Genomic DNA, 70995 nt, shown 5'->3' on the forward strand with positions numbered 1-70995 from the left:
CATCAGCTTCCAGTGGTCTTATTTTGAACCCAGGGTTCGACCCAAAACAATTATTTTTAGCTTTGATAAAAATTACCAAATCTTAACCTGTACCCTTCTGCTAAGTCAGTTTTGAGAACACTTAAACATGAGACATGACTGAGATAGTGCCTGTGGGAGTACAGGGGAAGCCACCCATTGTATTCATTAGCAGAGAGGTGTGGGCAAGGAACCCAGAAGGCTGGTGACCCTTGAGTTCTGGCAAAGGTCAGGGCTGTACACCCACTGTTTGGAACAGACAATGGGCGCTGAAGAAACTTCCTGACCAGACAGTTATGTAAATCCTTACTGATAAGATAGTCTGCTGGTTACTGGAACTTGCATAAGGGCTAAGGGTGTATCCCAAATTGAATAAAAACTTGGCAAGGCCATTGCTCAAGTGGAGTCCTTCCTATTGAGCTGGGCTCCCACCTGGTCTCCCAGTATTTCCAAGTTATTTGTCTTGTCTCATTTGCGTGGCCCCTCTTCCAGAGCCCGAACCCTGAACCTGAACCACATGGGACTTCACAGGGCAGCAGGAGGAACCCGAATGCATAGAGGAGCCAGGTCTGAGTCTGCGCAAAAGGGCCGCTTCAGGGCCCCAAGGGGGGCGAAGGGGGGGAGGGGGAGGCCCGCAGGCGGAGCCTGGGCCTCACACAGCCCGGCCCAGGGGCGGACACAGCGCCCGCTGGGAAGGGGGCCGAGGGGCGGCGCGGAGAGAAGGGGCGCCAAAGAGCCCGGCCCCCAGGCCACGCCGCCCGGGCTCCGGGCCGCCCTCCGGCCCCGCGCCGCCCGCTGCGGTCGGGTGCGGGGTCAGGGACACGCGGCGACCGGCACTGCCGCCCGCCGGCCCCTCTCCCCACCTGAGGGACTCGGGACGCGGCAGGCGCGGCGGCCCGGCTGCGCCCCCGGGGCAACAGCAGAGTCGGTCACGGGGACTCCGTCCCCAGCTCCAGAGGGAGAGAGAGCAGCAGATAAGGAGCTCCTGCGTTAGCTCCCCGCTCTGAAATCAAACGGAGGTGCCGTCTTGGTGTCCCGTCCTGCTTTGCGCCGGGCCCGGGGGCGGGACTTGAAGGTCTCGCGGGAGGTGCAGCAGCCCGAGTCCCGGCGTCCGCCCGGCCCGCGGGGAAGAGTGGGGGGCGGAGGGGGAGGAGGGGGCCATTTTCACCTCCTTCCCCAGCGCAGAGCCCAGAAGCAGGACCCAGTCAGCGGAGTCTGTGTTGTGACAGGACCTTCCTGGCCTCTACATCTTCTCCAGGTCCCGTCACTATGGGCCTGAACTGCCTCCTGATTGTGAACTACCACCTTTCAGGACGGTTTTGCTCACTCCCCAGTGGGATTGGGGAAGTGAGGGGCATGCTGATTTTCTCTCTTTGCTAGTGATCTTTACCCTGTAGGCCAGACCCTTGGAAAAGTTGAGGAAAGACATGGATGCCCTCACAGAAACATTGAGTGCAATTTCTGAGCTTCACAGACACACACCCCCAGGCGATCCCTAGACCTGGATTAAGAAACCCAGATTTACCCTGTCCCGGTCCCCTTCGTGGATTTAACTACAATATCACATTGATGGAAACTAGAAAACGGTCTTGAGCTCTACTTTACCATTGTGTGGTATCTCTAGGTTAAAAATATCAATGGAGCCCCAACCCATTGTTCAATTGGTTGAGCGTCCTGTACACCAAAAAAGGTGAGTTTGATTTCCAATCAGGGTACATACCTAGGTTGCAGTTTGATCCCAGGTAAGGCGGCATGCAGGAGGCAATTGATTGAGGATTCTCCCATCGATGTGTTGGGGTTTTTTTTTTCCTCTCTCTCTCTCTGTCTTCCTTCCTCTCTCAAATCAGTAAACATATCCACTGTATATTCAATAGACAACTTATGGCCTAAGAAATAAAGTTTGAATTCTTTTTTTTTTAATATATTGATTTTTTTACAGAGAGGGAGAGAGTCAGAAACCAATGAGAGAGAAACATCGATCAGCTGCCTCCTGCACACCTCCTACTGGGGATGTGCCCACAACCAAGGTACATGCCCTTGACAGGAATCGAACCTGGGACCCTTGAGTCCAAAGGCCGATGCTCTATCCACTGAGCCAAACCAGTTAGGGCTAAAGTTCAAATTCTTTATTCAGAAAAATAAAATTGGCTGAAACTTTATATCTGCACTAAGATGATCTCCTGAGAGTCCCCAAACATTCCTTGCACTTCGTGGTCTTGCTATCTGGGTACATCCTCATTTCTTTATTTGGAATGCCAACCCTCAGGGTTTGACTCCAATGCCACTTCTCAGAAGACTTCATTCCAAGAAGGAGCTTGCTGAGAGGACTGAATACTTGTGGGCTTGGCCCCCCTCCCCCTCCCATTCCGATGTTGAAACCATGTGCTGCATGTGCTGGTGTTTGGAGGTGGCCCTTCAGGAGGTGCTGAGGGCATGAGAGTGGAGCATTCATGACTGGCATTAGTGCCCCTTCCACAAAGCGAGGACCCAGTGAAGGGAGGGCTGTCAATGAGCCAGAAAACAGGCCCTGAGCAGACACTGAAACTACCAGCACCATGATCTTGGACTTCCCAGCCTGCAGAACTATGAGAAAGAAATTGTTGCTAATAAGCCATGCAGTTTATGGTATTTTTGTCAGAGTAGCCCAAACACAGTAAGACAGAGTCACTCATGAGTGGCCTGCCTTTCTCTGTGGTCATTTCCCTAAAACCAAAAGACCCACACATTTCCCTGGCCTGAGGATACAGGGGGCAAAGTTTGATCCCTAGGAATAGGGCAGGAAGGGGCCAGATAAGTCTCATTTCTTCTCCTTCAGGTGCACTGCTCTGAGGCACGTTTCTCCACTCCTGTCAGATGTGCCGTGTGACTGAGTGGGCACACCTGCCTCGCAGGCGGCTAAGGTCCTGGCAGCCTGTGGCGATGCAGTGCCAGTGCTGGGCTTCTCATCCTTCCCTGCCTCCTTCCCCTCCCCACCAAACAGGCCCAGCCTGTCCTCAGGACCCAGGGCTCTGCTGCTCCGTCTGTCTTCACACCTCCACCGGGACTCCCTTCTGCCTGCCCCAAGGATGAGGATTGCCACAGGCCAGGGTAACAAAAGGGCTCCAGCCCCACCTCCTGTGCCCACAGAACCTGAAGCCCTCCCTTAGAAATGACCAAGAGGAGGGCCTGGGGGAGCTGGGTGCAGGATGGATATGGGAGTGGGGCTGGCCTGGGACCACTGACCCTGTGATTTGCCCAAAGGAGGTCCTGAGAGGTGTTCAAGAGGGGTTCCCAGAGAGTGAGGGAGGAGGCAATTGAGTGGAGGCCCTCAGGCACCTGGGCTGCTCCACATGAGAACCCTTCAGGAGGTTGAAGGTGGGAGGTTTTCACGGGAGGGTCTGTGGGCACCTGAAAGCAGGGACTTAGCCCACCCTCACCCTATTTGCCCAGTGTATTCCCTTCCTTGGCAAATTTCTGACTTCTCCTGAAGATACTGGACACTAGACTAGGATAGAGGATTATCTGGACGTGGGTGACTTGTGGGCCTGAGCTGGGGTGACCAGGATTGGCCTTTGAGGACAAAGAGTCCCCATGTTGAATCCTGAGGTCTCAGCACAGTCTCCCCTGGGACCTGGGGCATCTTTCCCATCATAGTGATCCATGTCCCCGTCCTGTGGAGCCCAGAGCCTGGCCTGGGTTCTAGTCTTGTCTTTCCCTGTTTCTCACAATGGGTCCTGGCCAAGGGGTTCTTTCTGATGGACTTTGGCTGTCTTCCAGGGGAATCCGATCAACCTCAAAAAAAGGAAAAGGTGAGCAGCTGTGGCCCCTCTTGGAGCAAGGGAGGAGTGACAATCAGAAATGCTGATGAGGCAGCCATAACAGGCTTAGGCAATGGTAGCTATGGCAATAGGTAGTGGCCATCAAAGTGAATGACCACAATGGGGCCACCATTGATATAATCCCAGGAAGTAGCAAGGACTTGAAACTCCAGCCTCCAAAGTAGCCTCGACAAGGTGAATGATGGGGTTTAGTGTATAAAGAGCCTGCACCTGGAGTGGGAAGTGTGTTCTCAACTGTCCCAGAGGGTAATGCTGCTGCCCAGTGATAACTGCTTGACCATGTGCCCGAGGTGCTGCTTTCCTGGCCTCTGTCACTGCCCACTGCCCTCTAATGCAGTTTGGTGGAATCTCTCAAATCCTTGTCCCCGTCTGGTTCTGGGAGAATCCAAGTTAGACAGTGTAACGTGAACCAAGGATTATTCACAAATGACCGTGTTCCCAGCCATAAAGTCTCCCCATGTTTCAAAAAAAATGGAAATCATGTAAAACATGTTTCCATCCCAAATGCAAGATGATTAGAAAAATTTCCACATGTTTAGAAATTAAGGAACACAATTTTAAATTTCTGTATCTGAGATAAATTTAAAAAAGCAAAATAGAAAGTCATGCTGTGTGAGAAATTTAAGTGCATGTATTAGAAAAAGACTGAAAATCAGTGAGCTAAACAATCACGTCAAAAAGGCAAAAAACAAACAAACAAAATAAAAACAACTACTCCCCAAAAACATAACATTAAATCCCAAAAGGAGGAAATAAAGAGAAGAAAATTTAATATATATAAAAAATAGAGACATCAACAAAGCCAAAACCCGATTCTGTGAAAAGGTTAATAAAATTGAAAGTCCTGTCAAGATGACGGGAAAAAAAAAAAAAGGTACAATAACCAACTTCAGAAAGGAAAATGGGGCTTTCACTAGATTCTGTAGACCTTAAAACAAGAGTTATGATATTTTTAACAAATTTATAGCAATTTGAAAATTCCTATCAAGTGAAAAACTCTTATAAAAATAGTTCACCAATACCCAGGAATGGAAACTATGAAGTTTTTATGGTAGTTTAAACACAGGAAAGAAGTCTTTCAAGCTAAATGCCATTGAGAGGTGCTGTCCCCTCCACCCCCCGTCACTCCTGTCTCAGGGCTTGCTTTGACCAATGGTGTGTGGTACAGGTTTAAGGCTTCCATTTGGTTCCCCTGAACCCCTGAGGTCACCACGTGGGGAGCTGATCTAGCCTACTTGAAGATATCCTGAAATGTAGTCTCGATCTTGTCTTGTCTGTTATCACACTTCTCAGTTACATGGAGCAGAACCCACTTAGGCGAAGTGAAGTTGGCCAAAAACATGCACAGAAACTGGAGGGATCAGTAGACAACCCAAGGAAACTGGAGCTGGAAACAAAAGCCACCAGATCTCACAGCCCTTCAGGGACTGCATTGCTTCCTCCACCCTGACCACTTGGACTTACACCTTAGCTCCCAGGCCAATTGCCTTTGTCTTAAAGATCATATCCCAGGACACAATCTAGCTTATTTTTCCCAAGCCAGGGCACAAGCCTCAGGCTTCAAATGGCCAGTCTAGTCAGCACTGGCAAGTCACTTCCAATTTCTAAAGATTTGGAGTCACCTCCAGGGGAGCAACAGGTCTGAATGGTAAATCTGGGTACAGGCATGCAGAGCTTAGCACTCTGGGGTCCCCCTCCTGTGTGCTGAGTGCTGCTCAGGACTCTTCTGATGGCAGGAGCCGCTCAACCCCACAGTGCAGGCTGAGTTGCCCCTTGGAGAGTGAGGGATGTCCTGTGCCGTCTTCTGGAAGTCCCAGGGAGTCTAGGGCCCTCAAGTGCTGAAGGCAGGAATCAAAGCCTGGTGTACACAGTCTTTATTTATTGAGTCCCGATGTCCAGTGACTGGGGCCATATCCAGGGCCCCCAGAATAGCACCTGTCAGTCACTCTTCAGGGCTGGGGGCAGTAAGTGGCCAGTCACTCCTGTCCAGTTTTCACATAGTCCAGAGTCCTCAGGAGGCAGGAAGTGGCTGTGCCTGTGGAAAAACATCATCATTTCCATCTCCCCAGTGCCCGGCCCTGGGGAGATTGTGTAGATAAAGCAGAGGGTGCCTGTTGAGCCCATGAACATGGGACATAGTGAACTGTCACTGGGAGCAAGGAAGGCAGCTTTGCTGCAGGCACTGAGCACCTATTGTGTGCCTGGCACTGCTACAGGTTCTGGGGACCCAGACTGGACCCAGGCAGGCACAAGTCTCCGACTCACGAGGGATAGACAAGTGGACAAAAATATTCTGACTGAATATCTACCGAGAAAACTAAGTCAGGGTAGAGAAGTGTGTGGGGGAGATGTAAGTGGCCCTTCAAACTGTTCAGCATACTTTATGAGATGGGGACGGGAAGGTGGGGTTTTTATTATTCAGATGCCCTAAAACCTTGGGGAAAAACATCACCAACATATGACTAAGAAACTAGTGTGAACAGCATGAACTTGTCAAGAATATTTCCTGAGAAGAATTTTTTTTTAAAATATATTTTCTTGATTTTGTACAAAGAGGAAGGGAGAGGGATAGAGAGAAACATTGATGAGAGAGATCATCGATCAGTAGCCTCCTGCACACCCCCTACTGGGGATGTGCCCACAACCAAGGTACATGCCTTGACCGGAATCGAACCCGGGACCCTTCAGTCCACAGACTGATGCTCTATCCCACATGTGTCAAACACAAGGCCCGCGGGCCAAATCCGTCCCGCCAGGCCTTGCAATGTGGCCCGCACCGCGCTGTCATCACTGCACTCCGCTGCGTTTCCATCACAATGACAGTTTATGACTATTCAGTAAACCATTCGGCCCGCGATTTAGGCTGGATTTTAGATTTTGGCCCCTTCTCTGATTGAGTTCGACACCCCTACTCTATCCACTGAGCCAAACCGGTTTCGGCTCCTGAGAAGAATTAAAAGTCCTTTCTACTGAGAGTTCTTGGGGCCTGAACCGTTCGCTTATTCTGCCTCATGAAAACACAAGACAGGTCCAGGTGACAGGGCTTCTGCCCCAGTTTCAGCAAGAACTTCTCTGAAATAAGCGATGGGAGGGCAGTGGTTACAAAGCAGTGGCATATAAGCCGTAATTAGGGAGTCAGGGACTGTGGGAGCCCGGCATAGGGAGGGGCCATCATAGAGGTTTTCTTTCTTTCTTTCTTTTTTAATATATTTTATTGATTTTTTACAAAGAGGAAGGAAGAGTGATAGAGAGCTAGAAACATCAGTGAGAGAGAAACATCGACCAGCTGCCTCCTGCACATCCCTCACTGGGGATGTGCCTGCAACCCAGGTACATGCCCTTGACCAGAATCCAACCTGGGACCCTTCAGTCCACAGGCCAAAGCTCTATCCACTGAGCCAAACCGGTTTCAGCCACAGAGGTTTTCTGAGGGAGGTGAGCAGGACTAGGTGGCAGTCCAGGTGGAAAAAACAGCTAGATAAAAACATGGCAGCAGGACAGACATGAGGTCAAGTAAGTTCCCATTCCTTGGATCTGGAACCACAGGACTGAAGGAAGGGGGAGGGCCCGTAGGCAGCACCAAGTTGAGACCTGGTCTATGAAAAGGGTTTTAGTAAATCAGAACCCCGTCTGACTGGCTCGTAACACTCAAAGACCATCCCAGAAAATGAATGGTTTGGAAGGACAAAGAAGCATGGAGGCCAAGAGAAAGCTGCTCCCCTGGGAGCAAGAAGGGAAGACAGGGCTGCAGAGAGGGGCAGATGAGAGTACCAGAAGGGCTGGTGAAGAGGTGATCTTTGCCTTTGGAGTTCACAGTCTCTTAAACATCTAAACTGAGTTTCTCAACCTTTTTTCAAAATTTCCCCCCTAAGGAGTCTTTTTTAGACATTTATTTTAAACCAGAGGCCTGGTGCACAAAATTCGTGTATGGGTAGGGTCCTGAGGCCTGACCAATGATCAGGGCCGATCAGTCGTTCTGCTGTTCAGTTGATTTGCATATTAGGCTTTTATTATATAGGATTGTGCCCATCAATGAAAATTTTATTTTATTTAAATATATGTATTTAAATAAAGAAGGTAGGGGGAAAGATAAATAAAAACATCAATAAGGCCGAAACCGGTTTGGCTCAATGGATAGAGCGTCGGCTTGGGACTGAAAGGTCCCGGGTTCGATTCCGGTCAAGGGCATGTACCTTGGTTGTGGGCATATCCCCAGTAGGGGGTGTGCAAGAGGCAGCTGATTGATGACTCTCTCTCATTGATATTTCTAACTATCTCTCTCCCTTCTTCTCTGTACAAAATCAATAAAATATATATTTTTTTTAAATCAAGGAGAATCATTGATCAGCTGCCTTCTGCACAGCCCCTACTGGGGATTGAGCCTGCAACCTGGGAATTGAACCTTGACCTCTTGGTTCATGAGTTGATGCTCAACCACTGAGCCCACACTTCCCAGGCCCACCCATGAAACTGTAATACCATAGAAATACTTTATCTGTTCAATTACCATATACATTAAAAAGACTAAGACCCAAAACAAACAAACAGTAAGAATCTTTTACCCCAATCTCACACCTGCCAGGACAGCTGAGGGGCAGGGTGAAGGAGATTGAACAGTTAGCCTGGGGAAGCCAGAAGCTGCCCAAACCTGGAGTTTTGTTCCTTAGTGTGAACAGGAAACTATTGAGGAACAACATCGAAGGAGTAATGTGACCAGTTCTCAGTTCTCACGTGCTCTCTGCCACTGTGTGGAGGCAGGTACTGTGAGGGTTCACAGAGGCCAGGGGGACCATGGGACAGGTGTCCTGGAGGACAGGTGACTGGACTAAAGCAGGGGCTATGGAGGGGGCAAGAGGCGAGAGTGTTGTGGATTCTGGATGCATGTGAAGGCCGGTGCTGGGAGGGTGGGCTGAGGGTGACTCAGGTCTTACCTGCACAGTGGCAGGCGGGCTGGCCGGCTGCACCTGCTCAGCGCACTGCAGGAAGCGGCGCATCTGCCCCGCACAGTTGCCTGTGGCCGCCTCGTTCTGCCGAAGACACGCCTCAAAGGCCTCGAAGGGCTCCGCACAGGCCTGGCGGATCTGGCGGATGACTGGGCTGCAGGGAGGCACTGCAAGCTCGACTTTCCTAGCACTACCCACCCCACTGTCCACCCCCACCCAATGCCCCACCTCTGGTACTGCCTTGTCCCCCGAATTACCCACTCCTGCACTGGCTCCCCCACTGCCCACCCCCGTGCTGCCTGCCCCTCCTGCACTCCTAGCCCCCTCCGAACTGCCTAGTCCAGGACTGTCCCGCACTCACTGGTTAGAAGTGCATCGAGCGATGTTCATTTTGAGGTGGTGACAGTCCCGTTGCCAGGACTCAGGCTTGGCGGCCACACACTGGCCATACTGGTCCAGCTCCCGGCCGCAGTGGCGGGCAGTAACCTCCAGTGCCGCCTGCCTACGGGACACGAGGGTAGGGGTGAAGAGTGTGAGGTGGGCCCCTGAGTCTGACGATCCAGCCCCGGGGGCCGCGGGGTGCGGTGCCGGGCTATGGAGCTGGCCAGGGGCTTCGGGATTGATGGTGAGGGTCCTTGAACAGATCTGGTCACTCTAATAGCGGTTAGGGTCCGGGCAGAGGGTCCTGGAGCTCAACCACCCAGCTATGGGGCCTTAGAAGTAGGACCCAGAGCTCACTCAGGGGGCGGGGGGGATGGGAGCCAACAGGTGGGTGTGGGGTTGGGTCCCATTGTCTCTGAGCGGAGGCCTGAGGATAGGGCACTGGAGGCCCTCATGGGTCTTAGGGTCCTCGGGGCATGAAGCGCCAAGTAGGGCGGCGGCCCGGGTTCGTCTGGGGGAAGGGGTTCTATATACAGGTGAGCTCTAGAGACAGGTCCGGAGAGCGGGGCAGGGTCCGGAAGGAGTCCGCCGGCCTAAAGGTCTGGGCTCCGGGGTAGATGCGTAGGACTCAAGAGAGAAGGTGGGGTGACCCGGGGGCGGAACGTGGGGCTCCAAGGCCAAGCCGGACCTGGAGTCCTGCTAGCTGCCTGCCTGGCTGTGAGAGTCCTCGGTCCCAGGAGAAGGGGAGCGGGGCTTGGACGTGCGGGGAAGGGTGACGGCGCGGAGTCCGGAGGGTCGGGGGTTCAAGGAACAGAGGCCACCCAGCCTCCAGGAGAAGGTGCGTACGGTAGGTAAAGGGAAGGTGCTCCTGCTACTCACATGTCAAGGCAGGTGTCAGGAGAACCAGTCCGGAGGAGCGCCCCGCCTTTTCCGGTGTCAGGTTGTCATGGCGGCGCCCTCCCCGCCTCGTTTATTCTGTTCACACAGCGGCCAAGCGGCCCTATTGCTTTTTGCGCCAGTCCGTCAAAGCAGGGCCCTATCTCTGCTTCCGCCCGGACCTGCCATGGCGGCACCCTGCCTCTGCTTCCGCCCCGACCTGCCATGGCGGCACCCTGCCTCTGCTTCCGCCCCGACCTGCCATGGCGGCGCTCTGCCTATGCTTCCTGCCTGGCCTGCCATGGCGGCGCTCTGCTAGCCACTTCCGATTCCGGCCCGCTCGGAGGCCACAGCCCTATTTCCGGTTTTCCCAGGCGACCTCCAGTCTGCACCGGAAGTAAATAAAGGGAAGCATGGCGGCAACCCGGCACCTAGGGAAGAGTAGCGCTCAGCGGTGCGAATCCCCGTAGAGAGTGTCCCGCGCCTGCCCTTCGCTGTCGACCCTCAACTCAGGTCCCCGCGGCCCGGCGGGTGCCGTGTGCTGCCGGCCGTGGCCTTACGCCGTCGGTCCTCTCGGAGCGCGGGCTCGGGCGCCGGTGGCGTAGCCGACGGAAAGGGGCGTCGCCCCGAAGCCGGGTCGGGTCTGCGTTACCTGCGGGCGTGAGCGCTGCTGCAGCGGAGCGCACGGGAGTTCCCACCGGCTCCTCTGCGATCCCTCCGGTGCGGGGAGGCTTCCGGGGAGCGAGGTGGGGACGAGCCTGTGTCCAGTGGGGCGCCGGCCCGCCGGCAGCACGCAGAAAGCCCCCGGCTCTGGCCACAGGAACACATGCGTTTCAGAGACAGGCTGCCTGTGAGTCAGACAGCCGGAGCCTCGACACGCTGTCTCTGAAACTGAGGAATGACAGTGACACTTCCCCACGGGCGTAGCCTGCGCCTTGCAGGAGCTGTTCCCGAGCCGACACCTGAGCCGGCCCCGTGACACAGCTTTGGAGCCAACGCACCCAAGGCAAACCTTTCACCCGCCCCCACGTTCTCTTTCCCGCAAAACCTTCCAGGTGGCCTTTCGTGGGAGGGTAGGGGGAGGAACACAGACTCTTCTCTGGGACCTCAAATGTGCACCGAGTCCTCAGATGTCCCCACGTCCTGTGCCTGAATCTCATCCAGAAGTCCAGGTCACGTGCGCCCTATGGAAGGCATAAGGCTGGGCTTGTAAGCAGGTTCTCAGAAGAGCCAGCAGGGGAACTGCCTTGGGAGAGGGTGACACTTGAGCCCCCAGACTTCTGGCTGCCTTTTGGGCTGTGGCTCTCTGGAGATCGAGTGTAAGGGACACGTAGGGTTTCGGGGTTTGGGGTGAAGCAGATCTGAGCCTTGTACTGGTTACTGGTGGGTCCCCACCCAGTCTGGGGCAGGCAGAGAAATAGTGGACTAAATTCGCACAGGTTTGCTCTAAGGATAAGATGACACTCAGGCATCCCCTCTTATGGTATTTACTAAGTGCCACATATGTGCCAGGAGCTGTTTTAACTGCTAGGGAAACAGCATAGAATAAAGCAGTAAAAAATGTATACTGGGGCCATACTGCCAACCTTGTTTGGGCTTGGCATTTGGGGCTAGACACATTTTTTGGGGGGTCAAGCAGAGCAACAGGGACACCAAAGTGATCTGAGTTTTGGTTTGCTGTCTTGGCACTAGAAAGAAATATCACCCTGGAGCTGAACATTCTAGTGGAGGGACAGACAACCACCAAAATAAATAGGAAAGACACGCGAGTGATGATCATTCACTAGGAGAGTGATCATTCTGGGAAGGGAATGAGAAGTGTTGGGACAGTGACCAGAGGTGTGATGTGATTCACAATAAACATATATTTGGTCTTCACCCTCTGGCCCTGGCACAAGTCTCCTGAAGTCCTTAAAATTTCACATGTGATGAGAGCAACAGAGGTGGCTTTTGTTGTCATTGAGGTGACCTTTGGACCTCACTGAGCATAGGGACTGGTCTCCGGAAGTAGCCTTGTGACTAGTGGGTTGGAACTTTCAGTCTCACCCCCTGGCATCAGGGAGAGGGGCTGGAAGTGGTGTAATTAACCCCACCTAGGTAAAGAAGCCTCCATAGAAACCCAAGTAGGTGTGTAGAGCTTCTGGGTTGGTGAACACGTGGAGATCTGGGGAGCATGGCACTCTGAGCCACACTCTGAGCATGGCAGCTCCAAGCGCTATCCCCAGACCTTGCCCTGAGTATTTCTTCCTGAGTCATATTCTACATCTTTTTGTTGTTAATCCTGACCTGAGGATATTTTTATTCATTGCTTTTCAGAGTGGAAAGGGGTAGCAGGAGAGAGACAGAGAGAGAGATGTTGATGCCAGAGAGAACATCTACTGGTTTGTCTCACACATGTATCCCTGCTGCTACTTGGGCCGACAGTCAAACCACTGAGCAAGCACACTTGGTCAGGGCCTTTTATATTTTTTGATTTTAGAGAAACATTAATTTGCCATTCTACTTATTTATGCATTCATTGGTTGCTTTTTTAAAAAATTATTTATTTTAGAGAGGAAGGGGGAGAAACATTGATTTGTTGTTCCACTTGTTTATACATTCATTGCTTGATTCTTATATGTGCCCTGACTGGATAGAATCTGAAACCTTGGCATAATCGGGACAATGCTCTAACCAACAGAGCTCTGCAGCAGGACCCTAAATTATTGTATATATATATTTATAGTAAACTGGTGCTCTAGTGTATAAAACGTTTCTGAGTTTTGTAAGCCATTCTAGCAAATCAATCAAACCCAAGGAGGTGTTCAATCTATAGCTAGTTGGTCAGAAGCACAGCTGACAATTAGGCCTGAGGGCTGCCCCCATCCCACCTAAGAAAGCTTAAGAATGCTACTGGAAACACTGAAGTAAGCCCTGGAGGTTGAAGGAAAATGCCATTAAGTAGAAGTCCAGTATATAAAAATCATCAAACATGGTAAATGTGACGCTATTAAGTAACTTATTTTATAAATCTCTTGAAAAGATAATTGACTGCTTAGAGCAAAGGTAATAATGTATTATGGGGTTCATCACATATAAAAATAAAATGGCATATGCCCTGCCAGTGTGGCTCAGTGCTTGAATGTTGACCTATGAACCAGAAAGTCATGGTTTATTCTAGGTCAGGGCACAAGCCCAGGTTGTGGGCTCAATCCCCAGTAGTGGGCCTCCAGGAGGCAGCTGATCAATGATTCTCTCTCATCATTTATGTTTCTATCTCTCCCTCTCCCTTCCTCTCTGAAAGCAACAAAAATATTTAAAAAAAAAAAAAAAAAGGAAAGAAAATGAGCAAAAAAACAGACATTTCACTGAGTAGAAGTAAATGCAGAAAAGCCCATGAAAAGATGTTAAATATCGTCAACCATCAGAGACATCATTCACACACCTGTCAGAACAGCCTGATAAAACACAGGTGCACTACCAAGTGCCTATCAGGATGTGGAAGAAACTGTCGATCACCTTCATTGCTGATGGGAATGTAAAATGGTCCGGCCATTTTGGAAAACAGTTTGGCAGTTTCTTTTAAGACAACACACCACCTCCACATGGCATTTCATTCTTAAACATTTGTCCCAGATAAATTAAATGTATGTTCACAAAAAACTGTAAGAGCAGCTTTATTTGTAAACACCAAAAACTGGCAACAACCAAAATGTGCTGCTACAGGTAACTGTTGAACACTGGCACAGCCACACAGCAGCAAAAAGGAATGAACAACTGATACAATGCAACAGCTTCAAAGCATCTCAAGGCAATTACATTGAGTGGAAAACACCAATCTCAAGTCACAAACTGTGCTTCTATTTATATAACACTAGAGGCCTGATGCACGAAATTCATCCCTACTGGTGATCTGTGGGGCAAACCAGCATCGTAATTGAGGGACCCCTACTAGCACTTGCCTTGGCAGGCCTGGCACTGCCCACTCGTGGGTCCTGCCCTCACCACGGCCCTTTTACTGGCCAGCCCCCTCTGTGGGGTAACCAGTGAGGTGATGGAAGGAGTGGGGGTGGCTGCCAGAGTGGTGGTGGGGGAGAAGGAAGGACAGGTGCCTCCTGGGCCTTGGCTGGCCTGATCTTGTGTTTAGCGTCTGCCCCCTGGTGGTCACTGTGCTTTCACAGCCAATCTCCTTTGGCCAGTCAACTGCCTATGGTCCCTTCCCATGGCTGGCCCCCATCAGCTCCTGGTGCTAAACCATTCGTAGACAACCTGCTTCTGGGTTGGGGTTTCATATGTAGCAGAGCAGCTCCCTCACTCCCATCTATTGAAAGTCAGCCCTCAACACAAGGGTTTATCTCCCGTTCTCTCCCTTTCCTGGGGGCTTCGGGGCTGCCTACCTGCCTGCTGCTGTGGTAGTGCAGTGCTGAGGGAAGGAGGGGAGCCATGGGGTGGCACAGACTGGTGGTGGGGCGCCGATGGCATGCATTCCTTCTGGCCCAGCCACTATTGCCTCCTCTCCTGACCCCACCAGGGCCTTTGGGTCCTGGGCTGGGATGGGGAACTTATATGTGTGTGGCAGTGGCTGTGGTCCCTTCCCATCCATGCACCAATGTTGTGCCCTGGGCCTCTGGTAATAAATAAATAAAAGCAACCCAAAGGGGCACAGGAAACTTTTAGAGGTGATGTTTATTACCCTGAATGGTGAACTATATACAGTAAAAATGTACCGTGTTTGTTTTTTTAAGTATTTTTTTTAGAGAGGGAGAGAAACATCAATCAGTTGCCTCCTGCACACACCCCAACTGAGGATAAAACCTGCAACCTGGATTTTGTATAATTATATTTTAATGAAGCTGTTAAAAATATTTCTACCTTTTCCCACTTTAACATGGGCATTAGAAAATACAAAACCACACACATGGCCTGCATCGTGTTTGGACTCTAGATCACATGTGTCAAACACAAGGCCCTCGGGCCAAATCCGTCCCGCCAGGCCTTGCAATGTGGCCCGCACCGCGCTGTCATCACTGCACTCCGCTGCGTTTCCATCACAGTGACAGTTTATGACTGTTCAGTAAACCATTTGGCCCGCGATTTAGGCTGGATTTTAGATTTTGGCCCCTTCTCTGAATGAGTTCGACACCCCTACTCTAGATGGACAATGCTCCAGAGCAGCGGTTACCAACCTTCCACACCTCATGGACCACCACTGGTCCGTGGTCCACTGCCCTGGAGCGGGGGTGGGGAACACTGGGCCCTCAGGCCCTCAAAGTTGTTTGGTCTGGCCCTCCCAAGGCATTAGGGGTGAGTTAATTGTTTGACCAAATATAGCGGGGCAATTTTTAAGTTGATAATTTGTATGGCCTGAAAATTATGTTATAAATATCCACATGGCCTTTGGCAGAGAAAATGTTCCCCACCCCTGCTCTAGAGGGACAATGAGTGATAGTCATCATCTGCTGAAAGCAGCATACTGGGGTTGGGAACTTCCCTGTATATCTTATTCATCAATGTATCATGTTTTTTTTTTTTTTTGAACAATGTGACATTTTTGAACAAATACATTGAAAATCAATTTCAATGGTTATATCAGAAAGACTCAGAAGCTTGAATTCGTAGCTGCCAGGTCTTAGTTGAGGGCTGGAACAACCTTGAAAAAAAAGTCAGGGTAATATCTTTCCTGAAGTTACATTTTGCTTTAATCTGATCGCCTAACCCAAAAGGCCACATCCATTAAATGACATCCAGTTTTACTTTGATGTTCATCGCTGCCAGCTCAGCTACAAAATACCGGAAAACATAAGGCACAGAAACAGTGTCGATGGTGTCACTGCGGTTACACACGGTACAGTTGTACTTTCTATTGCGCATGGCTGACCACGAAGGGGGTGGCTTCTCCAGCAGCGGAGAGAGCAAACTGCCACACCTGACGCACACATGGGCTACCGACCGGTCCGAACAGTTAAAGAGGCGGTCATGGAGGAGAAAAGAAGTTCCATGAGCTAAAAGAGCATCCCTCTCCATTTCCCCAAAACGGATCCCACCCTGGATATTTCTCCCCCCAACGGGCTGGTTAGTGACTCTGTCTCTGGCTCCCGTGGTTCTGACCTGGAATTTGTCTGAGACCATGTGGCGTAACCGCTGGTAATAAACCACGCCTATGAAAATATCTGCTTCCAGTTCTATCCCACTGATGCCACTGTACAGCCTCTCAGTGCCATAGAAGTTGTAGCCAGCAGCCTTCAACATCTCACCAAAGTATTCCAAGGCCGAGTTCTCCTCTGAAAAAGTGAAGGGTGTGGCATCATGGCAGAGGCCATGCAGAGCTGCAGATTTGCCTGCCATGCTCTCAATTAACATGCCAATAGTCATTCGGGACGGGAACCCGTGAGGATTGAACAGGATGTCTGGGACCATCCCACTTTCGGTGAAGGGCATGTCCTCGGTTGGCCACAGCCTGCTCAGGATGCCCTTCTGCCCATGCCGGCTGGCAAACTTGTCTCCAATGGTTGGGTTCCGAGGGATTCTCATCGTGATGCAAACACACTTAAATTTTCCACTTCCAGTGTCATTACTACACACTTTGATGTTGTCCACAATACAATTTTCTTTACTCCTAGGAAAAATTAAATCACACAAAAGTCAAACTATTTCTTTTAAGCCTATAGAGGTATGTAAGTTTTATATATATAGTTACTGCTTTATCAAGAATTCAAAAAAGTCTTACCTTTCTTTTCCCTGAAAGTATGACTAGGGCTGCTAGTTATATTAACAGAACTCTGTTCCTCCGAACAACTATTATGAAACTACTAGAGGACTGGTACATGAATTCATGCACAGGTGGGGTCCCTCGGGGTGGCCTGCAGGGATCGGACTGAAACAGGCAGTCCAATGCTGCTGGTCGCTCCTGCCTGCTGCTCCCGCTCATCCCAACCCTGTTGTGCCTGCCGCAGGCTCGCACCCGGTCAGTCCCAACTGGGAGAGGCTGGCACCACAGTAGCAGCACTTGTCAGCGGTTAAGCCCTGCAACTGGTGCCCATCCCAAGACGGGTGGGGGGCTGAGACACGAATGAGCCTCTGGGTGATGGTGGGATGCCCTTGCCAGCCCAGGATTCAGATCCGTTCCTCTGATGTTCACACCAGTTGTTGGGAGTCACCTGGCAGCTGCTTTTATATCATTTCTTCTTTGTGGAGCATCGAGGGGGAGGAAGCAGCCACAGTGCCCAAAGCTGACTTCCAGGAGGCCAGTGGCACCAGTCCATTGGTGCCTGGCCCATTCTCCAGAGTTGGGACCAGCAGGGCTTCTGAGGGAATGAGTAGCTGCTGCCGGGCTGGTGGGTCGCTGGGATGGGTTGGTTAGCTGAGTAGGAGCACACTAACCACCGGGGGCAGTTCCCGCATTGAGCGTCAGTGTATACCATGGCAATTGGTCTTTCAGTTGCTTAGGCTTATATATATATATATATATATATAGAGAGAGAGAGAGAGAGAGAGAGAGAGAGAGAGACTAGAGGCCTGATGCACAAAATGTGTGCAAGAGTAGGCCCTCACAGCCCCAGCAGCTTTCTCGGCCCACATAGCTGTGGCTACATTCAGGTTGTCCAGACTGCTGTTTGGCTGTTTGGTCAATTTGCATATTATGCTTTTATTATTATAAATTATGAAGACCTACTGTTGAATCCACTCTTACAGATGTAAAATAAGTTAAAAATTTATTTTAACAGGATGCATAATAACATTTTAACTGGGAAATATTCCTAACATGCATGAGATGATCAAGTCTGAATAATATACTTTTAAAATAAGCCAGGAGAACTCTGTCAAGTAGAAAAAAAGCAAAGGCAGTACAACAGCAAACTTTGTCTCATTTTGTAAGTGCCAATTCAATTACGACTGAGTCAATAACTACCACTTCTATTTTCTCCAAAAATTCTCCTGTTAAAAAATTACTTTCAACAGCCCCCAGCAATTCACTAATAATGGTCTTTAAAATTAGCACCTGGCACTGCAACTTACTTGTAGAACATCACAGAGCTCTCGCCAGTGTTGAGGTTTACATAGCTATAATAGGGATCTCCATACTGCAGCTGTGCTCCAATAAACGGCAATCCATCCTCATCTAACTTCTGCGCAGTGCGGGGGTCACCAGGTTTGACTCCAAACACCAGACTATCATCTCCTTGTTTAATTTTTTCAGAGAGATCTATGAACTCAGACTTGTAGACACTTCCATGGGCAAAACCTCGTTCCCAAGAAGCTTTATTCAGAATCTGAAGTCAAAGAATCAAGGGAGTGAAGAAAAATGAGGATTTTTCAAAATAAAATTGGTCATAATTATACTTGGTTTAGGTTACCTGCCATTTGATTGAAAAACTATCCACATTTTCTCAGTCACCTACACTAACTACTACTAAAACCCAGACACTTAATTTACAAATAATTTACAATTAAGTAGTCCAAAACCCAATTATGCACAAACACAAAAGGTAGAAATATCCAACACTACTTTACCTTCACTCAACATTTATTCAACTACATAGGCAATATGCATATCTGAATAGTTCATAACCCTCAAGTTATGAACACTTTTCACTCAGAATAGGGTCTGACCATTTAACACAACACTCACTCACCAAATACGAGGCACTGGAGGATAGTGACCTCACAGTAAAGTTAAATATTAAAATTAAATATTAGAATGAACTACTTTAGGTAAAACTTACCATGGCATCTTCCATATCGTAGCCAGTGTAAGAAATAACAGCGACGATGGCATTGGTCCCAATTGGATAGTTGTCCATGTCATAGTGATCATACATGCACGGCCTCACTACAGGGCTTTGTGGGGTCTGAAGACGATACAGCTTATTGTCGGATCGGTCTTGATAAGTGAGAAGTGGGAAGCCCATAGTTTGTTTACCTACATAGGGAAAAACACCTTAGCCTTTTGTTTTTCTCTTGATTATAAAGATGATAAAACTGGGGAAAACTAATATTCACCATTGAGGAATGAACAAATCAGTCATGGTTGTTATGCTTATAGTGTGAAGATGAACAGACCTGCATGTATCACAACCAGACCATCAAAACAGTGCTGAGAGGAAAATGGAAAGAAACTCATTTAATATGATACCATTTACATATATCTATATAACGCACTCCAAATAATTCTATACCTAGTTTATGGACACATATATAATAAAAGGGGGATGTTACTGGGGAAGAGTAAGGATGTAAGGGGAGAGTATTATCTAATAACATTTTTAAATAATGTATTTTTTTTTTTTATCTGAGAGGTAAGGAGAGGGAGAGAGAAATGTCAATTATGAAACATAATTGAATGGCTGTCTCCTGCACGCCCCACAATGAGGATTGAGCCCACAACCCAGGCATATGCCCTTGACTGGAATGCAACCCAGACCCTTCAGTCCACAGGCCAATGCTCTATCCACTGAGCCAAACTGGCTGGGGCTCTAATTACTTTCTTACACACAAAACAAAATGTCACTATTTAATTCTGGGTATTGGCATACGGCGGGTAGGTAAGAGTCTTTTTTATACCACTTCACAGTATAGAGAATCAATTCAACACAAACGACTTTTTAAAAAAAAGATTTTTTAATTGACCTTTATTTTATTTATTCATTTATTTATTTTTGCGGCGGGAAGCTGGAACCGTGAAACAGACACCAGGCAAGAGTGGAAAGAGACAGATCAGGGGTGGGGGATCGGGAAGGGATTAACCAAAGAATTTATATGCATAGATGCATAACCCATGGACACAGACCACAGTGTGGTGAAGGCCTGGTGTAGGGCGGGGGCAGGGTGAAGGGGAGCAAAGAGTCTGGGGAGTGGAGACATTTGTAATATTATCAACCATTTAAAAAAAACAAGTGGAGAGAACAGATAGGTTGGGAGCGCCTCTGAGAACTAAGGGGCCTTAAGTTGATCTTTAGAGAGAGAGGAAAGCACTGGGAGGGAGTGAGAGAAACATCGACATAAGAGCAAGACATCTATCGACTGCCTCTTGCACACCAGCTACTGTGGATTGAGCCCACAGCCTGGGCATATGACCTGGCTGGGAAATGAACTGGCAATTTTTGGTTTAATGGGACAACACTCAACCAACTAAGCCACACCAGCCAAGGCTCAAACAAAATGATTGTAAAAAATAAATTAAATATACAAGCATAGTGGAATTCTTTAAAATATAGAAAAGGAGACTTCCAGCTTCTACTTGTAGAGGGTTCCTTCTATAAAGGAACCATAAAACCCAAAAAGAAAAAAGAAAAGTAACCACAAACAAATATACACACCATGTGAAAGTATTGTAAAGTAACCAAAATCAGTCAGAAACTAGAGGAATTTACATTCAGGCAAAAGAAACTGCAATGGGTGAATTTCCAGGTCAGGTTTTGCTCTGTGGTTGGTTTGTTTTTTTGCCTAATGGCCCAGTGTAGTGACTAAAACTTAGATAAAAACCCAGTCTGACTGGCTTTAAGAACCAAGAAACTTAAGAGTTCACAGCACTATAGCAACTAAAAACTGGGGGTGGGAGAGATTTCAGAAAGGAGAGAACCACACAGGGAAAGCCTTAAATTCTGCGTATGAGCCAATCCCAGATCTCTGGTGGAGTCCTGAGTTACACAAGCACGGAAGGAACATTTCCAGGCAGCCTTCAAAGGTGACTTTAGCTGCTGTGTTCATCTAAGTTATCTACCAGTTAAGTCTAAAAACCAATCCTCTTCAAAGGAACGTAACAGAATCCATGGTCTTCAAAACAAATCATTCGTTCTCAATGTCCATGATATGATCTAATATTACTAGATATAAAAGACATAGGGAATCATTACCCATACTCAAGAAAAAAATGCAGTGAATGGAAACATCCCAAGATGACCCAGACGCTGGAATTAACAGACAATTATTTTAAAACACGGGTTGTATAACTGCTCAAAGATGTAAAAGAAAATATGTTCACGATGAAGATGGAATTCCAGAGAAAATTAAAATTACAAAAAGAAACAAATGGAAATTTTAGGTTTGAAAATGAAATATCTGAAATAATGCAGTGGTTCCATGGTGTAATGGTTAGCACTATGAACTCTGAAATAGAATACGAAGTCTGAATATGATGATAGAACAATAAAAATGATTCAATGTGAAGAGAAAAAAGAGAAAAGAACAAATGGTTGATGGGACAGCAATAATTAACATACAAGGTGCATAACCTAAATCTCAGGAGACAAATTTAAAACATTAAAACAAACAGATTTAAGAAGACCAGCAAATACAAAACAAGACAAACACAAGGAACATTATTATATGTAGGCATACCATAGTCATTCTGCTAGAAACCAAAAAATAAGGAGAAAATCTTAAGGACAGAAGAAAAACAAAACTTAAAAACAGGGAAACAGCCTGTAACTGACAACTTCTAATTAGAAATGAGAGAACAAGATTAGACAGCTAGTCCTGTCTTGATAGCTCAGTTGATTGGAGTCTCTACACCAAAGATTGCAAGTTTGATTTCCTAACAGAGCACATACCTAGGTTGCGAGTTTAATCTCTGGTCAAGGTGAATACAGGAGGCTGCCTATCGATGTTTCTCTCTACATAAAAACATCCATCCTTCTGTGAGGATTAAAAAAGAGTACACAGCCGAAACCGGTTTGGCTCAGTGGATAGAGCATTGGCCTGCGGACTGAAGGATCCCAGGTTTGATTCCGGTCAGGGGCATGTACCTTGGTTGCGGGCATATCCCCAGTGCAGAGGCAACTGATCGATGACTCTCTCTCATTGATGCTTCTAACTCTCTATCTCTCTCCCTTCCTCTCTGTAAAAAATCAGTAAAATATATTAATTAAAAAAAAAAAAAAAAAAAAAAAGAGTACACAGCTCAAACAATATTTCATGTGCCAGAAAAAAATCCTGTCAAATCAGAATTGTATACCTAGTTCCTTCAAGGGAAGAGGATATAAAGATATTTCAAAGAAATAAAAACTGAGAAAATTTGTAGCTAGCAACTGGCAATAGTGACAAATGCTAAAGAAAGTTTTCAGATCTAAGGGAAATTATACTCCAGGAAAATGAAATCATGTTTTTGATATAATTAATCAAGTCTGAATAAGCACTACAAAACAGTATGGTGATATCAGGCAGAAATGAACAGCACTGGAGAGATAATGATGTGGCCAGCCTGAAGTTGTCAAAAATGGAATCTCAAGATCTCAAACAAACCCAAGTCATTGAACATTTTACAAAATTACCTTTTTCTTCAACAGTGTCAATAACAAGAAAGACAAAGAAAGACTAAAGTTATGTTCTAAAAGAAAACAATGGAATGCAATGTGTGACTTTGAACTAGGTGCTATACAGAAAAAATTGCCAGAAACCCTATTTATGGCCAGCCAGTGTGATTCAGAGGTTGAGCATGCTATTTAATAAAGATGGAATATGCAAACTGACTATACCTCCATGACAAAGATGGCAGCGGCCAAAGCCAGTAAGGAGGGAATATTAAATTGATGCGACAAGGATAATAAGGGAGAGAAACCAAGATGGCGGCATAGGTAAACGCCTAACTGCAGCCTCACACAACTATTTCAAAAAATACATCTAAAATATAAAGTGGACATCATCCAGAACTACAGGAAAGTTGACTGACTGGAAATTCTACAACGAGAAGAGAAAACCAGAAGGAAAATCAGAGGAGCTGTAAAAGCCTAAGGTACGGAGACATGGTGCGTGCGTGGGGAGAGGACGGAGCCGGAGAGGAGGGGCGGCCGAGTGCCTGGCTGGCGTTCCCTAGCGGGAAGGAGATAAAAGCTCTGAGCCCCAGTTCCGACTGCACTGAACCCCAGTTCTGGGTGAGTCCTTGGGGACCCAGGCTCATACAGAGGAATTCTAAGTTGTAAGGCGGAAACTCAGGGGAGCGGAGAAAAGCAGAGCCCCAGAGTCACGCACATTGCGCGCAGAGGACAGACTGCTGACTGTGCTGCTGGATTGCCCTAGCAGGAAGGAGACAAAAGCTCCGGACTGCACTGAACCCCAGTTCTGGGCTCATTGGGGGAGAGACTAGACTGTCTGGTTGAGGGCGAAACTCGAGGACGCCTTTCTCTCAGAGGTGCTTGCAGCGAGTACCAAAGCAGCAAGTACCAAAGGACACTGAGTAACACTGAGACTCAGGAACCTCATAGGGCAGGGCTGACAGGAAGCCAAGGCTGTAGGCACCACCCTGAAACTCCACCCCATCCAAGCTGAGCACAGAGGCTTTTGAATAAGGCTGTCTCCCAGCATAGACACAGCTGATCCTCACAGCCAATTGGCCTGGAGGTCAGTTCCTCCCAGTGATACCAACAATTAAGACTTAACTACAAAAGGTTGTACACACAGTCCACAAAGGGGTGCACCAAGAGTGTCTACCTCAGGTAACTGGGAGACTGACCCACTGAACCGTAAAGGACACCTTAGCACACAAAGCTACCCTACCAACTCAGGGAAGCAGCGAAAATGCCAAGATAAGGAAACAGATCACAAACGAAAGAAATGGAGGACAAAAAGCGACTGGATATAGAGTTCAAAACCATGCTTATAAGGTTTTTCAAGAATTTCCTAGAGAAGGTCGATAAAATAAATAAGACCTATGAGAATATGAAAAGGGATCAACTAGAAATAAAGAATACATTGTCGGAAATAAAAAATATTATACAGAGTCCTAAAAACAGAATGGAAGATAGCAAGAATCAAGTCAAAGATTTGGAACACAGAGAGCCAGAGGACACTCCTCCGCAGAAGCAAGAAGACAAGAGAATCCAGAAAGTTGAAGATAATGTAAGAAACCTCTGGGACAACTTCAAGCGAACCAACATCAGAATTATGGGGGTCCCAGAAGAAGAGAGAGAGCAAGATATCAAAAACATATTGAAAGAAATAGTGACAGAAAACTTCCCCTACCTGGTGAAAGAAATAGACTTACAAGTCCAGGAAGCACACAGAAACCCAAACAAAAGGAATCCAAAGAGGACCACACCAAGACACATCATAATTAAAATTCCAAGAGCAAAAGACAAAGAGAGAATATTAAAAGCAGCAAGAGCAAAGAAGGTAGTTACCTATAAAGGAGCACCCATACGATTGTCAGCTGATTTCTCAGACAGGAATGGCAAGAAATATTCAAGGTGATGAATAGTAAGAACCTACAGCCAAAAATACTCTACCCAGCAAAGCTATCACTCAGAATCGAAGGCCAGATAAAGAACTTCACAAATAAACAAAAGCTAAAGGAGTTCATCACCGCCAAACCAGAATTATATGATTACTGAAGGGGGTTCTTTAGAAGAGGAAGATAATAAAGATAAAAATTATGAACAACAAATATGTAACAATCAACAAGTGAATCTAAAAACCAAGGGAATTAAAAAACCTGATGAACAATATTAACTGGTGAATATAATAGAATCAGAGGTATGGAAGGGGAGTGGACTGACGGTTCTTGGGGAAAAGGGGACTGGGAGGTGCAGGAAGAGACTGAACAAAAACTGTGCACCTCTGGATGAGAACAGTGGGAACCTGGTGGAGGGGAAAAAAATGAGAAACTTTTGTAATAATATGAATAATAAAGATTTATTTTAAAAAATAATCATAATAAAAAATTGATGCGACAAGGTGAGAGGTGGAAGGCAGCTCTGGCCAGAGTGAAGGCATGCCGGCAGCCAGAGGAAGGAAGGCCTGTTCTTGAATGAATCTTCGTGCATTGGGCCTCTAGTTGCCTTATAAACCAGAAGGTCACAATTTGACTCCCAGTCAGGGCACACGCCCAGGTGGCAGGCTTGATCCCCAGGAGGAAGTGCACAGGAGACAGCTGATAAATGACTCTCTCATCATTAATGTTTCTATCTCTCTTTCCCTCTCCCTTTCTCTCTGAAATCTATAAAAATATATAAAAACAAAACAAACAAAACCTCCTATTTTTGGTACAACTTGTCAAAGTCTGAATCAGACCCATAAAGTAGAATGATAAGCCCTAGATGATTTGGATAGAGTGTTGACCTGCATTGTGAAGGATCCTGGGTTCAATTCCAGTCAAAGGCACATACCCAGGTTGCAGACCTGATCCCCAGGGTGTGCAGGAGGCAGTCAATCAATGATTCTCTGTTATCATTGATGTTTCTCTCTCTCTCTCTCTCTCTCTCTCTCCTCCCTCCCTCTCTGAAATTAATAAAAATATATATATATTTTTAAAAAGTGAAATACCAATGTTAAGTTTTCTGACTTTAATTGTCTTTGTTCATATAAGTGAACATCCTTATTTAGATATAGATACTGAAATATTTAGGGTTAAGGGGCATCAAGCCTGCAACTTACTTTCAAATGGAAAACAGTACAAACAGACCAAAATATTAACAAAATGTAGTTAAATGATTTATGGGTGTTCTCTGTACCAGTCTCACAACTTTTCTGAGTATGAAATTATTTCACAGTAAAATAAGTAACAAACATGTCTCTTATGTGTGATTGCTACCACCCCCATGCCACCTTACCCATCTGGCACTGGTACATGTTCCTTGGACTCTGGTTGTGATCAGAGAAAGGGATAAAGTTGGCAATCACACTCAGCAGGCTGTGAGGGAAGAGTTCCTGGTGGGTGGTCACTCCAGCAAAAACCTCGTCCTCGAAGATGGCAATATTCAAGAAGAGCTGGAGAGGAAGGATGAATGCTAACACATTAGCTCCTTCTCTGAGCTCAGTACTCACAGACTTAAAAGGAACCTTCCCCACCTGGCACAGTGAACACTGAAAGGACCCACAGGAAGCCTCGGTCAGAACTCCACTTGCCCTTCATACTTCATTATAAATCTACCCTAGACCAACTTTGTAGAGGCATTAGAAGAAAGAAATTTTTAAATTTTTATTTTTTAAATACATATTCTTTTATTGATTTCAGAAAGGGAGGGAGGGAAGGAGGAAGGGAGGGAGGGAAGAAACATCAATGATAGGTAAGAATCACTGATGTGCTGCCTCCTGCACGCCCCCTCCTGGGACTGAGCCTGAAACCCAGGCATCTGCTGTTGACCAGAATCAAACCTGGGACCCTTCAGTCCGTGGGCTGGTGCCCCATCCACGGAGCCAAACCAGCTAGGTAAAGAAAGACATTTTTAAAGTAGTACAAAGCACATAGCTTTGCAACTGCAAAGATGTAGGGAAAGACTGTGAGTGAGTCTAAAGGAATGGTTCAGTCTCAGCATCCGAAGGAGCTTGGGATGCAGGATACAGGTAACGAGACACCAATCTTCTCAGGCTCAATGTGTGGACAGAGTGAGGGGACACATGAAAACTGCTTCCTGCTGGGCACAGAGGAAGCAGAAGTAGTTCTGGCTTTCTTTCAGATGCCAAATTGTTATTAAATAATAACACTTAAAGAAAGCAACAGTTGCCCTAGCCAGTTTTTCTCACTGGTGTTGAGTGAAGGGTCACAGGTTCGATTCTGGTCAAGGGCATGTACCTGGGTTGCAGGCTCAATCCCAGGCCCCAGTCAGGGTGCATTCATGAGGCAACCAATAGATGTGTCTCTCACATCAATGTTTCTCTCTCTGTCTCTCCTTGTCTTTTCAACGCTCTCTAAAAACTAATGGAAAAAAATAGCCTTGGGTGAGGATTAACAATCACCAAAATTATCAACAGTGAAGTCTGTGGAAGTTGTATATGACACAATCACATATACTACCAAACGCACAGTCCACCTACCTGCTCCATAGTTCCAATCAGCTCTTCTTTGCCTAATTCCAAGTTTTGCACAGGCCGAACCAGCCTACAGGGAGTGGTGAAAAGGAACAGTCCTGGGTACAGACTTGGTTTTCCTGTCATGGGGACAAGGGCCACCTCCATCCAGGGAGGAATTCTTTTTTCTCTCAATACCTGTTTCAACAAAAAGAAAGTTCAAACCAGAACAACTAATATGTTTTACATCTATCCCGATACCCAGGAAACAGACAGAATGGGGAAGGAGGTCAAATATGAAAAGTAGTATCTTAAGAATTTACATTCGTTCTGCAGGTCTCATCTTCTCAAAGATACCATTCACCCCACACCCAGAGTTAGCAAAAGCTCTGCTTTCTTGGGGACTCAGCCTCTCCGGCCAGGGCTGATTTTATTTAAAAAATGTACTTAATGACAATGCCCTTCTACCTGGAAATTAAGAAACAAAACAACAAACTTCTATTTATTAACTCCTGGGTGAAAGGAAAAATACAAACCAAAGTTATAGGAAATTTGAAAAAATATAATAAGATATAATATATAAGATATAATATATAAGATAAAATATAATAAGACCTATATACTAGTATCAGAATTTGTGGGGATTCACACACACATTACCAATAAAAAATGAGTGAACAAAAACTAATTAAATTCATAAATCAAAGTTAAGAAACCTCAATAGAGTTAGAAAGCTTAAAGACTGATTTCTACATTAGAAATAAAGATGTCAAGCCCTGACCAGTGTTGCTCAGTGGTTTGTGTTGACCTGAGCACCAAAAGGCCCTGGGTCTGATTCCACATTAAGGGCACGTACCTGGGTTGCAGCAGCTCCTGGTCAGGGCATATGCAGGAAGCAACCAGTCCATGTATCTCTCTCACATCGATGTTTCTCTCCCTCCCCGCCCCCCACTTTCCCTCCCTCGCTCTCTGAAAAGCAATGGGAAGAATATCCTTAGATGATTAAAGAAATAAAGATGTCAAGAAAGCACCCTCAAAGCAAAGTACCATAACCAAATGATCTCATGGGAATTCTCGCAGACTTGCAGCCAGGTGGCCCAATGTTCCCACACTGCCCCAGAGCACTCTTTACAATTGTTGATTTAAAGAACCTTAATAAATTATTGACATTTGAGAAAGTATCAGAACTTCTTAAATAGAGAAAATAATACAGACAATAGAATGGTGGTGAGTGCCTAGGGGGAATGGGGACAGGCTAGAAAGGATCAATGGGGAAAAAGAGGGACATATGTAATGCTTTTAACAATAAAGATTAAAAAAATAATAATAACACAGGGACCAAGTGAGATTTATTCCAGGAATTTAAGACTCAGTATTCATTGCTATTATTAGAGAATGATCATTATTAGGGAATGAATTAATACAATACACCTAATCTGTCTTAAGGGGAAAAATCTTATAATTTTTTTCAAAGCTGCCAAAAATTAAACAGAATCCCATATGATCCAGCAATTCCACTTTCAGGTATATACTCCAAAGAATTGAAAGTAGATTCAAACAGAACTTTGCACACTTGTGTTCATTGCAGCATGATTCACAATAGCCAAAAGGTGGAGGTAACCCAAGTGTTTATGATGGATAAACACAATGTGGTTACCAGGAGCTGGGAAAGAGCAGATGGCAAGTTATTGCTGAATGGGCACAAAGTTTCAGTTTTGGACCATGCAAAAGTTTGGAAGATGGATAGGGTGATGGTTGCCCAACAACATGAATGTACTCAATGCCACTGAAAAAGGTTAAATTTTATGTATATTTATAAAAACCAAACAAGACAAACCCAACCCTATAGGGACCAGGGGGTCAAACCTGATACAATATATATATATAAAAGCCTAAGCAACCAAATGACCAAACCATCGGTCACTATGATGTGTACTGATCACCAGGGGGCAGACCTCAACCAGGAGCTACACCCTGGTGTTCAGTGTGTTCCCACAGTGGGAGCCCCACTCAGCTGACCAACTGGCACCAGATACTGGGCTCACACTGATGAGCACAGTTGCAGCGGCATGAGCCTCTCCTGAGTGGTAGCAGTGGTGGCAGGCGCAGTGGGGCCAGCATGAGCAGGAGCGGTGCAGTGCCTGGCCCCAGCCACTTCGCACACTACTACATCCCTCGAAGGATGTCGGACTGCTGGTTTCGGCCCAATCCCCACAGGCCATGCTGAGGGACCCCATTGGTGCACAAATCTGTGCATCGGGCCTCTAGTATGAATATAAAAATCTGCTGATCTAAATAAATGAACAAATAAATAAATGGAGAAAGGAAAGCTCTCCCTTACAGAATGGCAACTAACTAACAGAACAAGTGATAGGGATAGAAAACAACTACTTGGCAACCATAACAGTAATAATTAACACAGCAAAGACTCATCAATGGAATAGTAATAGTTCTGCAGAGAATATAATATAGATTGTGGGTGAAAATTTGATGAGGAAAAGTGCTTCCAAGTTCTTCTCCACAAATTAGCGATAAGAGAAAATTTGTAACACTACAGTAGATTAACCTAAAAAACACAGCTTTGAAGTGATCGACATAAACATCACTGGTTATGGGACAAGCCAACATCACATGCCTCCTGAAAGTGGTATTGTGAATCTCGCCACGAGCAAGTGACACGTGACCATAATTAAGGGTCAGTGTACACAATAGCTGGCCTTTACTCTTTTTTTTAAGTTTATTTTTTATTGTTGACAGTATTACAGATGTCCCCTCTTCTCCAACATCTGTCCCACTCCAGACCATCATCACACTATTGTCTGTATCCATGAGCTATACATATAAGTTCTTTGGTTAACCTCTTCCTGTTCCCACCTTCCCTCCCAGATCTGTCAGTCTGTTCCATGCATCCAGGCCTCTGGACCTATTTTGTTCATTAAATTCCACATATAAGTGATATTTGTCTTTCTCTGACTACTGGACTGTACTCTTAAAAAAAGTCAAGACATGAAAGGCTGGGAACTGTTCCACAATAAGAAAGAATAGAGACATGAAATTACATGTAACACATGATTCTGGAGTGGGTCCCATACCAGGAAGAAAAAATAGCTATAAAGGCCATTATTGAGGCAACTGGTGTCATCTGAGTGTCAACTGTGAACCTAGCAAACTGATCCTCCCTGAATTTGGTAAGTGTACTGTAGCTATTAAAGAGAAAAAGTTAGAAAAAACACACTGAAATTCTTATGGAAATGGAGACATGTCTGCATGCTACCCTCAAATGGTTCAGAAGAAAAAAACAACAACATGTATTTATATAGAGCACACAAATGATAATTGGTGGATCTGGGTGATGGGCATATGGGAGTTCTCTGTGCCAAAGACTCTTGTTAGGAGGAAATTCCAAAGAATGTCCTTCTCTTTGATTTAAAAAAAATAAATAAAAATGTATTTTCAAGACCCAAACAGCAACAAGTACATATATGACTTATATATCTTGCATATCTTTAACATTACCTGAAACACAAAGTTCATATTTTGATGTCCCATACATGCCACTAGAATTTCCAAAGAAAAGTTAAAATCTGTTAGGTTAGCAGGTTAGGGCCTCAGTGAAACTACTTAAAAAAAAAAAAATGTATGAGTGAAATATCTATCACTGACCCCAACCCCTGAGGCTATGCGGTCAGTAGCAGGGATGTCAGGTACTCCCGGAATGAGCTTCTGACCTCAGGCCTAGGAGCACTCTGGACTGCCTGGGACTACCTCATCAACTAGAAAAGGACTGAAACCCAAGATCCAGGGATAGAGCAATTCACAGAGGCTCACAGTCACCTTAAAATGCCGGAGAGAAGCTGCAACACTAGCAGCAAGCTCCTTATCCACCCAGCCAACCATGACACCGTCCAGCAGGACAGGGTAGCACTCGGAGTATGGTCGGTGAGGCGTTCCATCAATTGGCGTAACCCCTGGGGAAGGAACAGAGTCATCACATCAGGATGGCTTTTCCAACTTAAAAAATTCCCACCAGACAGGTCTACAGCTGTTCCATCATTTAGGTATCTAGTTATCTTCTCTCCAAATCAGAATGTTTTTCACTTCTTAAGTTTCCAAATCATTTCAGCAAGGACACACAAGAACTAGTGACCTGGCCTGTGGGAGAGCAGCAGGGACAGGAGTGCAAGGAGGCTTTCACTGTGCACCTTTCCTATTTTCATTCTGAGCCATGTAAATATAACCTTTCCCAAAAATCTAGTTATACTTGATCGCCATTAGTCACAGATTCCCGGTCTGCACATCTGCGTACTTGCTAAGATTATTTGTATCTCCAGCATCAACAACTCAAGGCGCTTTGAGGGCCACTCGGTGAGAAATCTGCAGCACCTGCGCACAGGCTCCCAGCTATGGTCACCCTGCCTTCCTGTTTTAGCTCAGACTGTCAACAAGCGTCCTCCGGCCTGCTCAGTGCCACGCGCACTGCATCCTTGCGCCTTCTGTTGGTGGTTTCACTGCTTAGTCGGCCCTGGATGCAGAGCTGGCCAGTGTGCTGCTGGCTGAGACCTCGATGGTAGTGAATCACAACGTTAAATGAGGTGCCCCTGGGAGCAGTGGCTCTGCCCTCAATTCGGAGTTAGGTGACTTTGTGGAACAGAATGCCACAAACATCAAGAACTGTAGTTAAGTAAAAAAGAATTCTCTTCCAAATCCATAATTCACCTGCTGAAGACAGCAAGTGTCTTACCAAGTTCGCAGGTTACCCGGTTGGTGTTAGGCATTTCCCCAGAGCCAGAGCCCTTCCCATCTCCTCTGCTTGGGACACACCCCCCGCAGGTTTTCCTTCTTTCCACCCTTTCTGCTCTCTGACATTTTAATCACTGGTGGCAAACAAAATGATTTTTTTCTCGGGGACAAAGGACCTGCATTTTACACTGATTATGACCTCTGAGTCTGGAGTAATTCTGAACTAGGAGGACTCCCTTCTGAAAGGCTGCGCTCTGACTGGCAGGAATACTTTCAAGCAGAAATTTCCTGGCTCCTGACTCACTGCCTTTCTGGTTGCTTTGAAATGCCTACCACCTGAATCCTATGAACTGGGTTCCAGTGGAGACCCCACTCACAGACCAGCAAAGACACAGAAAACTCTGTCTCCAGGTCCCCAAAGAGTGAAGAATGCCCAAAGAAAGGGCATCATTATGTGTGAAGGTAAACCCGAAACCAGCACTACACGGAAAGAACAGCACGCAAGACAGCCTTCCAGCAGCCACCAGGCTCCCAGGAACAGAGTGGACAACCTCTTTTTTAACTGTCTTCCTGCAAAGTGACACTGCTTCCAGCTTAGAGCAGTGGCCGACCCAACAGGTGCAGGGAGAATGACCCAAAGGTTACTTCCCATATTAAATGCTGTTTGAAACCAGCCCAACTCCTGCACAGATGAGTAAAATCCATTCCTGCAGGAATTCTCTGCTCAGCCCCGAAGGCAGCATACCTGTGAAAACGCACGCACAATGAGAATGCTACCCTGTCACGTACCCAGGTTGCAGAGCAGAGCTGGAATAGATGCTGTGTACACAAACTGCGTGACCACCTCACATATGGCAGTTAGGTGGTTCATCAGGCCGCAGGGCTCCCCGTCGGGAGTGTGCACGGGACAAAGGAAACCCCACGACTCGGGCAGCAGCCTGCGCACCGTGGTGGTCCTCATCTTGGCAAAGTCAGCCCCTCTGTGCACACAGCGGAAATGGGAGAGGTAGCGGACAAAGTTCAGCTTATCAGCCACGACACAAAGTCCAGAATTTTGGAGGAAGCCAAGACCTTAATAAAACAAAAGTCATTCAAAAATAGGCTCAACTTAAAAAGAAAAAAAAAAATATATATATATATATATATATATATATATACATAAATACATTTTTTTTTTTTTTTTTTTTTTTTTTTTTATTTGAGGCTCTGATGAAAAGCCTCAGAGCACGCTATGAGTCTTGAAGTGGGTGATTACAAAGTTCACTAGCTCAGATGAGCAGGAATACTTTACAAAAGGTAGGATAAGTCTCCAGATTTCACAAACTGTATCAGCCTTGACTGGTTCCCTATTTCCTCCACATCCTTCACTGTGAGGAAACCATAAATAGAAAACAAAATAGCAAGTAATTAAATGGGATTTATCAGACAGGCTGATTAATATACAAGCAGTTGTTAGTTCTAAAAAAGTCTGCATCAGTAATAGCATCTATTTAAAATATGCAGTTTCTGGGCCCCAACTGCAGCAGTTGAGTTTTCTAGGTCATTCTGGTGCAAGTGGTTTAAGGCTGGGCCCATGCAAGGACCCTCTCAGGCCACTGTCCATGTGACTCTCCTCAGACATCTTTAGTTTTATAGGAGGCACAGGAAATACATGATCATCAGAATTAGATTTAAGCCATTCAGCACCTTGACAAAAGCCCTCAAGGCAAAAAGATACTTGTCAAACTTATAATATGAAATGTCTTTAGTGAAAGCGAAAAGTTCATTTTAAACAGAACCTCTCTTAATGATTTAAATCTCCATTAAGCAAATAATGTGAAAAACAGAACTGAAATGAAGACTATTTTTTTGAAGCCTATCAATTTAATTTCACCTGTTTTGGAACGTAGATTCCCTGTAGCAAGAAGATACTCAAATGGTTTTGTAAGGTCCATTCCCAGACTTAAAATCTTCATCAAATTTTCACTGTTTATAGACATATTGGTCTTCTGAGCCTTCTTGTCTAAACCTATTTTAACAGATACCAACCACACTTCCATTTTTTCCTGAAATGAAAAAATTTAAATTGTATGTTTACTTGAAAAGCTATATTAAAATTACCAATAACACGGTTCTGGTGTGGCCAGGCCCGGAGCAGCGGCTGCCAGGCTGGGAGCGGCCAGGCCCGGAGCAGCCGGGTCGGGTGCGGCCAGGCCCAGAGCAGTGGTTGCCAGGCTGGGAGCAGCCAGGCCTGGAGCAGCCAGGAATGGTGCGGCCAGGCCCAGAGCAGCAGCTGCCAGGCTGGGAGCGGCCAGGCCCGGAGCAGCCGGGCCCAGAGCAGCCGGGTCGGGTGCCGCCAAGCCCGGAGCAGCAGCAGCCAGGTCCAGAGCAACTAGGTCGGGAGCGGCGGTGACCAGACCCAGAGCAGCTGGTTGTGGAACGAACCAGAGCAACAGAGGCCAGGTCCGGAGCAGCCATACCCGGAACAGCTCGCTCCTCGCCCGCCCCTCCTCCACGGCTGCCTCTCAGACATGACTGGAAACTTTTGTGGGAACTTGAGGGTCTGCTGAATCAAGAGATGAAGGCTTAGATCTGGATGTGTTGAGTTAGTATAGGGCTGGGGTGTTGATCTGTGAGTGCCTTGGGTGGGGCCTGGATGAGGCTGGTTGACCTATTTGGAAATGTCTTTTGTGTGAAATGTATCATTGGGCATGTGGTGGTATTATTGATATAAGAAAATGCTAAGTAACTGATTTACTATCTGAAAAGGGATTTACTATCGGGGAAAGGGAGGGAGGAAGAGACTGAACATAAACTGCGCCTATGGATGAGGACAATGGGGGATGGGGAGGGGGCGGAGGGTGGGGTGGGAACCTGGTGGAGGGGGGAAGAAATGAGGAACCTTTGTAACAATATGAACAATAAAGATTGATTTAAAAAAAAAAAATTACCAATAACAGAAAACTTCTGCCTGACATTCATTTTTATCAGGGCAATTCTAGGCTGCTGAAAATTTCCAATCTAATTTCATGGCTAGAGAAGACAGAAACAAGTTTTTACCTTTCAGTAAGGATTTAAACAAGAATTACTGACTAAATGAGGAATTAGGAAATTTTTACTTTAGTCTACATCTTTCATCCCACTATGTTATATATTAGATTAAGTCATTTTATGAATAATATTCAAAATATGAAATACCACATCAACTTACTTATGAAATGATCTGTGCTATGCCAACACTCTCTCCACACACACAGCTCTCATTACTGGCAGTAACTATGCTGTTTAATGTTGCTGTGAGCACTGAATTAGCAGGTACTAAGCCATTGCTCCTATCCAAGTCTCAAGTCACAGCATTTTCGCCAACTGACAGATACGTAAGCTGGCTTTGTGTGTTTCCGTTGAAAGATACCTTGTTTATGTTGCTGATGTACTACTATCGACCTCACAGCCAACAGAACTGTCACTCGTGACTGACAAAGCTCATCTAATGCTCGTATGTTCTTGTAAGGCACATCCAAGCCTTCTTGTGCTCAACAAACTCACACAGCACTTCAGCACTATGCTTGTGGGCCATTTTTAAACAACAAAAACACAAAAATATGAAAAACATGGTACTAAATAAAGACTCTTGCTCACAGTATGAGGTGAAGCAAGGCAGAACATCACTTAGACCTCAGCTGGGAGCGTGGGCATCAGGACACCTCACTTACCAACCCTCCGAGCACATGTGGAAAGGACCAGGAAAGCTGTGAGCACTGACACTGGGCTTACAAGTAAACCTCAGTGAGGAAGTGAGTTGTAACAGGAACTCTGCAGAGGAGGGCTGACGGTTCACTCCTTTGCACACAGGCCTCTTACACTTTATCACCAAGGTCTGACCAAGATTTCATGTTGTCTTTACTCAGCTTACATGAAAATATCAGACATTTCTAAACCTGGTACAAGTTAGGATGTTTGATTCTGTACCTTTCTGCTAGGCAAACAAGTAACAAATAGAAAAAGAGATGATGTACACTGCCAAAACAAGACCTTATGAACATGCACAGAGCAATATCTTGGGGTGTCATCACCTCCATCCACAGAGATACAAGGGGGCCCAGTGAAAGCAATGTGCACCCACCTTCAGAAACATGAGGAAGAGCTGCCCGGGTGTGAGCACTTCCTGATTCACTAAACTATCAGGATTCTCCTCCATGCACTCTCCTTTGGCCAAAGCAAACAGCTTCCGGGTCATGAGACAAAGTATGTAAAACTTCTCAGTGTTAGATTTCAAGTGGATACAGATGCACTGGCTGTCAAAATAGAAAGAAAAAGCTTAAAATGATCCAGCTGCTACTACTACTTGCCATTCTACTAACCAAAGCCCTAAATTCACGTTTCCTTAAAAGTCCTTACTCATATTCAGAAAATTCCTTTTTATCTTACAGCAATATCAGCAGCAATATCAGCAAAAGAACAGAATATAGTCTCAAACAAGGTCTACAGCGGTGTTGGCCAACATGGTAGTGACAAGCCACAAGGACTATTTTAAATATTAATTAAAGTGGAATAAAATGCAGGTTCAGTTTCTCAGTTACACTGGCCACTCAAGCACTCCACATGGCCCACAGCTGTGTACTGGACCACGCTGGCCTCCAGCAGGTCACCAAAGACAGAGCCCTTGTCTTGGGAACATAAAGGGACATGATGCCTCCAGCTTTCAAATGGTCAGAAAGAAAAACATTTACCATGTGCAGACAAGTAAAGCAAATACAGTAAAAGTGCTAACAGTCAACATGAGTGTCCAATGTACTATTTTTGCAGCAATTATGGAAGTTTGAAGTTATTTCAAACTAAAAGTTACAAAGTACATTAGAATAAAACGATACTATCGAAAGTCAGTTATGAAGATGGCCAGACACAAAGCTAGCCCGCTTCGCCAGACCAAAACTCAACCCGCACGTCTTACCACCCCCAACTACATCAACACAAAGAACCGGCGACGCCCCCAACCCCAGTAAGTAGTGTGGGTAAAAGCGTGCATACTTAAACAGAAACTCTGCCGCTTGCTCATTTGAATACCAGTCAGGGAGACTGAGCTTCACTCTGAAGCGTTCGCCGAGGTAGTTTAGGACCTGCTTCTGTGTGGAACAACCTTCTTCCATCACTATCCTTAACATCTGAGTAACTGCGTTCCTAAAGAAAGAGTTGTCCTCTTTTCCTTTGATGAGCTCCTGAAAAATCTGGTAATCGGAAAAGCTGACAAGTGCCTGGAAGAGAAAAGATTTTTGTCATTGGCTGTAATAACTAAGCCATCCCATTCACTCAGTAACAGTGTCTCTTTTCACTTACTACCCGAGAAAACTAGCATTCCACTATTGTTAAACTGAAGTGAATTCCAAAGTAAGGGCATTGCTTGGAAGACAACACCAAGATGGCCCCAACGATCCTTGCCTCCTGGAATTCACAAGCATGCATAACCTCTCCCACACCAAATCGGAGCCTGTGGGATCAAGAGAATATGGCGAAAAAGCTGACACCCAACTCTCAAGGCTAGGCTGCAGCCTCCCTCCCTTCACCTGGCTAACTCTCTGGGGAAGACGGCTGCCCAAGCAGCCTACAGAGGCCACTGGAGAGGAACTGAGACCTCCTTCCGACAGCCTGCACTGACTTGCCAGCCCGGAAGGAACCACCTTGGAAGGGATCCTCCAGCCCTGGCCAAGCCTTCTGCACAGCTGCAGCCCCTGCGACATCGCTCTGCAAAGACCTGCCCACAGAACCTGTGAGGGAGAAATGTTCACTCATGTGTTTTAAGCCACTGCTTTCTGAGGTAATGTGTTATGGAGCAGGAGGTAACTAATACAGCATGAACGCTGATAAGGAGAACTATTCACTCTGCATCCGACATGCTTCCAATCACTCTCTTCATAACAAAAGAAATGTATTATATTCAGCAAGTCACACCTTAAGTGCGAATCCTAAAGGAAGAAAAAACAGTTCTTTCTGGTAAATAAAGTTCAACATAATGGTGCCATTTTCCAAGTAGTGAAGGTTCATATTGACAGCAGAGTGTTCTTCCCTCACACAGTGCATGGACACTCCTGTCGAAACAGAACAAAAAGTCAAAACTCAGTAACATTATAACTGCCTCCATCACTTCATTCTGAATTATTTTTACCTTCTTAGAAATAATTAAGAGCCAAATCACTAAGTTTAGCCGAGACTGGCAACCAAAAATGTCTCTAGACCTTGTCAAATTTCCCCCAAGGTGCAAAAAGGCCAGGTGGCTGCTAGCCCGAGACCCCGAGTGCCAAGACACCTGAACCAGAAGACTTCTGGGACTCACACCCACCTCTGGCAAAGTCAGGCCGGCTGCCAGCCTCAGGCGCACTAACACAGTGGTAGGCAAACTGCAGTTCGCAAACCACATGCAGCTCTTTGGCCCCTTGAGTGTGGCCCTTCCACAAAATACCATGGCCCGGGCGAGTCTACTTTGAAGAAGTGGCATTAGAAGTTTAAATTTAAAAAATTTGGCTCTCAAAAGAAATTTCAATCGTTGTACTGTTGATATTTGGTTCTGTTGACTAATGAGTTTGTCGACCACTGCACTAACATATATACATGAGTTCTTTCAGTTTGAAAAATATCAGAAAGTACTATAAAATCTTAATACAGAAATGTTTAACAGAAAAACAAAATTATGTATACATATGAGAGAAAAAAGACAAAGACTCTATTTAGACACATGTACTTAGAACTTACCATACTGAGTGTAGCCAGGCCCTCTAGCTTTCCATTTTGGCCTTATCATTGCAATAGGGAAATTTCTCCGAGGCATAATCAGCATTCGGATGACTTTTTCAATACCATTGATTATGAAATAGCCTCCCATTTCCTGCCAAAGAGATGAATTATAATTTGTTAAACAAAGATAAGTAACTATGAATATGAAACTGACTAACTGCAAAAATCAACCTCCTAACAGACCTTGTGCAAAGTGCAGAAGAGAGGAACATGCAGGTGAAGGGGGCCATGGATCCCAGGAAGCTGTCAGTGTGAAAGTCTCTTCAAGTACATGAAAAAGGTTTAGGGACCTGGAAGTATGGAAGGAAATCCGGGTACTTTCTCTACCAGACAGGTCTGATCTAATTTGCCTTTCTGTCCCCCCTAAATGACCTCAGTCTTCAAATGACATTAATCAAACAAACACCTTATTTCAAAGAAGAGTCTGCAAATGAAAATAGCAACCATTCTGCCTCCAGACAAGAATGATTTCCCCAATACATTAAAAAGACAACTGATGACCATATGAAATCTTTTAAAACAGACATTAAAATAGGAAAATTATTTTAATTGCTCCAGTCAATATCACATTTCTGTAATAAAGAGCTACTATGAAGCGGACATATCATACCAAGTGCTCTATGTTATCCTAACATTATCCTACCTCATAACAATGGGTAAGGGAGCTATTGTGCCTATTTTTAGCAGAGGAAACAGATTCAGGGAGATTAAACTTCCCAGAGCCATACAACTAACATAAGTACAGCAGCTAAATGTCAAACCCAAATCTGACACCAAACCCTTGTTCCATCAGGTAGCAGTCTCTATTACAGACCGTCTGTAATCATGATTACTTCAACTCAATGCTGCAAAGCCACCTGACACAGCTAAAAAGAAATGCCAAAGGGAAAGCATATAAAGCACTTCACATCCTCACAGAATCATGTTGTTCGGTAAAGCAGACATCTTAGAAAGTAGTTTTGTGATTTGAGATGGCTTTAAAAACAGAAATATTTCTAAATATATACCATTCAGAAAAATTAGGGAAAAACCCACCAATTATTTCTCCATAATAATAATATCCTCTAATTGCACAGCCAGTTTTTCATACATTGTTTCACTTGAGACTCATTATGAGCCATGCAGAAGGCAGACCAGAGATCAATGCTCCATGTTATCTATCCAAAATGAGAGGCAGAGAAATGCTGACTCCCGCTGACAAGCTTCCAATCTCCTCACTCCCAACTAAGGCCCTTTCTATTGTCACCTGCCCATTCAGTGCCCGCACCTCTGACCTTACCTCTGGTTCCTCATGGTGCTCGATGAGGGCTTTGGGAGGAAGGTTGTATAAGTTGCACAGCTTGGACTTCACCATGATGGGAACATAGCCAAGAACCTGCTTAATGGTTCCTTTAGTGACTCCATTTACAGCCCAGCTGATATCAGCCTACATGAAAAAAATAGTTACAAAAAAACGAAGTATCTGGAACTACAAGAACAAATGAGTATTTTAAAAGAGGAAAAAGGCCATATACTAGATGATTTTTATGCTTCAGATTCAAAAGATGAGATCTCTTGGGTGACAGTAATAAGCAGAATCCTGGTTAAATTTTATTGGACACCAATATTCTCAGACATGTCCAGTGTCTGAGTGGCATACTGTCACTGTACTCACTGTCAGCTTTCCCCGGTAGGTGCTCCTCCGGCCCCGGCATTCTGCAGGATAGACACTGAACTCTTTGCAGATGCTCCCTTTGGGAACTGTGGGGGAGCTGATGACAGCATCCACAATAGTAAGAGAGATCCGCTCATCTTTGAAAGCAAATTCAAAGGGAGGTATTGCCTGAAATACAATTCACAGTATCAATTGCCTGCATGTCCAAGGTACTTCTTCACTAAGACTCTTCCAGAGCCCGTGAATTTTCTACAAACATCAATGCCTATGCTAATGTGGCCTTAAAAAGACAGTTACAGCTATACATCCAGTCTACTCACACCATTACTATGTACCAAAAACTACAAGGCATTCACTCGGACATCTGAATGTCTACCATGTGTCAGCTCCTGCAGCAGGCTCTGAGGTGACCACTGTGCACAGAACAAAGCTGTCCTCTGAATCAGGAGCCTGCCTTCTCTCTTCTTACTTTGTAGCTTCCACATGGGTAGTAAGACTGATGGACTGCTAACAGAGCAAAGTTATGGAAGCATCTCCTGATTCAGGACCGGACATTCTAATGTCATCCTTTAGGCTGATATTTGTACATTTCGTTCCACGTGGTCTCACACTTGTCAAGGGAAAGGGGGTACCACCAGGTTCCTCCTTCCTCCGCCCCTCCCCTCCACAGCATTTGCTTTTCTGTGCCCTCCTTCTCCCCCGGGAAAAACTCCGCTGTTCCACTGAGCTCTCCTCGTGTTAACTGTGAACACTATGTTCCAGTTGGGAAGCTCAGCCCACGAGGGCCACTCCCTCCCTCTCACAGCACCTACTGTCCTACAAAGCACTACGGTTCCCAATCCCACAAAAATCCAGGAACGACAAACACATCTTCCCCTTGTCGACTTGAGCTCAAGCCCCGTGCTGCGGCTGGCACGATCAAGAAGCACAACTATTTGGGATTATACTGTGACCTCCAGCCATCTCATCTGTCTGGGACCCGGTCCCCCGCCAGTGCCCCACTCACCCCGCCTCGTGGGTCTCCCCATCCCCGTCTCCCACCCGCCGCCCGCCTCCAGCCCCACGTGGCCCTTCTCCTCCACCCGATCTAGCAGCGCCAGAGAGCGCCGAGCCGCAGGGAGCCTGGCGGAGCCGCACTCACCTGAACCGCGTGGCTGAGCCCCTCGCGCACCGCGTAGTTGAAGGACTCCACGTGCGCCTGCGTCAGCTCCTGCAGCGCCGGCTTCTGCTGCTCCCGCGGGACCCCGTACGAGGGATCCGTCAAGTGCCTGAGGCTGGGCCCGCTGGGCAAGCCCCGCCACCGGCCGCCGGGATCCATGCAGCCCTGCACGCCGGCTGCCAGCGCGCCTCTACAGCGCCGGAAGGAGGCGCAGAGCCCACGGTCAGCCAGGAAATGAAGCTCCTCTACTTCCACCGGATGTCGGTCCGTCGACTTATAGGGTCGACTTGGAAACGAAACCCTGGCGTCAACTGTACCGAGCTAGAAAGCGCCCTGCCCAACTCAGCAATGTCCTCTGGTTCTCCTTCGCTCCAGGGGCCTAGGAGAGCAATCTTCAAAATTTCCCTTACTCCCAGTGACCGCTTTCGGGTCGTTGCTGTTGCTGAGGCTTCTAGGGAATAAATCGCTGACTGCTCTCTGCCCAGTTGGAGTTGTAAAGGCTCCTTTCGGGAGGCTCAAGAAGGGAACTTGACCCTCGCTGCCTGATCTCCGAGTCCTGTAGGCCGAGTCCTGTAGGCCGAGGGATGGCAGCATCCAAGGGCCTCCCAGTCTTAAAATCCTTTAGTCTGACGCCTAGGAATCACTTTCTCTGAATAGGGATTTAACAGGACCTTCAGGTTCCTCAACTTAGTGTATTTAACAGCTGCATTTGGTACTTGGGTAAAATCAATAGACAACACGTTACACAGTCTTATATTGTACCAGAGTGACACCCCACCAAGGAGGCTAGTCTCTAGGGAGAGGAAGCCAGTCATTGCTGCATGACACCATTACCTGGCGCCCATAGCAACCATTTCTGGGCTGGGCTGCATTTTGCACTATGGGGTCTTGGCAGCATTGGGTGTGATTTGGTGGGGTGTCACTCCGGGGTGGTGGCAGGGCCTGTGTCCCACTTGGGGAAAGCCAAGTGTTGGGTTGTTGGCGCCAGGTCCATGGGGCCATTTCTTTGTAAATGGCAAGTGTGCATCATGGCAGCTCCTGCATTTAGATTTTTTTTTAATTGTGTCAGTGTCACCAGTTTTGTAGTGGTCAGTCACATCATAGTAACTGGTCAGATGATAGGAGGGACACTTAGCACATTAGCCATATATATATATTGTTGTATCTCCCTGATGAATCACACCCTTTATCATTAAAAAATGTCCTTTGCCTAAAAAAAAAAAAAAAAAAAAAAAAAAAAAAATTGTCCTTTGCCTATAGTGATAACTTTGTTTCTTAAAGCCTATTTTGTTTAATATTGAATGGCTACTCAAACTCTCTTTGAATTACTACACAGTATATCTTTTTTCATCCTTTTGCTCTCATCTATTTCTGTCTTTAGTAGATTGCAGAGGTGGATCATGGTAGTTTGGTTTTCTTTTTTAATCCATTTTGCCATCTGTGCCTTTTGTTTGAAGTGTTTAATCCATTTACATTTAATGAAACTTCTGATAAGGTAGGATTATGTCTGCCATTTTGCTATTTGTTTTCTGTTTGCCTTATACCTCCCCTTATTCCTTCATTACTGCCTTCACTTTATTTTTCACTTTTTTTTTTAAACCAAAAGCCCTGCCAATCCATGGTTTTATTACATATATATATATATATATATATATATATATATGTGTGTGTGTGTGTAATAAAACCATGGATTGTTTATATATATATATATATATATATATATATATATTTATATATATATATTTATATATATATATAATTTTATTTTATTTTATTTATTTATTTATTTATTTTTTACAGAGAGGAAGAGAGAGTTAGAAACATCGATGAGAGAGAAACATTGATTAACTGCCTCTTGCACACACCCTACCGGGGATGTGCCCGCAACCAAGAATCGAACCCGGGACCCTTCAGTCCACAGACCGATGCTCTATCCCACATGTGTCAAACACAAGGCCCGCGGGCCAAATCCGTCCCGCCAGGCCTTGCAATGTGGCCCGTACCGCGCTGTCATCACTGCACTCCGCTGCGTTTCCATCACAATGACAGTTTATGACTGTTCAGTAAACCATTCGCCCGCGATTTAGGCTGGATTTTAGATTTTGGCCCCTTCTCTGATTGAGTTCGACACCCCTACTCTATCCACTGAGCCAAACCGGTTTCAGCACTGCCTTCACTTTTGTTAGTTATTTCTAGTGTAATATATTAGTTCCTGTCTTTTTTTTTTTTACTATAATTAAAGTTATTTTCTTAGTGATTAATGTGTATTGATGTGGATCTCTTTGTGTCTATCCTACTTGAAGCTCATTAAATTTTTCACATGCATTTTAGTGTTTTTCACCAAAGTGGGAAAGTTTTCTGCCCCTTTCTTTTCTAGGACCCTTGTTATGTATATGTTGGTATACATGCATGTCTCTGGACAGATCTCTAGAGTGCTGTACATTTTTCTTCTTTTTTCTTTTGTTCTGCAGCCTGAATAATCTCAATGGACTTTAGATTCACAGATTCCTTTTTTCCAGCTCAAACCTGCTTTTGAACACCTGTAATGAATTTTTTATTTATATGGTTGTACTTTTCAATGCCATTCTTCTCACTTAGTTCTGTAAGCATACTTTAAAGAGCCGGAGTTAAAGTCTGTGTGTATACTAAGTTCAATACCTGGGCTTCCTCAGGGACCATTTTTATTGGACTGCCTTTTCCCTCTAGGGCCATACTTTCTTTGCATATCCCACAATTTGTGTTAAACATTGGAAGATTTTAATGATAGAGCGAGCCAACTTTGGAGACCAGATACTTACCCCTCTCCAGAGTTTATTATTGTAACTATTTAGTGACTCCTGAGCTAATTCTGTAAAACCTGTATTTTTTGTTATGTGTGGCCACCAAAGTCTCTGTTCAGTTACCTTAGTGGCAACTGATCGCATAGAGATTTCCTAAATAGCCTGGAACAATTAAGTTTCCTAGTCTTTGCCCAGGGACTGCTGTGTGTGTGTGTGTGTGTGTGTGTGTGTGGTGCCTTCATGCTCAGGAAGGAGGTTACAGCTCTGCCTTAGTCATCACTTCTTGCTTGTGAAGACCCTCCAAGTCAGACAGAGGTGAAAGCTGAGGGAATTCAGGTCTCCCCTGGGCACACACATGTGTGGCCTTCTATATTCATTTTTAAGAAATTTATCTTTACCCCTTCCCCGCATTGGCTCCCTCCCCCCTATAATCCTCCCTCACTCAACACCCCCCCACACACACACATACACATTGCCCAGGCTTTCAACACAATATTGTCAGTGTCTGTTGGGGCCTTATATACTCTTAGAACTATGTGGAAGGTTTTAAAACCCATGTACATCTCAATTACAAGGGACAATCTTTTGAGTTAGTATTAGACAACATGCTGGGTTGAGCCAATAATGTCCACACCTGGTTTGTTTTTGTGTGGCCTTTGAGCTAAGAATGCTTTATATATTTCCTAAGAGCTGGGGAAAAGGCAAAGAAGAAAATGCATAGAGACCCTGCATGGCCTGCAGAGCCTGAGTATTTACTGTCTGACACTTTACAGAAAGTCTGACTGACAGAGTCATGGACTCAAACAACCGATGGTTGCTAGGACAGTCAACACAAACAAGATGACAGAACCAAAGGGACAAGAACACTTGAAATATGATTACTTCACTTTAATGCTCCAGGCATTTTAAACATTCATAACATCACCTTATTTCAGAAGTCATTTCCTCTTAGGTACAGAGTCCGTGTATCTCTGAATTTCCTTCATGGCTCCCACATGCTGTGGGACCACTCAGGGGCATTGTCTTTTCCAGTAGAATCCTCCCCCCCGCCACCACCACCACATGCATCGCAGCCTGACAGTGCCAGCAGTTAAACACACTCTGTAGCTTCACTCCCTGTGGGTGCCGTGGATCCCGTCCCTTCCCAGCATACTGCTCACCCCAAGTCTGTGATAAACATCCAAGGCGCCGGGGAAATACCGTGTCCACGGTAAGTATGCCAACACCTGCTCCTCTGTACCACACAGACACTGAGGCACTTGCATGTTCTGGGTAAAACTGAGCTCTAAATACCGCAGGAGTTAAGTGTGAGGAAAGGGGCTTTTCTCTCAAGAATTAATAACCTTAATGCCTATTTAGCAGATTTATAAATTCCTGTCTGTTTACATTCGTTGCCAAGTCTTCCGTACTGTAAGTGGATGAAGGCCTGTTTGACAAGAAGCAGAGAGAACTGCTTAGACGGCACTGGTAGCATGAATACATGTCAGCACCGGGTCCTTCCGGAAAGAAATGCCTGTTCTTCCAAGAGGAACTTTTTAAAAGCCCTGGGCCCTACCGGGTTCTTTCCAGGTGATAAGAATGTGTTTTCCCTTCCTCCTCAAGCAGCGGGTCCAGGCATGGTGGAGCGCACCGCTGCCCGAGGTTCTGATTCAATCGCCGGGGTGGGTGTTGGGGCTCCGTGTGGACTCCAGCCCTGTCAGGAGTGGTTCCAGCACACAGCCAGCATTAGGAGTCTTGGTACAGAAGGCTCCTGAGTCTCCCTAATCTCCCTTGTCCTCACTAAAGCCTGTGAGGTAGTCCTAGGTCTGGCAACAATCTCTTCTGTGAGACAAGAAACTAAGGCACAGAGAGGTTACAGCTCACCCAACACCGAGCAGCCAATGGCAGAGCCAAGACTGGAGTCGACATCTCCAATGAAAGGCGCCTCCTCCCCAGCAACTGGTGACACTGACATGGACACGCACAGGAAGGCTGCCGGGCAGCGAGGCAGGACCACCTGTGCCAGGACAGCACGGAGGGGATGGGACCGTTCCGAGGCCACCAGCCCCTGGTCAGAAGTAAAGATAGACACTTATTTGAAAACACATGAGGAATGAGGTACCATTTCCTTTTGAGAGCTTCACTTCCCTCGTACATATGCTACTGATTCAGGTTCCTTAGAAAATCCACCAAGAGCCACAGACTTCCTAATATTGCATTCTTAGCTCTGTCACTGTAGCAGCTGGAAAACTCTCAAACATTCCTGTAACTTAGGACCAAAAGGTCATTACACATCTGTGTTCACATGGGACAGCCTTCCACACGCTCCCCATTACCAGCTCGCAGAACCCCGTACCCCGCTTTCTAAATGGGAGTGCACCTGGCCACATGCTAAGTCTCCAACATCAACCCAGCAGCCACGCCGGGCCTCCAGGAGCAACTGCAACCATCAACAGGGTCCTTGTGCTCCGCATGCAAACTTCACAGACTGTCCTCTGAGCAGCCACGGCATTGTAATTCCAATTCCCCATGCCAGCCCGCCCAGCGGGGTCTCTCTCCTTTTATCCACCATCACCTTCACATCCTCTGCCCACATGTAAGCTCCCACATCGCATCATACTTGAGGAACAGTTGCTTTTTCTTTTCTTTTAAAAAACGTCTTCCCAACCTGGCTGGTTTGGCTTAGTAGATAGAGCATCGGCCTGCAAACTGAAGGGTCCCGGGTTCAATTCTGTTCAAGGGCACATGCCCGGGTTGTGGGCTCGGTCGTCTGTGGGGTATGTGCAGGAAGCAGCCAATCAATGATCTCTCTCATCATTGATGGTTTTTTTTTTCCCCCCTCTCTCTTCCTCTCTGAAATAAAAAATAGTTTTAAAAAGTCTTCCTGACTGCAGACCTGCTTTTTTGTGTGCAAGGAGGACGAGTAACGGAGTGCGCACACACATACAGACACACACCCACACACAGACACACGCACACCAAGGAAGCACACACCACGTTCCGAGAAGGGGCCTGGCCCGTGGGTCTGCTGGGATCCAGCGCTCTAAGAAGGTCCCACTCACTCGGCTCAGCGATCACACGTGGCATCTTGTTCTTCCCACTGCGAGTGCGTGGCTTCCTGAAAAGCCTTGGAGAACGCTCCCCGGTCCAGTCAGTAAAAACCACACCACACCTCACAGGACACAACTGCGGACCTGCAGGACGCCGTGTGAAGTTCTAACACCACATCGTTCTCATTCTGGGAGACGCTCCCATTCAGGCAGACAGACACTCTCTGAGAACCTCACCCAGAGGCAGAGCCTCTTCGAGGGAAAAACACCCCCTCCCGCTCCCACAGCAGGTGCTGGGAGGAAAGAAGGAGATGGTGGGAGCTCCCTGCGTCAGGGGCAGGACCACCTGGAGGGAGGGGAATTCTGCCCTCTCTGGACCCCCAGGAACTTCGCAAAAGTGCATGAATTCCAGTTCAGACAAAGATAACAGATCCATCATATTTCAAGGACACCCAACTGTGAAGTCAAGCAAGGCATTGTCTTTTTTCTCTCATGCTTTTTGATGCTTGCAGGCTTGTGGCAAACTTGCTGCTCGGTTTCTAAAACATGCAGAGAGCAGACTGGCAGCAGCGTTTGCTATAGTGGTGCCCAGCCCACATCCACCCCGACTGCCCGGCGACGGACCCAGTGCCTTCAGGAGCGGGATGAGGACGGCACCCTGCCCCGCGAGGCAGAGCACAGCACGGAACCGAGGGCTGCGTGCATGCCGGTCCAGGTTCTCACAACAGTGTGTGTGTGTGGGGGAGGGACACACGAGCAGAGACATTCGGCGACCTCCCAAATGCTCTAGCATCAGCCCCCGCATGGGCAGAGGTTGCAGCTGGGCACGGAGCTAAGGCACAAGGGCTGCAGCAGACGGAGACGGCACGTGCGGGTCCGAGGAAGGCCCGGGGAGGGGGGGGGGCGCTGCTTTCACGCAGCCTTAGCATAGACACCCGCGGCTTCCAAGGACGAGAAAGAAAACAACCAAATCCCCGTGCTTCCGTCCTCTCCCCTCGGGGACACTCGTTGCAGTTTTCGAGTCCGGGCAGCAGTGCAGAGCGCTCCGCCGGGAGCCCCGCGGGGCCGCCTGGGCTCCCGCACTCTCTCCTCCATCACAGCCTCGCGAGCTGCCTCTTCCCGCGGAGCCGGGCGGCCCTCCCGGAGCGGGACCCCCACGTCTCGGGGTCACAGCCTGATGAACGCGGCCGGCTGGCTCTGCTGCTGCTCGGCGTCGGGGGGCGGGAAGACGCTGGATATGGCTATGTCCACGATGCCCTGGCACAGTTCCGCGTAGAGCTTCCTGAAACGGGTTCAAAAAGGTGTTACCGAGGAAGTTCATGCAAGCGAGAAGCCAAGGTCTTCTTCACCAGGATCTGCCCTGGCAATCCCACCCCCTGACCACATTTACACAAAGGGCCTCCGCCGTCCACACAGACACGGCGGGAGGCGTCTGCAAGGCCTCGTAGGCGCAGTGACAGAGAACCCCACTCTGACGTGGACCGGACCGCAGGGGAGACGGCGATTCCAGCAGAGGGTACGGGCCGCCTGCTGTCTGTGCTGGGGACACGGAGGGCAGGCCTCCCACAGAAAATCCCCTCCTTGTGGTTGAGGGGATGTTAGGAAAGACTCCCCATGAGTGTCACTGAGCTGAGGCCGGCGGAATGAATGAAGTCGGAGAATGGGGACAGGGTAGAAAAGAGGATGCAGGAGGGCAAAGGCAGGGACACAGACTCGGAGGGAGGGAGGGGTTAGGGAGAGCGAGCTGGGGGGAGAAGAGGCAGCACAATGAGAGGAGGAGCAGGGAGAGAGCCAGGGCATTGGGGAGGTGGATCCGTGCAGGCTGGAGCTGCAGACAAGGCATTGGCCCGGCCACATCGGGCCCGGAGGCCACGTCGAGGCTCTGGACTCAGTCCAGGCAGAGGAAGCAGCAAAGCAGAAAAGCTAAGGAGGCAAACTTCAGAACAGCGACAAGGCCCTCCACCCCTGCTATTCTCTATAGTGTCTGCCTGTTTCCTGGGGCAGCTCACAAGGCTGAGACTGTCCCTGAGGACCGGCTCTAACGCAGGGGGAACCAGCAGTGTGTGGTCCCGAGAGAAAACTCGCTTCTGGTTATGCTCTGGGCCACCCAGCCTAGGACACCAGAGGCCTCACAGGACCTTCTCCCCGCACCCCATTCCTTGTCACTGCCCAGAGGTTCTATGTTGCAAACCACGCAGCCGCCCACCCATAAGGAACAGTGACAGGAGGCGTGTGAGGTGCGGTGGTTGTTACTAAAATTGGGACTTGGCCCATCCCCTGCTCCTGGCCTCTCAGGGTGGCCCGGGGCCCTTGTGGCTTCCAGGCCACCTTCCTGTAAGCCACCCCCAGTCCAGAAGTCCTCTCCTCTCAAAGCCACGCACCTAAACCACAGCACCTACTGCCTGCCTATTGCAGACGTGTGACAGTATGGCCCACAGTAGTTACTCGGGCAGCATCTGTCCGTCTCTCTCCTGCAGCGGATCACCCTGAGCACACTCCTCTTTCCTGCTGACCCTTCGGAAGACCTGCTCCTCCATGATGTGCACATGAAGGAAAAGACGACAGTGGGTCTCAGAAGGACAGATGTCTTTAAGGATCGAGTCCAATGCCTGTCCCTCAGATGTGCGGCGTTGCCCAGAGCAGTCCAGACCGTGTGCCCCGCCCCCCGTCACTCCTCACTGCGTGACCCCAAGTGTTCCCCCATCACTCCTCACTGCGTGACACCGAGCGCCCCAGTCACTCCTCACTGCGAGACACCGAGCGCCCCAGTCACTCCTCACTGCGTGACACCGGGGCCAAGCACCCGCTTTCCCCGAAGCCACAGGAGCTGCCGCTGCCCCGGAGGGCAGGTTCCGCCCACCCTCGCTCCTCCCAGAGCCGGGCTGGTGCGGGCCCTTCCTGAAGGCTCCCTGCCTCCCCGGGCACACGCCACCTCTCAGTCCAGCTGCAGCTCCATTGCATCGCCGATGCTTTTCGACACTGTCTCCGCTCCAGGACCCTGCTCCCTCATCCTCCCCCGCAGTCTCTAGGTGTGTCTGCCACTCTTCCTGCAGCCACCACCTGCCTGAGCAGCCTAAGGGCTCCACACACACACACACACACACACACACACACACACACACACACACCCGGGAAACAGGAGAGGCAAGGCCTCCGCCAAGTCCCTGCCAGCAGGGTCCCCGGGGACTCCTGTCCTGCCACCTCCTCCCTGACAGCAGCCAAGGAGACCTTGCTGAGACAGGCCGTCCCAGCTTCCTCCTGTCCCAGCCCAGCGGTGTGAGGCTTACTGAGCACAAGCGGGGGCGCCGTTGACCTCGATGAGCCAGACCTTCAGCTCCTCGTCCACCATGAAGTCGAAGCCAAACAGCTGGAAGCTCTGGTAAGGGAGGTGCCGGGTGCTGATGGCGGGCTCCACGCTCAGGAGGCAGCTCCTGCGGGCAGAGGGACAGCTCGCTGAGAGTTGGGGAGGGCGGAGATGGGCCAGAGGACTGCCCGTGAAATGTGCTGCCAAACGTTGGCTTTGACTTCGTCCTCTCCTTTTCCAGTTGTTACCGACAGATTCTTCAAGACAATGCTACGCATCAGGCAGCTTGTTAGCAGACCTGTAACCATGCATGTCTTCACAAAAACAGGCGGCTTTCCCAGCTCTGAGCTGTCGCCTTGGCCCCTGGAAAGGGGAAGGGGAGGGTTTCCTCCCTCAGGACGGCTGCTGCCGTTTTGTTTATAGTAAGTCAAACACTTTCATGCATGTTTTCCAGAGAAAAGATGTGGGCCAATGGTCAACCAGTGAGGGGAAGAATTGGCACAAAAACTAATGGCCTCATTCGTTTCTTTTGCTTGTTCTAGTTCTGTGGCCAAATTGTTACTAATTAAAAGATTGAAGAGCTTCATATATTGAAACTAAATGCGGAAACAGAATAATTATTAGCATCAACTATTGTTTCAAAAAATTGGAAAAACAGAAAAATTGGAAAAACAGAACATGCACTATAAAACATAAAAATTTGAAAAAATATATAAAAGTTGAAAGCGAATCTCAGAAACATAGTAAGTAAGTGAGGTCAGAGGTCAGGCTGTCGAGGCCAGAGTTTTGGTCCATGTTTTAACCTCGTGGAGCTAAGCTTTGATTTCCATAGAGCAGGAGGTAAAGTAATACTTACTCCTGGTGCTGAGATGGACTCCAGACTTAGTAATAAAATACATATGATAACTCTAAGATGACCACAGATAGCTGTCCTTATACTCAACTGTGCAGTTAGAAGGGAAACTATGCAGGCTTTCCTGGGACAAAAGCTATAATTGAAAAATAATGACCATGAATATTCCAAGATTCAAGAAGCACTATGAATGTGTACAAACAAATGTGTACAAAGAAAACTATACCCATCTCATAGTAAAATATATTTAAAAAATTAATCTTAAAAACAGAGAAAAAAGTCATTAAAAGCAATATTAATATTTCAGTTGACATCTGAGAAGAAGAAAAAAATGGAAGCCAAAAGATAATGGTGTCACCTTCAGAGTGATAAAAAAATATTAACTGCTGACCTAGAAATCTGTTTCCAGAGCAAATGTCCTTAAAAAATAAAGACAAAATAAATATACTAATAAAAACGAGTCTGAAATACATGGAGCATTACTGACCATCCATGTACCCACATCCACATTATTAGGCCTCCTCCTTGGTCCCTCCTGCTTTTTCTCCAGAGAAAATCACTTTTTTGAATTTGTTGCTTCTCTCTTTATTTTTATCACATATGTACCATCCTCTAAATAATATATTTACTAAACTTTGCTTGTTTTTCAGTTTATATGAATAGAATCAATCTGTATATGTCTTGTATACAGCTTTTATTTTTTTATTTTTGTGATTGACGTCATGTTTGTGTAATTCCAGTGAAAATACCCTTCAGGAATAAGAGAAATAAAGACTTTTTCAGATGATGGAACATTAAGAGGACTTATCACCAGCAGAACGGCTCTAAAAGAAATGACAAAGTCTGAAGGGAAATGATACTAGAGAGAAATCTGGAACCTCGGGACTAAAGGAAGAGGAAAAAAAAGGCAAATATATGGGTGAATAAAAATGTTTTTTCCTATTTTATATTTAAGTGTGTTTCTTATAGACAGCATCCAGTTTGGCCTTATATTTTTTAAAACCAAACTTGACTATCTACATAACAAAATGTAATTAATGGTTGATACCAAAAATTATAATATTATGTGGTAGAGATTTCAATGTATGTGGATGTAATACACATGGTAACTGTAACATAGAGATGGAGAGTCAAATTATAACATTATGTGGTAGAGATTTCAATGTATGTGGATGTAATACACATGGCAACTGTAACATAGAGATGGAGAGTCAAATGATCTATAATGTTATGTCTGCATTTTATGTGAAGTGGTGAATTAACTCTAAGAAGACTGAAATATGAGATACGTATATTCTTGTAATCCCTAGACTTACCACTAAAATATAGGCAGATAAATAAAGCCAAATATTCAATAGAAAAATTAAAACAAAACTCTGAAAATATTCAAATAATTCTAAAGAGGTCAGGAAATGGAGACAAGAAAGCAAATAAAAACAAAGAAAGAGGAAATATATTGACCAAATAATAACATGGTAGATATAAATCTAACCAAACCAATAATTACATTAAACTTAAATGGTATAAACATACCAATTAAAAGACAGAGATTATTATATTATATTCAAAACAAAACAAAATAAAACAAAAAACTCAACTCTACATTGTCTACCAGAATCCTATAGAATAAAATAGCATAGAATAGAATAGAATAGAAGTAAAAGAATGGAAAAAAGATACAACTAATCAAAAGAAAGCTGGAGTGATTATATTAATAAAAAATCAACTTTAAGAAATGAAATATTAAAGAGATAATGACAGATATTATACAATAATAAAGTAGTCAATTTTCCCTAAAGAGACAACAATTCTAACATATATGCACCTCACAATAGATCTTCAAACTATATAAAACAAAAACTGCTAAAACTAAAAAGAGACATAGAAAAATCCAAACACTTGGAGACTTTTATTTTTTTTCTCTCTCAATAATAAATAGTGGAACAGGAAAACAGCAAGGACATAAAAGACATGAACCTCACTATCAACCACCTTCACCAAAGTCGCATTTATAGAACACAGCCTAAGCAGAGCAAGTAAATGTTATGCTTAGAGCACAGGGAACATTCACAAAGATGGATCATATTCTAGGACATGAAACTAACACATTTTAAAGACACAAAACCATACAAACTATATTCTCTGACTACAATGAAATTATAGTAGAAAAATCAGTAACAGAAAGATATCTGGAAAAATCCCCTACTATTTGGAAATTAAGCAAAAGTTTCTAATAACACATGAGTCAAATATAAAGTCACAAGAGAAACTATGAATTATTTTAATAAAATGAAAAAAACCCCACACACAACATAGCAAAATCTGGAGGTATGGCCAATGAGTACTTAAAGGGAAACTGATAGCATTAAATGCTTATATTTTAATTTTTATTATTTAAAAAAAACATATCTTCATTGATTTCAGAGAGGAAGAGAAAGAGATAGAAAGATCAATAATGAGAATCATTGATTGGCTTCCTCCTGCATGCCCATTACTGGGGATTAAGCATGCCACACTGGCATGTGCCTTTGACCAGAATCGAACCTGGAACCCTTCTGTCTGTGGGTCGACACTCCATCCGCTGAGCCAAACCAGTTAGGGCAAATTATTATATTTTAAAAAAATGAAGTCTCTCAAATAAATTATCTAACTTTTCACAAAGAAAAAAATGAAGTCTCTCAAATAAATGATCTAACCTTTCACAAAGAAAAAAAAAATTAAACAAACGCAGAAGGAAATAATAAACAGCATAAATCAAAGAAAACAAAACCAAAAACACTAACTTTTTAGAAAATTAATAAAACTGATAAGCCTTTAGCCAATCCAATCATCCAAGGAATAGAGAAGATATAAACTACCACTATAAGGAATGAAAGCAGTGACATCATTGGAGATCCTACAAATATTAAAAAGGATAATAAAGAAGTATTACAAAAGAATTTTGTCTTTAAATTAGACAACTTAAATGAAATAATCCCTTGAAAGACACACACTCCCAAAGCTTCTCCAAGACACATATAACTAAAAAGATACAGTTAGGTTACCTTATAATATGTTTGATTTGGACTAAGATAGCATTCTCCAGGGTAATGTTCAAAGCACTGGTCAGGTACTGATTGAACTCCTCAAAGAACATTTCATTCCCTTCTTCATACTTCCCATAGTTCTTTGAATATTCCTTTTGAATGCAGTGATTGGTCAAGTGGCAGGTTTTGTCTTGAAAATTATCAACATGATACGGTTCTGATGCAGTCCGCAGCACGCCCTCCCGATAGAGGTAGATATTATATTGGTGATCCACCAAGACCCAGCTTCTGCAAGTCAACACAAACAGTTACTCAAGTCCCCCCAAGTTCCTTCACATCAGGTATCTATATCACGCCCACTCCTTGGTTTTCTTGGCGGGAAGTAGAGGCAGAGGTAGGCTCTAAATCATTCAAGGCAGGCCACAACAAGTGGCTGAGACAGTGGACTAGCACTGTAATGATCAAACCAGACATGTCACCACCAATGACAAGGGGAACTCCGGTCCATTCAAGAGCCAGCATTTTGAAGAGATTGGATTGGTTTGCTTTAAAGGTTGATCGGTGAAACTTCCATTTGCCATGTTTGGTAATTTTAAATAATTTTAAGAGGAAGAATGTCCATCCTAAATCTGACCTGACATAAAGGCAGCTGAGACCAAGTCCTTTCTGAAGAGCCAACAGCAAGGCCAAAAGCAGGCAGGGCTGAGGGTCATGCCGCTTTAGAGAGTGCCTCAGCTCAGAGAATAAAGTCCACAAACCTGAGATGTGTTCATGAAATCTTCAAAAGGTAGGACATAAAGTCAGGAAATATTATTTGTCAAGGTCACATGATCTTTTGGGTCTTAATTACAAACCCGTGTATATCTCTCCCATTGTAAGGCAATTTATGTATGTATGTATGAATTATTTTTTATTTTTTTATATTTTGAAATATATTTTATTGATTTCTTACAAAGAGCAAGGGAGAGGAATAGAGAGAAAAACATTGATCAGCTGCCTCCTACACCATGCACCTTTGCGCGTGCGCGCCCCCCCCCCCCCCCACACACACACTGGGGATGTGCCTACAACCATGATAGATGCCCCTGACCAGAATCGAACCTGGACCTTCAGTCCGCAGGCCAACGCTCTAACCACTGAGCAAAACCGGCTAGGGCTGTATTATTGATATTTTTTAATCCTCACCTGGGAATATGTTTATTGATTTTAGAGAGAGAGAGAGAAAGAGAAACATCAATGTGAGAGGGGAAACATCAACTGGTTGTCTCTTGTATGTCCCCCAGCCAGGGATGGAACCTGCAATCTAGGCATGTACCCTGACCAGGAATTGAACCCTCCACCTTTCAGTGTAAGGGAGGACCAACTGAGCCACACCAGGTGCAAGGTCCAGATGTTTATGCCCTTCCCTTTGGATCCACAAATCATTTTCATTAAAGAAAATATAATAGTAAATGAACAAACAAACAAAAAAAGCCCTATAATTTTAGAAAGGAAATTATTGAAGGAAAAATAGAGAATTAGATACAGAAGCTCAGTTTCATTCAGCTGTGCTCAGTGTTAGTAACGTATTAAACAAACAGTTCCTCACATTGTACCTCACCCTCCTCCTCACACATCACTGCCTTACCTAATGTCGAACTTGCGATGCCCAGGCTCCAGCAGCAGAGGGCGCTCGAGGTATTTCTGGATCACGTGCACCTGGCCCTGGTTGTCTATGAAATCCAGAAGTTCTGCAGCATCCGAGGAGATGAGGATGCCTTCACCTAACCCGTAAAGTTAAAACAAACATTAGTGCAGTCCATCCCAAGAGGAACCGCTCCCTGCAAAGCCAGGGAGGAAACACTGACAGCAGTAAAACACAGACAGGAGCTCTGGTCGGCTACTCACTCTTCTTTCTCCACCCTTCCCTGGTCCAATCTCTCACACTCTCCCTCCGCCCACCAAACACCAGGATAATTCAACTTTTCCTCCATTTAGGGTTGTAAACACTGTCTTGGCCAGCTGCAAATGAAGTTTCACTTCTAAGGACACTGCAAAGGTCCAGGCACCCTCCATAAATGCCACTCTCCTGTGGGTCACTGCCTGCTGTGATGAAGACGATGTCCTGCCTGTGGCATGTCCACACCCTCTCTTATGGCAACACCAGCAAGGTTAGGGCATAGAAACACAGGGGCAAGTGGATTCCCTGCAGTTCGGTAACAGAAAGAAATTGGCTACATTCAAAGTATCCATCAACATTAAATAAATGATACAATATCCTTTTTAACAGCTTCACTGACATAATTGACATGCCATAAAAACCACCCTTGTATAAGGTACAAGTCAATGGTTTTTAGTATATTCCAGTAATTATCATTACAACCTTATTTTAGAACATTCTCCTCACCTCCTGAAAACCTTACATCTGTTAGCAGTCTTTCTCCATTCCTTCCTCACCCCAGCCCTTGACTAACACTAATTTACAATAGATTTGCCTGTTCTAGATGCTTCATATAAATGGACTCATCCAGTGTGTAGCCTTTTTGTGTCTGGCTTTTTAAATTGAGCATCATGTTTTATTTTTAAATATATTTTTACTGTTTTCAGAGAGGAAGGGAGAAGAAAAGAGAGACTGAAACATCAATGATGAGAGAGAACCATTGATCATCTGCCTCCCACAGGCCCCCCAGTGGAGATTGAGCCCACAACCCAGGCAGAGCATCATGTTTTTAAGGTTCATCCATGTTGTAGTATGTGGCAGTGCCTCATTCCTCTCTGTGTCAGAATAATATTCCCTTGTGTGAATATATCACATTTTGCTCATTCATTCACCAATCAATAGACATCTGAATTATTTCTACTGTTGTTTGGCTCTGATGAATAATGCTGCTAGAAAAATCTGCATAAAAGTTTTGTGTGGACATATATTTTCAATTCTCTGGGAAATATACCTAGGAGTGGAATAATATAGTAATGTTATGTTTAACTTTTTAGAAACTACCAAACTGCTTTCCCAAATGGATGCACCATTTTACATTGCCCCCATATATGAGAGTTCCAATTTTTTCACATTCTTACCAACACTTGCTGTCATCTGTCTTCATAATTATAGTCATTTTAGTGGGTGTGAAGTGGTATCTCATTGTGGTTTTGAGTTGCATTTTCCTAATGCTTAATAATGGCAAGCATGTTTTTATGTTCTTATAGACTATCTTATCTGTATGTCTTCTTTCAAGAAATTTCTATTTAGATTCTTTGCTCACTTCTTAATTGGGTTGTCTCTTTATTATTGTGTTATATGAGTTCTTTATACATTCTGGATGCAGATGCTTCTTAAGAGACATAATTTGCAAGTATCTCTGTCTGTTCTAAACAGTTTTATTATTGCATGGATCCCTCAATTTTCTCTTTTAAAACCATAACTGCCTCCCTCCCCATAGCACCCTCTAGACAAGCACTAATCTGTTCTCCATTTCTATAGCTTTGTCATTCCAGAAATGTTATATAAATAGAATTATACACTATGTGACCTTTGCGAATTGGTGGGGTTTGTTTTTTTTTTCTTCACACAGCATAATTCCCTGCAAATTCAACCAAGTTGCTGATGTTAGCAATAGTTCATTCCCTTCTTTTGCTGAGTAGTATCCTGTGGGATTGATTCACGAAAGTTTGCTTAATCTTTCACCTTTTGAAGGAATCTGAATTGCTTCCAGTTTGGGGCTATTATGAATAAAGCTTCTATGAACAATCACACACAGGTTTTACATGAACATACTTTCTTTTCTCTGGGACAAATGCCCAAGAGTGTCCAACTGAATCCGGAGCTTACCGGAAAAGACCCAGTGGGAGAGTGCATGTGTGGAGATGTACATGCAGAAGTCTCCAGCATGTAGATTAATATTTAAGACTATGTAACTAACTGTTACATGCTAGCTACCCTCAGGATTCAGCTGAGAAGAGTAACTCATCTAAATACATCATTAACGTCAAGCGTACGACTGCACCCAGCACTGGGAACCTAAGGGACGGCAATGCCAACTCACCTTTGGCACCGGAGGATGACTTTGCAATCCAAACATTGCCCTCTCCATCCTCCTTCTTTTTGTTATAAGAAGTCAGGAAGAATTCCCTTTCGTCCGTCCTCGAGCTAGGCATCGGCGGGTGGATTCCATTCTGCGCGGGAGCAGCTGGGGTCTTGAGATTAGTGGGGTAGATCACATAGGACTCGGGGAACCATGAGCAGGACTCGGCCAGTTCTGGGCTTGTCTTGATTAGCCTGGCAGATGACAGAGGGTCAATCGTCTGTCACTCTCTTCAGAAAAGCCAGTGCTACCTCCAGAGCTTGTCAAGGAGGCAGCATATAAGCAGGGCCAGGGGCTGGTCTCCTTATCTCAGTCTTTGCTCTTCCTTTCCTGGACTGATCTGTAATGCACTACAGATCGCACACAGCTATCCATGCAACCTTACAGGCATGTGTCAGCTGGGTCAAAAGGGTCCCCATGTCCAGAACCTTGGCTCTTTTAAAAATGTATCTCTAGCCCTAGTGGGTTTGGGTCAATGGATAGACCATTGGTCTGCGGACTGATTCCAGTCAAGGGTACATGCTGGGGTTGCAGGCTCAATCCCCAGTGGGGGCGTGCAGGAGGCAGCCAATCAATGATTCTCTCTTTCATCATTGATGTATCTATCTCTCTCCCTTCTCCCTCCCTCTCTAAAATATATATATATTCTATATAATAAAACCCTAATATGCAAATCAACCAAACAGTGGAAGAACCGGTGGAATTACTGGTTGCTATGATGCGTACTGACCACCAGGAGGCAGATGCTCAATGCAGAAGCTGCCCCTTAGTGGTCCGTGGGCTCCCACAGGGGGAGCTCTGCTCTGCCAGAAGCAGGCTTACAGCTGGTGAGAGCAGGGGCTGTAGAGGGAGCCTCTTCCGCCTCCTCTGCAGGCGGGCAATAAAGAGTGAGGGGTCCTGGACTGCATGAGCCCTGGACTGTGAGAGGGATGTCTGACTGCCAGCTTAGGCCCAATCCCCTGGGGTACCGGACTGAGAGAGGGTGCAGGCTGGGCTGAGGGACATCCCCTGCCCAGTGTGCTAGGCTTCTAATATATATATATATATAATCTCCAAGGAAACTTAACTTGAAATAATCCTGAGCCAACACTTCCCTGGCTTCAAGACAGACTACAAAAAGGAATCTTTCTATTGGGACACTGGATGCCAGTGGTCATAACTATGCATACCTCCTGCCCCCAGATAACATGACAAACAGAAGATAAAGCCAGGCTCTGGGCGAGGCACTTCATAAACAGCAGGGCTTGCGAAGGGCTTCCCACCACATCTACTCTTCAGCTGGTCCCTTGAGAGGGAGGCACCAGCATCTCAGTTCATAGATCAGACACTGGGCCCCACCAAAGTGAGTACATTTTCCAGTATCCTTCAGGTCGTACATAAGACACAGGCACGATGCAAGTACAGCCCTAACTCCAAAGTCCTCACTCTGCATGGCCCTCCCTCCCCAGGGATCAGAGCCAGCCAAGAACAAATCATGGGCCTTCCCTAAGCTGGGCTCATCTTCTATCGAACTGCGAATATTAAGCTTCTGTGCCCGCAACCAAGGTACATGCCATAGACCGGAATCGAACCCAGGACCTTTCAGTCCACAGGCCAACGCTCTATCCATTGAGCCAAACCGGTCCCTTAATTGAGATTTAAAATAAAGTTATTTTAAAGACAACATGATTTGAGCTACTCAAACTTAAAGGGACAAATACATTACTACTTCACTGAATGTTCAACTCTCTCTGCACTGTCCAATAGGGTGGCCTCTAGCCACATGTCGCTTCTGAAATGTGGCCAGGGTGACACATTTCAAGGGCTCAGAGGAACTGAATTTTAAACTTAGCTTAGTTTTAATTTAAAAGCCAAAGCACTGTAAAATATTTGTCCATTAAGCAACAACTTCATTGTTTTGGCAGGAGGGCATTTCACTTTAACCACTGCAGGATCTGGGTGCTGTATCTCGGCGTGCACACAAGTGCACTCATTGCCAGGCGCACTGCTGCATCACCACAAACACACCACTGTTCACTCGGGGACAATGGGCTGATTCAGTCCACGTGGCTTTCCCCATGTGATAATGAGACATTGTGATGTGTTTATTATACAGACAGCATGTGTTACAGTGATAGCTAGATAAATCATAATTGGTAACTAAAGTAAAATGTAACATTTGTCTAGTTAAAAAAATAAATGTGGGCAACTTTAAAAGTTAAACTACAGATGCAACTGAACAGGGACACAGAAGCTAGAACTACAACCAGAACAGTAGGCTGGGAGGTATGACACAATTTTACAACGAATGACAAACGACTGCAATTTGTTGTGGCAGAGTGTACATGAGACATGTGTAGCAAATAGATAATGAAGTTGATCTTCCCCTCAACAGTCAAAAAAGAATCAATGAAATTAGTGGCTGAAATTCAAATGAAATATTCAACAAAATAATGTAAACAAATGTGTAACAGAATCTGTGTTTGTAATTTCAGTCAGCTATAAAATGACTTGGATTCTACACAAAAAAGAAAGCACTTCAGATAAAAATGTGGTAACAGAAATCATTCTGAGGAAATAAGACTAAAAAACATATTTTACAGATAATGAACAATCTTTAGTCAAGCCAGTAAAGTAATTGCCCAGAGTATAAAACATTTTTAACAATAAGGATTGATTCAAAACTTGAAAATTTTTTAAAAAATTGTTTTTAGCTTTAAATAAGCTGTGTGACATAGAAGCTGCCCATTTAATACATTGGGTCTGTCTCCTCAAAGGATTTATAAATATATGGGAAAAAATTGTCAAATTGAAGCCTAAAAATATCAAGCTCGCCGTGTGGCTCATTTTTAATCATTTACATCTGTCAAAGATGAGTTCCACCTACAATCGAAAAATCAGTGTCTGTAGGGTTGAGTTAAAATTCGGATTTACTGGGATTTTAAGACTGATATTTCCTTTATTATTGCATTCTACTGTCTGATGCATGTTGGAAACATCTACACTGTTTTCTGAAGCCCACTCCATGGGAAGTATCATGGGTACAGCTATTACACTGGTTCAGTATGTGCTTGCCAATGCTACCATGACTCACCAGTACAGACCTGTTGCAAGACACAGAAGGCAGAGTTTAATGATGCTGTGTTCTTTGCCAGGGATGGTCAGAGGGGAGAGTTTTGTAAAGCCTTAGTGTACAGTTAAAACACTAAATAAAAGGAATTTCTTGAAATAAAAGGAATGCTTGCTAAATCATTTAAAAATATATATATTTTTATTGATTTCAGAAAGGAAGGGGGAGAGGGAGCAAGAGAAAAACATCAGTGATGAGAGAGAATCATTGATTGGTTGCCTCCTACATGCCTTCTACTGGGGATCAAGACTGCAACCCATGCATGTGCCCTTGACTGGTATTGAACCTGGGACCCTTCAGTCTGCAGGCCAATGCTCTATTCACTGAGCCAAACCAGCTAGGGCTAAACCATTATTTTCAATAATTCATTATTTCACCCAATAACCAAAGGTTAAAAAATGGCAGTGTGATTTTCACACTGTTACAAACAAGCTAATTTTAAAGTTCAGAAGAAGAGAAAAGAAAACTTTATTTATGACCCAGCCAAATTGGTATGAAAATTTATGCTGGGACTTTAAAATACAAATCAAAAATAATGGTTTTACATATTTTTATAACATGCCTTAATATGCAGAATATTTTTAACTGTAACAGACAGCAAAGTAGCTGCAAAAACTAAGGGAAATTTTGAAGAACACTTGGTTGAAGTTAATAAATTTAGAGTTCTTTTCAATTTATTCAATACTCTTTTCAATTTGATAGTATACTACTGAGTTAACACAAGAGTTGGTGAATTTATTTAACTTGGACATAGTTTTGAAAATGTTATACCTTTGCTTTAAACCCAAGTTAATTCTTCTAATAAAATCATCCTGTTTTGTCATTGTGCATGTGATTATTAAAGAAAAACGTTTACTTGGTATCTGATTCAGTTATTGAAAATTTTTTACATAGGTGGGAGCAAATTGGGCATATAAACCTTTTTTAACCATAAATTTTTATGAAATCTTAATACAGAACAGTAAAAATTTAGTGCCTGAATTAAGATGTGCTGGAAATGTAAAATACACACTAGATTCTGAAGACTCCATATAAAAACAAAACCTGAATACATCGCTCATTTTTAAATATTAATTACATGTCAGAATGAAATTTTGGATTATTTGATTAAATAAAATAAAATATATTATTAACACAAATAGCACCTGCTTCTTTGTGCTAGTGTGGCTACTAGGAAATTTAGTCACAGTAGCTAGCATTCCATTCCTGTTGGCCAGTGCCAGCCCTCAGGATCACCTTCATTTCCTGCACAAAACCAAGACCAGTTTCTGTTTGAAATTCTTTGCATTTGTCCCGTTTGGAAAGAAATCATGCCTGGAGGCTCATTTACAACTCCAGGGGAGAAACGCTCACAAGAGGAAAAGAGAGTCCGTAACCTGAGCTGGAAGAAAAGCCCTTTCAGGGCTCCGAGTCTGTGGCCTTGGGCCGCCATGAATCTGACACTCCCTGTGATGCTGGAAGATGCCTGCAGTCCAGGGCCAGGGTAGGATCCTAGTAGAAACCCTCTGGGGGCTGCCCAGTGGCACTGTCCCTGGTCCTCTGGGTACAGGCTGGCATCATCCTGGCTCAGCTGCGACGGCCCTGCTGTCCTCCATGAGCTGCCATCTAAGATTTTTTTTTTTTTTTTTTTTTTTTTTTTACCTCTCCGAGCCCTTTTGAGCCATGCAAAATTATGGGAAAGATAAAATGATAAAGGGTACCATCATCTCCCGGAATGACTACCCTCCCTCTCAGGATATCCGAGAGAATAAAGGGCACGTGTGAAGATGAGGACAACCCCAATCTGCATAAGTCAAGATGTCATAGACTGTGTTGCATGCCACCGAGGAGCAAAGAGCAGGTGTGATCACCATCAGCCCCATTTTACAAATGGCCTCTGGGAGTCAGCCTGGCGCTGTCCAAGACACCTACTCAGACCTGGTCATGTGTCCTGTACTACACACTCCACCTCAGTATAGTAGCTGCTGAACATGCAAATACTCAGAATAGTTTCCTATAGCATCCTCTGTTCTCACTCCTAAAAGCAAAATTCTACCTTTATCTTTTTTTTAAATATACTTTATTGATTTTTTATAGAGAGGAAGGGAGAAGGGATAGAGAGCCAGAAACATCGATGAGAGAGAAACATCGACCAGCTGCCTCCTGCACACCCCCGACTGGGGATGTGCCCGCAACCAATGTACATGCCCTTGACCAGAATCGAACCTGGGACCCTTCAGTCCGCAGACCGACGCTCCACCACTGAGCCAAACCAGTTTCGGCTCTACCTTTATCTTTATAAAAAAAAAATTATGGTAGAAAAAATATTAAATAAACATTTTATATCAAGTTCTAAATGAATAATGTGGACAATCATGTCTCACTTATAATTAAAGAATCTTTTGCATCTAACATGTAATAAATGTGTAATCAGACTTCAGCCTTAGCCAGTTTGGTTCAGTGGATAGAGCTTCGGCCTGTGGATTGAAGGGTCCTGGGTTCGATTCTGATGAAGTGGAAATGCCTGGATTGCAGGCTCGATTCCAAGTAGAGGGCATGCAGGAGGCAGCCTATCAATGATTCTCATCACTGATGTTTCTCTCTCTCTCTCTTTTAAATATATTTTATTGATTTTTTACAGAGAGGAAGGGAGAGGGAGAGTCAGAAACGTCGATGAGAGAGAATCATCGACCAGCTGCCTCCTGCACACCCCCGACTGGGGATGTGCCTGCAACCAATGTACATGCCCTTGACCGGAATCGAACCAGGGACCTTTCAGTCCACAGACCGACACTCTATCCACTGAACCAAACTGGTTTCGGCTTTCTCTCTCTTTCTCTCTCTCTCTTCTTCTCTGAAACAATAATTATATATATTCTAGAAGCCTGATGCACAATATTTGTGCCAGAATGGGCCTTCCTTTCCCTGGCTGCTGGCACTGCTTTCGCTCTGGTCCAGAGCTGCCTTTCTACCTTCCTACGCTACTCAGAGGCCCAGAGCGGCTGGGACAGGCCTGACACTTGGTGGCTGTGTAGGCAAATTAACCTCCATCTTTGTTGGTTACTCACTCCTGATTGGCTGTGGGCGTCGTGAAGGTACGGTCAATTAGCATGTTTATCTATTACTTGGTAAACTATATATATATATTTATAAAGAAGACTTCAGAAAGCATGTCTCTTCACTGAGAGAAGTGGATACTAAGTCACTGGGGCCATTGAGTCTGAACAAAAAGAGGGGCATATCCCTATGAAGACTGCACCTTTAAATGTCTAGAGTCTAGAAAGAATGAGTGGGGAAAGAGCAGGTGCAGTGTCATCCACCTGAGCGACTTGTTTGGCTGCGCACACAGGTTCACTCGGCGTCAGGGGAAGGACAGTGGAGACCTGCCACAGCAGCCCTGATGTGAGGGGCCATACCCGCCTTCCCTATAGAAATGGCAACAACCGCAGTGATGACCACAACAGCAGCGATAACAATAACCTTTCACTTATGCAGAGTGACCTCTGAGGCAGCATTATTCAAAGCTTTCACATAAATTAACTCAGTCCTGACAACCACCCTGAGGCAATTCCTATTATTGTCCCTAATTTACAGGGAAGGCAACTGAGGCATAGAGTCACATGCTCCCTATAAACCCTGTGCCCCACACTTTACACGCATCACCTTTATCCCTCCTCACAACCACCTACAAGGGACATAGTGGGACTCAGAGGGAGGAGGAAATTTGCCTTAACTAATCCAAGGGAAAGCTGAGGTCACAAGGTCAGTGGATAATATCGCTTCCTCTACCTCAGGCCACTGTTCTTAGGATACCTGCCGTCACCCAAGCTCGAGGAGAGGGGTAGTGCAGCAGATGCGGTTCCAGGTGTCCTTTCTAAGGGGACCCTAGCTGCGTGAGCCGCTGCCAAGGTCTTGTGCGTGCCCCTTCTCCAGGGACCAGCTGTGCCCAGAAATGCCCCACTTCTCCCCATACCAATGGCTGACTGATGCTGGAGTACAAAATACATCCCCAGTCCATCACTTACACAATATACGCATCCCAGGCTCTGCTTTTGGGAGCCTCACTCAGAGACAGACAGACAGACAGGCTCCATCAAGTGCTGGATGACAGCCTTCTGGGTTGCAATCCAAGCAGCTTAGAGGAAGCACCAGAACAGATATGTATTGGCTTTTTAAATAAAAAGCATTTTGCTCTTTAAAAATAACCCCCGCATTTCTTTCTTAAGTGCTTCATGATGAAAGCGAACACCATTTATGTAAAAAAATAAATAAATAAATAAAAAAAAATCAAGGTTTTAAGGAGCACTTACTTCACTAGAGAAGCTTTGCGACACAGTTTGTCCGCCCCCCTGTAGTAGTTCACCAGCTGCACCAGCCCAGGCTCGTGACCTGTGGAGGAGAGGGAGGTTCAGAGGGGCCAGGCCTGGCTCAGGAGAGGGAACAGCTGTGTCACACCAGTGCTTTCTGCCTTCCAGGACTGGGTGGGACAGGAATGATTCTGCTGCCTGCACCCCACGGCCCCTGCCTCCGCATCCCACTGGGTCACTCAGCCTCCCCATGGGGGAGATTATAATATCCACATCCCAGAGCTGCTGGAGTCCACTGCTGCCTGTTTGTCCTTCTGTATCACCTCTCCCGGATCCCCTCCCCGGCTGAACACACTGACTGATAAGTTGTCTCTGTAGAGTTAGGACATCGGCGGAGTCACACTCCTGGCCTCCCAGCCTTTTCCCTACAGCCCTCAGGGGAGGCAGCAGAATGGATGCTCCTGCTCCCCGGCGCATCTGCCTCTATGGGCTCCCAGGAAAGCCATCGAAGGCAAGGGGAGGCAGAGGGAAGGCCACAAACGCTAAAGCCTCAGGACTTTCCTCTGTGCATCACCCCGCAGGGAAACACATTTTCACTAGGTCTTAGGGCAAGTCCCCTCCTCCATCAAATTAGAGCAGAAAGGATACAAACAAAAACAAAAGCCTGGATGTAGTTTAAAATCCTAACCAAATGCACTGGATTTCCAGCACCAAAAAGCAAAAGTAAAACCAAAGGAAGGGAGTTTGAGTTGACGCTGCCAGAGGTATAAATGGTTGCTCTGAGAACAGTAGACAACTGACTACAGTTTCTGGCACTGCCTGGCCGTCACCAGCTCCCTGGTTCACACCTGGGCTGCCTGCCCTCTCCCCGCTTGGCCCAGGCATCTTGAGCCGATTTCCCCTCGGGGGTTGTGTGTTGCACTTTAAGGAAAATAGCCTACAGTGAAGGCATGAAACCACATTGATTGTGGGATGCTACTTGCTTTCTTTTCCACCAACACCAGACGTCTCCTGCTCACTTGCCGACTCGGTGGACCTGCTGGGTGGTTTCTGCTCCTTCTTCCTAGACCCGAGCACCACGGCAGTGCCATCCACCTGCTTCGGCCCCGGCAGAGCCAGGCGTGTTTTTAACACTAGGATCCCAGCTAAGCTTGGACAGACAGGAAGGAAGCCGGGCAGGCGGGGAAGTGGACAGAGCAAGGAGGAAATAAGCATTCCCGACAGTAAGCAGAGTTCCTTCCCCTTTGAGGGAAGGTTTCCCTGTGCAGGGGCTTCTGGGGGAGACAGTTAGCTGAAGGTGATGGGTCTCCAGGCAAACTGCCCATATTCCAGGATGTCTGGGGGTCAGAACCAACCCTAGCCTGCGTCAAAAACTTGTATAATCATTAAAAGGTGGGGGAAGTGCTTCACGGTCCATTCCAAAGAAAGAATCGTAAGTAAAGGCGGTATGGCCACACCCTTCATTCCCGGACCGCAGACGGTCCCATGCAAAGGCTGGGAGCTCCAGCAGCCAGCTGGGTCCTGAAGGCCTGTTCCAGTCTGTGTCCCTGCACCCTCCCCACCCTAACCACACCTATTTCTAGACACTGTTTCCTCTCCTGAACACAGGACACTGCTCTGCCTGGCTGCCCTCCAAAGCAGAGATGGCTTTTCTTCATTCTCGAATCTCTGCGTGGGACTCTGGCCTATGATTTGGCCCCCGGCGCAGGGGATTTTGGCAGGGAACATGGCCACCAGGGCAGAGGCTGGTGACTGTGCATAAAGGAGAGGCCGTGAGCTGCGCGCAGGTCAGTGGGATGTGCGCTTAAGTCCCTGCACAACTTCTGGCTGACGTCATCTGAAGAGGAGGGGGTGGTCCCCGCCCCGCCCCCTCCACGGCCCGCAAAGCGCACCCGGTGGTGCCAAACCGGCTGCCACCGCGTGGATGAGGCAGGGCAGGGGGAGAGCCCGGCGCCGTGAAAAATGTGCGTGCAACGCCGCTGTGCCCCACGCTGGAACACGCGCTCTTCGGGGAAGCTAAGGGACGGGCTGGAATCACATGTCCCCGGCCTCCCCTGGGCTCCCGTCAGAAGCTCCAGCTTTTGGAGTTCGGGTCTTTCCCCGGCGCCTGGCGGTCATCTGAGCCCCGGGGAGCAGAGGGGTCCTCGGGGTTTGCACCACGCTGTGCCCCTCCCGCCCCGCACAGGCGGAGCGTTCCCAGCCCCGCGCTCAGCCCAGACCTGCAGATGGGGCGCCTGGCGTGGGATGCACAGAGGGGGCGCGCGGATGCGGGATGGGGGTCGTCTGGCGGGAGATGGGTGGGGGTCCCACCTGACGATGGGGACGTCGGCCCAAGGGAGGTGCAAGACTGACTGCGGGGGGCCGCGCGGTGACCCGGGTCCAAACCCATCCGGAAGACGGACAGTAAGAAGGATGGTCCAGACCTGCAGGGTCCGCGCCTGCTCAGCGGGGTGAGCAGGGGAGCAGCTCTGTGGCCTCAACACAAAGCCGGGCTCCAGCGGGCGGGGCGGGGCGCTCACCCAGTCTCCCGAAGGGCAGCCGGTTCCGCTCGCCCAGCATCAGGTTGAACCTGGGGTTGTCCCGCCGCAGCCTCTTCCAGTGGCCGGAGGCGACCAGCAGCCGGGACACCTCGGCGTAGACGCTGCTATTCTCGTCGCGAACCACGAAGGTGAACATGGCGAGGCCGCCGGCGCGGGGCGCGGGGCGCGGGGACCGGCGGCTCCGCGTGGACCCGCCGCACAGAGCCCAGGCCCGGCCCCGCGTCCGCGCCCCGCGTCCCCGCCCCGCGTCCGCGTCAGGAACCCGGTCCCCGCCCCGCGCAGGCCCCGGCGCCGCGGCCCCACCCCGCCCTCCCGGCGCGGAGACTCAGCTCCGGCCCCGCCTCGCCCCGGCCCCGCGCGTCCCCGCTCCCCGGCCGGGCGCACAGGCCCAGTTCCCGCGTTCCCGCTCGGCGAACAGGCCCGGGGCCGGCGCACAGGCCCCCACACTGCGGCCCCCACACCCCGGCCGTGCTCCGCCCCGGGGTCCCCACCACCAGAGCCCCGCCCCGCCCCTCGCGTATCTGGGGTCCCGCCCCGCGGGGCCCCGCCCTCGCCCGGGATCCGGCTGGGCGGCGGGAGGGGCCGGGCGCTGTGTGACCGCGCAGGGCCTGCAGGGGCGTGGGGAGGAGCTGGAAAGGACCCCGGGGCAGGGCCGCGTCCTCCGCCGCTCTGGGTTACAGCTGGGGACTGTGCTTGCAGAAGAGGAATTCTCCACTGCTATTATATATATATTTTTAAAGTTATTTTTATTTTTGACAGTATTACAGATGTTCCCCATTTCCCCTCTTTACCCTCCCCGCCCCTCCAGCCCAAGCCTTCACAGTACTATTGTCTGTGTCCATGGGTTATGCAAGCAAAGGGTGTCCCAAACCATGTAGACACACACTTTGAATAGTTATAAAGGCCGTGTTTATTACAATAAAATGCATTTCATTTTCAAAATGGAGCTATCGGTTCTTAAAGTGTGAGTACATTTGTGGGGGACATCCTGTATGCATCTAAATGCTTTGGTTACTCTCTTCCCGTCCCCCTTCCTCCTAAAATTTGTCCGTCTGTTCCATGCATCCATGTCTTCGGACCTATTTTTGTTCCTCAATTTATTTTGTTCATTACATTCCACATACAGTGAGATCATGTGATACTTGTCTTTCTCTGACTGGCTTATGATGAAAAACATATATATTGCTTAGCATAATAATCTCCAGGTCCATCCATGATGTCTCAAAGGATAAGAGATCCTTCTTTTTTACTGCATAGTATTTCACTGTGTAAATGTACCACAGCTTTGTTATCCAATCATCTGCTGATGAGCACCTGGACTGTTTCCAGACCTTAGCTATTGTAAGTAACACGGCTATGAACATAGGGGTGCATTCTTTTGAATTGGTGTTTTGGGATTCCCAGAAGTGAGATCTCTGGGTTAAAGGCAGTTCCCATTTTAATTTTTTGAGAAAACTCCCTACTGTTTTCCATAGTGGCTGCGCCAGTCTGCATTCCCATCAACAGTGCACATTTCCCCCACCTGTTTATTGATTTGATGATAGCCACTCTGGCAGGTGTGAGGTGATACCTAATTATTGTTTTTATTTGCATCTCTCTGATGATCAGTGATTTGGAGCATTTTTTCATATCTCTCTTGCTCACTTTGGAGAAGTGTCTATTCAGGTACTTTGCCCACTTTTTAATTGGAGTGTTTGTGTTCCTTTTGTTGAGTTGTATGAGTTCTTTATATATTTTGGAAATTAACCTCAATCAGATGTATCACTGGTGAATATGTTTTCCCGCACAGTGGGTTCCCTTTTCATTCTGAGGATGGTTGGGGCCTCTGTTCTCTTTAAGCTGTGTCCAAGATGTGTGTCCTTTCTCCTCCTGCTTTAGGACACACAGAACCCAGAGTGTTTGGTGGCTGTGGGGTCGAGGCTTCTTTCACCTGCTGAGACCCCCGGGTGTCACTCAGCGGGGGGACTTTAGGTCTCTCTGGAGGACTGGATCCTACACAGGCCCAGGAGCCTGGACCGCTGCCCCCCCTCTCCCCCTTTCTCCCCGCCCCCCTCCCACACTGACAGGCACTGGCTCCTTGCTTCCCCTTCTCCGGACCTAGATTTCTCTTCTGAGTGGGTGAATAAGTTTTCAAAGTCCCTTCCATTTTTGGTGCATTTGAGGGACAAAGAAACTTCCAACCTCTCTCATACATTACTACATCAGCCACGCGCCTCACAACTTTCACTCTTATTTACTACATAAAGAGCACTCCGCGTCATCGCAACCTCATTGTGAGCTCCCGTGAGTATTGTAAAGGCGCCTTCTCTCTCCCGTTTCTGCCTGTGTCCCCCGGGGTGGGAACATGTCTGTTTGGTGTAATCCTTGCCCCATGCCACCTCCTGAAGGCACTCACCACCTGTGGGAAGCTTGCTATGGGGCTGGCTCCAAAATGCTCACACCTCCCAGCTGGGCCCTCCATGCAGCAGGGATAAGGCTCACCCCTCCATGGGTCTGCGGGAACCAGGCTAGCCCAACAGCACTGCTGCCTCTCTTTGGCCATGGTGACTGGTTTAACATAGAAAAGTGATTCAAATCTGGCCAATCTGATTTTCTTTGGAATTTTTCTTCCAGAGCTCTGGAGAGAGACCCCCCACCTCTCAGCTGGAGTTGCTTAGCGGGAAGATTGTGTGGGACACCCTGTGGCTCTTGAAATCTTAAAGAGGGAGGACTTTGTAAAAATTCAGCTTACCATCCCTTTGCATCAGGCCTGGCCATGTGGACATTATGTTCTTGTCAACAGAATGTAAGCAGTGATGTACCTCTCTTCCTAGGCTGGACCTTAGATTTGAGCACGCCTTCTCCCTCGCCTGGAGGCAGGACGTATAATCAATAACAACAGAGGAACCAAAGGTGTAAGAAATTTACCAAGACTCATTATTTGCTGGGCAACAAAGCAAACTTGAACAAATTTCA

The 70995-nt window shown here is 46.4% G+C and overlaps 3 protein-coding genes across 4 annotated transcripts; all 3 read right to left on the reverse strand.

The window, feature by feature from the left end:
• Window positions 1-4867: 4867 nt before the first annotated feature.
• Window positions 4868-20737, reverse strand: CHCHD5 (coiled-coil-helix-coiled-coil-helix domain containing 5). 2 transcript variants are annotated; one of them, XM_036435996.2, is made up of 4 exons: window positions 20679-20737; window positions 9141-9281; window positions 8768-8933; window positions 4868-5871 (listed from the first exon to the last, which is right to left on the reverse strand). In XM_036435996.2, exons 1-4 carry the CDS (start codon window positions 20720-20722, stop codon window positions 5848-5850), a joined length of 375 nt encoding a protein of 124 aa, XP_036291889.1. In that variant the 5' UTR covers window positions 20723-20737; the 3' UTR covers window positions 4868-5847. The 2 variants fall into 2 exon arrangements, with proteins under 2 accessions (XP_036291889.1, XP_036291890.1); XM_036435997.2 differs by lacking the exon at window positions 20679-20737 and adding an exon at window positions 10040-10488 and having other exon boundaries at window positions 5696-5871.
• Window positions 15636-41324, reverse strand: POLR1B (RNA polymerase I subunit B). Its single transcript, XM_036435965.2, has 15 exons — window positions 41035-41324; window positions 39894-40061; window positions 39519-39665; window positions 38198-38330; window positions 37400-37536; window positions 36482-36705; window positions 35577-35748; window positions 33348-33519; window positions 32264-32545; window positions 30569-30702; window positions 26762-26932; window positions 25558-25714; window positions 18739-18935; window positions 18032-18285; window positions 15636-16631 (listed from the first exon to the last, which is right to left on the reverse strand). Exons 1-15 carry the CDS (start codon window positions 41209-41211, stop codon window positions 15749-15751), a joined length of 3408 nt encoding a protein of 1135 aa, XP_036291858.1. The 5' UTR covers window positions 41212-41324; the 3' UTR covers window positions 15636-15748.
• A 5949-nt stretch (window positions 41325-47273) lies between these two features.
• On the reverse strand, window positions 47274-68296 carry TTL (tubulin tyrosine ligase). Its single transcript, XM_036435978.2, has 7 exons — window positions 68020-68296; window positions 65504-65582; window positions 58067-58299; window positions 55672-55807; window positions 54063-54332; window positions 50149-50292; window positions 47274-48143 (listed from the first exon to the last, which is right to left on the reverse strand). Exons 1-7 carry the CDS (start codon window positions 68174-68176, stop codon window positions 48029-48031), a joined length of 1134 nt encoding a protein of 377 aa, XP_036291871.1. The 5' UTR covers window positions 68177-68296; the 3' UTR covers window positions 47274-48028.
• Window positions 68297-70995: the final 2699 nt, after the last annotated feature.

Source organism: Pipistrellus kuhlii, unplaced genomic scaffold, assembly GCF_014108245.1.
Source record: "Pipistrellus kuhlii isolate mPipKuh1 unplaced genomic scaffold, mPipKuh1.p scaffold_m20_p_13, whole genome shotgun sequence".
Lineage (NCBI taxonomy): Eukaryota > Metazoa > Chordata > Mammalia > Chiroptera > Vespertilionidae > Pipistrellus > Pipistrellus kuhlii.

Coding starts and splice junctions, on each gene's coding strand:
- CHCHD5 (XM_036435996.2), bottom strand. CDS start 20,722: ATGAACACAGCAGCTAAAGTCACCTTTGAAGGCTGCCTGGAAAT. Junction 9,282..20,678: donor TTTGAAGGCTGCCTGGAAAT/GTTCCTTCCGTG, acceptor CGTGTCCCGTAG/GCAGGCGGCACTGGAGGTTA. Junction 8,934..9,140: donor GCTCGATGCACTTCTAACCA/GTGAGTGCGGGA, acceptor GCCTCCCTGCAG/CCCAGTCATCCGCCAGATCC.
- POLR1B (XM_036435965.2), bottom strand. CDS start 41,211: ATGGATCCCGGCGGCCGGTGGCGGGGCTTGCCCAGCGGGCCCAGCCTC. Junction 35,749..36,481: donor GCGGCAGAGTTTCTGTTTAA/GTATGCACGCTT, acceptor CTATTTTGACAG/CCAGTGCATCTGTATCCACT. Junction 33,520..35,576: donor TCTTCCTCATGTTTCTGAAG/GTGGGTGCACAT, acceptor TTTTCATTTCAG/GAAAAAATGGAAGTGTGGTT.
- TTL (XM_036435978.2), bottom strand. CDS start 68,176: ATGTTCACCTTCGTGGTTCGCGACGAGAATAGCAGCGTCTACGCCGAG. Junction 65,583..68,019: donor GCTGCCCTTCGGGAGACTGG/GTGAGCGCCCCG, acceptor TCTCCTCCACAG/GTCACGAGCCTGGGCTGGTG. Junction 50,293..54,062: donor CAAATCAAACATATTATAAG/GTAACCTAACTG, acceptor CTCTGCCCGCAG/GAGCTGCCTCCTGAGCGTGG.